At 49.3% G+C, this 69967-nt stretch overlaps 1 long non-coding RNA gene across 1 annotated transcript; it reads right to left on the minus strand.

The window, feature by feature from the left end:
- Positions 1 to 22405: 22405 nt before the first annotated feature.
- LOC307198168 lies at positions 22406 to 46170 on the minus strand. The gene is made up of 4 exons (XR_013831572.1): positions 45479 to 46170; positions 38636 to 39434; positions 24903 to 25074; positions 22406 to 23375 (listed from the first exon to the last, which is right to left on the minus strand). It is a non-coding gene; the product is annotated as an uncharacterized lncRNA (long non-coding RNA).
- Positions 46171 to 69967: the final 23797 nt, after the last annotated feature.

The following is a 69967-nucleotide window of genomic DNA, read 5'->3' on the forward strand; positions in this document are numbered from 1 at the left end:
TTTATTGGAGTATAATTGCTTTACAATGGTGTGTTTCTGCTTTATAACAAAGTGAATCAGCTATACATATACATAAGTTCCCATATCTCTTCCCTCTTGCGGCTCCCTCCCTCCCACCCTCCCTATCCCACCCCTCCAGGCGGTCACAAAGCACCGAGCTGATCTCCCTGTGCTATGCGGCTGCTTCCCACTAGCTATCTACCTTATGTTTGGTAGTGTATATATGTCCATGCCTCTCTCTCGCTTTGTCACAGGTCATTTTAACTGTTGCTACAACAGACTGGCATGTCCTCCAAGCAGCGCGTAGCCTAAACAATAAGATGTTTGCCTGAGTTGTTTTCCAGGGACTTGGAGTCAGCTGTGTCTAGTTCCAGCTGAGCTGGTTAAGACTGCATAGGACCACCCACCCTCCAATTGGGCATGCGTGAGTGTCTGCTCGTGACCTTTTGACTTCAGAGGGCTGAAAACTCCACCCTCAGATCGTGCTACATGCCTCATTTTGAACACGTGTCCCATGAAGAGCTCTGTAGTTTAGTTACGCCTGCGCAGAACTACGATGAACGCACCTTTTTCTTATTTACGCTCGCCACGCTCCGCACGCCTAGGACCGCCCAGCTTCGTTATCCCATAAATACCCTGAGCCCCGGGCCTTTGGGGAGGTGGATTTGAGACGCGTTTTTATCGTTTTTTTGCTTGGCTGCCTTATGAGTAAACCCTGACTTTGCTGCAAGTCCCGGCGTCTCAGCACTTTGACTTGCTGGGCGTTGTGCAGATGAACCTGGTTTGGTAACACTGTGAAGAGGATAAAATGCGGTGGTGTGATGCACAGTGAAGAGGAGACCTCTGCAGACGAGGTAGTCGTAGAAGGCCTCATGGCGGAGGTGTCTTTTCAGCTGAGACCCGAAAGATGAGTAGGAGCTTTAAGTGCCAAGAAGCAGGGAAGGAGCATCAGGGCGCGGGGGGACAAATGCAGCAAAAGCCACAAGTGAGGGCCTGAGTGTTCAGGAAAGAGCAAGGCCTGTGTGGACCGTGTGGAGGAAGCTTAGAGAGGTAGGCAGCGACCAGAGTGAAGAATTTCAACGTACATGTCTGGGGAGCCATGGAAGGGATTTGCAGCAGAGAGCTAGGGTGTGATTTACTCCCTTCCAACATTCCTCTGGCTGGTGAGAAAGGCCACGAGTAGAAGGGGGGAAACCAGGGAGGCAGTCAAGATGCAAGCGTGGCTGGTGCCGGGGACAGGCAGGGAAATGGAGCAAAGTGGTCCCATGTGATGTACCTTCCGGAGGCATCTCCAAGGAAAGAGGGGGTGAGGGAGACCAAGGGTGCCGGCCTGAGCTCCTGGCACGTGATGCTTGATTGAGTGAGGATACCTGGGGAGGAGAAGGACCCGCTCTCAAAAGGGGAGCAGCGTGATAGTTTTTCATTACCCCGTTCCCAGGGAAATGCTCCCAGACAGCCCAGAGTCCCGACACGTGTGCAGGGAGGGCGGGATGTACCCCTTGTGGTTGGGTAGTGATTAGGAAGGCGTGCGGGGTGACTGCAGCAGATTTACCCAAAAGGAGCGAGCCTCTCTCTCCCCACAGTAATTAGAGCCCCCAGCGCAGCCTACCCACCGGGGGCCTGGGAGCTTGGCTCTGTGGGGACTTGCAGCTCCTGCAGCCTAACCTGGCTGGCCAGGGCCAGGCTTTTCTCTACAAGGTGCCCCCCAGCTGTCTCAGGACTAGCCTCCCCAAGTGTGAGGCTTGTTGACTGATTATTTGGAAAAACTGGAAAGTTAACGGGATGAAACAGACACTCCATCACCCTTTCTATTTCAAATCTCAGTTGGTCTTGGTCAGAGTGTCTCAATGGGGACATTATTAGCACTTCATACGTGGTGATACATTGTAAGGGACTGTCCCAGGCATTGAAGGACTTTGATCTTTACCCCAAACATTGTAACAACTGAAAACACCCCACTCATTTCCAATCACTGGGTTTGCATGCAAATCTTAACCCTTAAAATGTCTTAGAACCCTGGGGAAAGACAACGGGGGAGCTGCCCTACCCCCATGGTACCATTTGACAAGCGTGCCAAACCGGTTAGTTCCGAGCTTGGGTACCTGCAAATATTCCATTACTGATGGCCACATCCCCAAAGAAAGTGGATGCCACTTACTGAGCATTCAACCCTGGAAAAATAGACAGTTGTGACAAAATGTGAGAATAGAAAAAGGGACCCAGACATCAAGCCATCCAGGCAGTGGGCATTTATGAAACACTGAACTAGGAACAGTGCGCGGCGTCAGGGCCCAAGGAAGAAGAAAGACACCATCCCGTAGTGCAAGGAGCTCACAGTAGGTCCAGGAGATAAACAGAATTATGACTTGTGCAAAATCAATGAGAGCCTCCTTATGCAAGATGAGTTTTTAAACTGCAGGTTCTAACGGATCCATTTGTGAGTTCAATTTATCACATCTTGAAGAGTTTTTATGTTGGAATAGAATGAGATGGGATGGGATGAATTGGAATACAGTGGAATGGAACAGAATAGAATAGAAAATACCAGAGTATATCCCAGTTGGCAAAAATAAGTAGCGTGTTCTTAATATTCGGATTACGTAAAGATGTACGTTGTCTTGTGATATAAAATGTATTTCTAATGTTCGGTCACGTTCAAAAAAGTTAGTTTGAACCGCATCGTGTATATAATTTGGTGTCCTGAATGGGATTGTAGAACAGAAAAAGGACTTCAGGGAAGACTAGTGAAATCAGAAAAAAGTGCAGAGTTCAGTCAACAGTACTGTAGCAGCCTTGGCGACAGAGGAAACTGCCTTTGCAGCATGGACTAGAAACGGGCATGAAGACATGGCATGGACTAGAAACAGGAGAATTCCGGAATAATTTGCACGTGTAGCGCAGCTACACACACCGCAGAGTCCGGGTGTCCGTCAGTTTGAATGATTCCCCAACACACCTGGGAGCAGTCAGGACAGGACCTTTCTTCCAGTTGCAAAGATGAAGAAAAAGGAGACTTCATCCAAGACACTCTCCAGAGGACATCCCGCTAAGAGGCCAGAGCCCCAGGCCCGGGACCTGCATGCCCATCTGTCTCCAGGCGCCTCTGCAGTTAAAGCCACTGGCCGGTAGAGAGGACTCAAGTAGGCTCTAGGAAGGTCCCCGCCAAGACCTCATGGGCACAAACTCCCCACAGTCCCCTCCTGGGAGAAAAGCTTCCTCCTGTGACCGTGACGCTTTTCTTCAACACCACTGACTGTCAGCTCCTAAGGACGCCACCTGGCTTGAGCTCAGGACGTGACAAGGGAAGCAAATCTCCCAGGTTTTTATTCCACCACAGCCCGTGGCTCATCACTCCTCAGACTAAAAGAGCCAAAAAAAAAAAAAGAAAGAAAGAAATGTCAGGATTTTTTCCAGAGGAGAAAAGCCATGCGAAATGGGGTGGCTTGAACATCGTCCTGGCTGGGGATGGTGAGCCACGCCCCTCCCCCATTTATGTTCCATCCCCCCCAGTACAGGTGTGCGTGGAGGGGTCCTGTCCACGCACCACCTCCCTGCTCAGTGTCCCTCTGAGGGGCGCAGGGCCGTGGTCTTAGGTTTGGAGCTTACACATGAAGTGGGATCTGGGGTCTGAGCTGAGTCTTGGGCACAGACAGCTTCGTTCTTGCTGGAGGGTCAATGATGACCTGTGTCATGTGTGCCCAGGACGTATGTCCACGTGGCAGTGCAGCCGGGGGAGCAGGGCACACGTCCTCTGTCGAGTGAGCAGGTTGGGGGTGACCTTGGGGATTCCTCCGCGCGCATGTCATCCATCCCACAGGCGCTGGGGAGCCCATGCTCTGTGCCGGGCACGGTTCCAGGCGCTGGGGATGCAGCCCAGACCTTGCCCTCGTGACGGGAGACACACAGTGAGCAAGAAATCAAGGCAACCCTGCAGACGATTCCAGAGAGTGAGACGTGTACTGGGAAGAACTTTAACCAGGCTGAAGTGATGGAGTGGCGGGCGGGGGTGGACCTGAATAGGGACTCAGGGAATGAGGAGGGGACATTGGCCCTGAGTCCTGGAGGAGAAGGAGCAGATCGTGGGAGGGGCTAGGGGCGGGGCTCCCGGCAGAGGCAGTCACAGCATCCCGCCCTTTCCAGCACGCCCTGCAGGACCCTGAGAGAAACAGGCTCTACCGTCCGCCGCACAAAAGTCCCTGCGCTTGCAGCCTGGGGTCATTAGGAGTCCCTGTAATGAGTGATTAAGGGCATGGACTCTGGTGCCAGGCTACCTGGGTTCAAATCACACCTCTGCCGCTTACTAGCTGGGTGAAACCTCTGTGCCTGTTTCCTTATCTATAGAGTGGAGAAAATAATAGCACCCGCCACCTCACGGGGCTGCTGTGAGGACGATGGGTTAGCACGCTGCGCACTGTGCCTGACCCCAAGCGTGTGTTGTCCACCGTTACTGTTAGGGTGGAAAAGTCCAGCATGTTGCGTGGGATTCCAAAAAAGCAATGTTAATAGACCGGGATGTCCAATTTGACATGTAAAGGGTGTACATGAAACACAAGCACAGTTGGCACCAGAACATGTTTTCCTAGAACCTGTGCCTACATTTTTAGATAGACAAGGAATTTAACAGCATCCCAGCAACTCTTAAAGAAAAATTAATTACCCCTGTGCTTGCCTTTCCCTTATTCTCCCTGTTTAACCTGCACTCTGCCACCCCCCCACCCACCCCTAGGGGGTCCTGAAACTGCAGATTACACATGTACGGGGGTGGGATGTCACCGGATCTTCAGACAGTGAGACACAGCGAGAGTAAGCAGGATCGGGGCAGAGAGCTCCGCCCCCTGTTGTCTGACCTCCCTCAGTCGTGCCCTGCGCACCTGACCCCACTTTGTGCCCATGCTCGGCCTCAGACGGGCGCCCCTCGGGATGGGGAAGGCCCAGGACACTGCCTGTGGCCCCTTCCGACAGCAGGAAATGGTGCTTGAATCACTCCTGTCACGCCTGACCCCGGGGCTCCTGGAGACGCAGGAGAAGGCCTTGAAGCCGCATCCCCCGCCAGAACCATCTTCCATCAGGGGATGAGAAGCAGAAGAGGAGGCGCCTGGCCGATCCCAGCGGCCACAGTTTCCAAAACATCTCCCACCCGCAGACGAGCACCCTGCCCCCAGGTGCACCCAGGCGCCTGAAACCAGCAGATAATAGGTGCCCGTGAACTTGCAGAGTCCTGCCCGGATTTCAATCTTAAGAGTTAATTTGAAAGAAATAATTTGCCAGATTGATAAGCTGCCAGGAATCTGGGCTGACCGGCGTTTTCTCTTGGCCTCAGTTCTGGACTCCGGAGCCAGACTGGGGCTGGGGGCTGCCCCTTGGCCTCAGTGGGCCCTCACGGTCTGCGGGGAGCGACAGAGTGCACAGGCTGATTTAATGGACGTTTATGCAGCCCTGCAGGAGGCCATAGCTGAGCATGTCCCCTCCTGATTAAAGGACAGCGGCCAGTTGTTCCCCATCAGTGCTGACAAAAGAGGGTTGCTTTGGTCCTAGGAGCTTATGGGAGCTCCTCAGATGCCCAAATCTGGCACCTGCCAGCTGGCGTTCTTAAAGTGACCCTTTCAGGAGAGATGCCAGTGTGGGGGGACGGCTGTTATGGGGCCTCCACCCAGGCTGGGGGGGGTCGCTCTGCCCACGTAGGGGCAGGAGGACAATGTCCTAAACCTGACCCTGCCCTGGCCTGGGGGGGAGAGAGGGGGTTTGCCTGGGGGCGGGGCTACAGATGCAAATGCCTACAGGCCTGGGGGTCAGGGGACTCCCGCAGAGGCTGGGGGAGGGGCACGGCCCACAGGATGAGCCCATCTCCAGCGTGGAAGCCACGTGGAAATACAGGCCCAGCATTGCCCGACCTTCCGGCCGCCAGGGCAACCCCGGGAAAGTGGAGGTGACTGTCCACTCCGGGAGTGTGAGCTGCGTCAGGACAGGGCCTGTCCCGTCAGGTCCCTGTAACCCCGAGCCCTGCCCCACCTTCCCTGCAGAGAGCCCTCCTCGGCCACCCAGGGGGAGCGAAACAGGCGGCGCCCCCTGAACGTGACAAGGTCTCGGGGGAAGAGCCCTCCTCTCACACCAGCCAGCCCAGCGCCACACACACCTTGATGCTCACGACTTTCCAGAAGGATTTTCTCTCAGTGAGGCAGAGGTCACACTGTGGACCCAAACCAGCAGCAGATGTGTCGAGTGTGTCCCTCCTGGTGCTTTTGAAAAATGTGAAGCCGATGTCAACACGTGAAAAACCTGAGATTTCACTTGAGCATCTGACACTTTCTCTTCAGGTGTCAGGCCACGGCGCCACCCTGCGCCCAAGTCCTCTCCTGGTAGCTTGCGGTGGCACCGAGGCCGGGGCAGCAGCCCCTTTAGACAGGCTCGTGCTCCGCAGTTTGCCACCGATTCCACCCCTCCCCCTATCGTCCCCACATGGAGACCGAGGATCTGCCACCCAAACTCCTGTGCCGCATTGTCCACAGGCCACTTGCTGGGTCCCTCCCCGGGTCCTTCCCCTTCTACAGGGAAACGGTAACGAAACCGCATCACGGGGCTGGGGGACTGGCTGAGTCAGCGTCCGGAACCTGCTTGGACCGCGTCTGGCGGGCGGGAATCCCTCAGGAAGTGCGGGCTGGTGGCTGGTCTAGCCCGCTTCACTCCTTTGTTACCTGCCGGGCCCGTGGGGACACTGGCTTTCAGACCTGCTGCAGACGGAGGAACCAGACGTGGCCGTTTCTCTCCAGCTTTCTCCATCTCCACCGCTTTCCCCCACCCCACCTCCCACCTCGCCCACCTCGTCCCACACCCAGAGGGCGGGGGACGCAGAGCCTGGAGTCCCGCCACGTGGGTCCTGGGTCTTCCGTTGTCCTGACCCCCAGCGTCACTGCCGACCTGTCTGATGGGCATGTTCCTATTTTCTCCCACATCTCCTACCTGGATGTCAATCCCTCCGTCCACCAGCGCCTTCAGCACCGCATGGGAGATTTGATCAGGTTTGCAAGGGTGTTCTTTCTTCTTACAGCCCATGTTCTATCAGTGAGACACTTCAGAATTCACTGGATGTAATATATCTTTAGGATTAATACACTGTGTTAAGTACTTTGAATGCAATCAACAACTATAATCCAATTACTACTGACTGTGTTTTTAATGCTGTTTTGCCCCCAGCCCCTCATCTCAACTGTGCGCCAGACTCACTCCCACACACACACACACGCAGAGCACACACACACACACACACACACAGAGCACATGCCAATTTTGTGCCCCGCTGCCTCGCCTAACAGTGAGAGCACTGAATAGTGAACAGCTGATCTGCGTGAAGTAACGAGAGAGCTCCTGTAGTCCTGGAGCTTTTAAACTTACAAACAGGTATCAGCCAGGTTGCCATGGAGAGCAGTGGACCGATGCCAGGGCTCACCCTCCGGACTCGTGGCCTCCTCTGATCAGCAGGGTCACGTGGGCTCTGCGAGGAGGCAGAGGCATGGCCTGGCATTTTAATGACACTGACTTGCTGTGTCTGAGCGGCGAGTGTGTAGGGGTGAGACAGGGCACGTGTGTGTGTGATTGTGCATGTGTGTAAGTTCGCACGCACAGCCCCACACATACGGGATGAAAACTGAATGGCCCCAAGGATCTGCTGGACACCTTTCATGTTCTAACAGAGACCGTGAGGCCTGAGGGGTCACTGGACGGACAATTCGAGTTTCTGAGTCAGGGCGGCTGCTGACTCAGCACCGAGGAAGCTGCTCCTCTGGCCCCATCAAGACCCCCCTCGCTCCCTCCTCTCTCTCACGGGCACCCATCCCCCCTTTCTCCTTCCTCTCCCCGCTCCATTCAGCGTCCTTGCCTCCCCCCCACCATTTTCCCTCACGGCGGCCTTCTTTGTCCTGCAATCCCCTCCCCCGCCCCGTTATGAGGATGGGAGGGGAACCACATCCTTGCCGCCTGCCACATCAAACCCTCGACACCGGTTTGTACCCATTTTTTGGTCTTGCAAATCCACCCCAACTCAGGGAAAATACTTACATACGTACATACACGCATCACATGCACAGAATGTAAACACAGACCACAAGAAAGCCCTCCATCCTCTGTCTCTGTTTTGGTTTCTCCAGAAGCCGACCCCGAGGCAAGGCTTCAAGTCCAAGGATTTCCTCTGGGGGCTGATCACAAACATTACCGCTCGGGTGTGTGGGGCAGGGAGACCAGACAGGGAAGGGGGCGATGAGCATTCTGCCTGTTCCTCTGGGAACCAGCCGAGGGGTGTCTGCAGCCCGTGGAGTCCAGCCCCAGAGCGCAGTCAGAAGATGGGCCTGAGGTTCTTGGGAAGGGGCGTGTGCCCACCTCCAGCAAGCTACGTCCGTGGGAAACAAGAGGCCAGTCCCGCTGGGGCGCGCGCAGCACAAACAGGAACCGCAGCCAAGAGAGCCGGGGGCGGCCCCAACTCCATCAGGCCTGGGCCCCCCGGGGCGTTCATTTCCAGCCCCTCCGGTCTCTGGGGCTCCCACACAGCCCAGCCTGGCAGCTGGGACCCTCAGGGGCGACGCAGGGGCGGCTGCAGGAAGCCAGGCAGGGGGCACGTGGTGGGCGGGGCCAGGGGACTCGGGGACTTTCAGAAAGAGGAGCCCCTCCCCCTGCCGTGCTGCTCTCTGGGGCTCACCCCTGTGCGGCAGACCTCCCCCCACCCCAGACATCCTCCCAACAGGTGAGTCCCTACTGTGCACCACGCTGGGCTCGAGCTGGGGTGCATCGGGAAACCGGCTCCCGTGCTGGGGGAGCCGGTGCTCCAGGGAGGCTCACAGAAGAGAAACAAGAGCCGGAAGTCACCGTGGTAACATCTGACCTGATGGGCGCTGGGAAGAGCAGAAAGCGGGGACACGGGCTGCAGAGAAGTGACAACGGGGCAGAGCGGCTTAGCCAGGGCGGGAAGGAGCGGGGGCGGCCCGGGGACTCATCGCTGCACGAGCCCTGCTGCCATCTCCCGAGACCCATTCTCTTCCACCTTCATGCTCCCGGCCTTACAGTCTCCTCCCCGAAATCAACAGAGCGCAGACCTGCTGGGCCCCGGCGTGACTAAGTGTCACACTTACTCACACAAGTGTCACACTTTGTGTGCCACGAAGGCCATGAGACAGTCTGTCAACCATTTTTTAACGCAACCGCAGTAAGAAACACATGTCACACGGTGTTACACACACGCCTATTTCTGTGAAAACCAGGCAGAAGTTTCCCCAGACACCCCTTCAGTGCACGCCACGCACTCTGATATTTCCTCATCTATTCTATTCTGGTCTATTGCAGAGTTTAAGCGCAGGGCTCCACCCTCTAAATAGATGTCAAGACCCACTCATGCATCACAACCTGCAATTTGATAAACTCTGTACCAGGAAACATCCGGTGGTGGGTGTGTTAGACCAGATGCCCTTTGTCCCACCGTGAGGCCGGGGAGGGGGGCAGGAGGAGGGCCGTGCCCACTAGAGCCTGAGAAGTCACCCCCTCCAGTGTTTGCCCAGCAGCCTGCAAGTCCTGGGGGCTGGGGTTGGGGGCACAGGCCGGATGGCAGGAACTTGGCCTGTGGCCGCTCAGCCCGGCATCCTCCCGAGCCCACCAGGAGCAGCCCCCCAGCATGGCTGTGGCGGACAGGCCCCCGAGGGAGGCCTGAGCTGGGCCTGCCCGCCCCTTCCCAAGAACCCCAGACCACCCCCCGGACCCGCACTGGGGACCAGGCTCCGAGGAGCAGGCAGGCAAGCCCTCGGCCCGGAGGACAGGCAGAAGCCGCTGCAACACCCTCACCCAGAGCTGCTCCTGCTGCTGCCACGGGGTCGCCGGCAGCTGACTTGGCCGCAGCCAGTGCCCTGGGTCCTACGTGCGTCACCTCGCTTCCTGCTCGCGACGGCCCTCAGAGGCAGATACGGTGGTCTCACTCCTGGCACTCTTGGTGGCAGCAGCACTGATAGGATCGCAAACAGCACCTGACGTTCCCGAGCACCTGCCAGGCCACCAGCACGGTGCCGAGGGCTCCATTTGATCCCCGCTAGTCTGGAGTCCTAACCACAGAGAGCATCTGTGTGACCCCAGGTAAGTGACTTAACCTCTCTGTGCCTCTGTTTTCTCAGCTGTAAGTGAGGCTGCCCCTAGGAATTAAAGATGCTTAACTAGGGCCTCGCACCAGCAGGCAGTCCATATAGGTTGATATTAGCCCCACTCGACAGCTGGAGAAACTGAGGCTCAGAGTCACTGGCCTGGTGGGAAGTGGGATTCGCTTCCCAGCCTGTCCAACGCTGAGCTCTTAGGCTTCCCTCCCTTATGGCCACCTTCAGAGGGACAGGGCACAGGGCCATCACCCCCACACACAAAGGGGCTGAGCCTCTGAGGAGCCCACGACCTGGCCAGCTCCCAGGAGACCACCAATCGCTCCTGTGTGTCCGACGTTCTGGCCTCAAACCACATGCTGCCCACCGCGGGGGCATCTCCCCGTCCCGGGCCAGTTCTCTGCGGACGACATGTCTGCTGGGGGCAGGCCTGTCCTCCTTCCATCGTCCACGACATTCCCTCCTCTAGCTCCCCTCTGGACAGATGCTGTCCCTCTCATCTCTGTCATTTCCATGCAGCTGACAGTGACAGCCACACTGGCCATGCTTGTGACACAGCCTTTTGGTTTCTGAGACTAATTTACAGCCAGATTTCACCTGATTCCACTTACAAGGGAAGGTTTCCTTCCAGTCTCAACTGGGTGGTCTTGGGTTTGGAGGCCTGGGGCTGGGCTGCAGGCTTGGAGGATTAGGGGGGAGCAAACAACACAGCCCTCACCCTGGGAAGGGGCTAGCGGAGCTGTTCCACCCTGGCCACCTGGGGACAGCCAGCACTCTCGGCCACCACAGGCCTCCCGCCTGCTCTGGGTGTTCTGGGTCCCACAGCCTGGGTCCAGGTCCCACACTTCAGACTTCCGGGTCCTGCGCCATCCTCTCACCTCCCAGAGAAATCTCGATATTGTTCCCGGGAAGACGTTCTCATTCCCTTTTGCGGCCCAGGAGGTGGCAGAGCCGACTGGGGAACAGTATGGGCTCTGGAGTCACCTCCCTGTTCAAATCCAGCTCTGCCACTGCCTGCTGTGTGACCTTGGGTAAGTCGCTTAAACTCTCTCTGCCTCCGTTTCCTCATCTGAAGTGCCTGTTGGTGTCAGGGCAGAGGAGAGCAATCTGTGCTTCCCAGCCTCAGACATTTAGGCTTTTATACTTTTTCCTCTTACAGAAGTCCTTAGAGATCCACCTTTGCATATTTTTCTTATTATTTCATTGGGATAAATTCCTATAAATGGACTTTGGGGCCCGAAGTTGTGCATTTGCAGTTGCAGTTGCTACATATAGTGCCAAACTGCCCTCCAGAAAGACTGTACCAATGAACCCACCCAAGAGGTGTGGTTCTATTTAATAAAACTTTCTCCACCCCACATTTCCTTTGATTAGGCTTACACATCTCTTCAAAATCCTTGTTTCCTAGATCATAATCTTAGAAGTTAATACATGTTCTTCTTTCGGGTTATTATTAATATAAGATTTATCAGACTGTGTGAGAGCCCAGCCAGAGCCTTAGGGAAGGAGGTGTTCCTTTCTGAGCTGCAGGTAATAAAAAATCACTAAGCCACGCAGATTTGGAAACAAAAGTGACCAGGGAGGAGTAGAAAGAATTATCCTTGTTATGTTAAAAGCATGGTTGGAATTTTCACTCTGCGCCTGGCATGTAGTGTTTAGAACAGCGGCTCATACATGAGGTGGGCACCCAGTAATCCTTTCTGAATGGAAGGAGTGGTGGAAAGTGTGTTCCAGACAGAGGTAACAGCACATGCAAAGGCCCTGAGGCAGGAACGTGCTGGGCCCATTTGGGGATAAGAAAAGAAGCCAGCGTGGACAATTCCTCCGATGACTATCCCAGGTCTAGCACTGCAAGTTCTGTGTCCAGAGAAATGCCTCAGCAAAGCAGGACAGCTGGTCACCGCAGGCCGGAGCAGTGTGAGCCAACTGGGATACTGTCTCCCAACATCCACTGTCCCCTCCCAGTAACAGCCTGTTTTCTGGGCACACAGCTGGGCAGAATGAAGACTGCACTTCTCAGCCCCCTTTGCAGTCAGGGGTGGTCATGCGACTGGGCTGTGGCCAGTGGGAAAGAGAACTGTGTGCTCAGCTGCTGTGCACACTACTGTGTGCCCCACCCTTAAAGGGAAGGCTTGTGCCCATCTGTCCCCTCTGCCCCTCCCTGCTGGCCAGACACTGGGATGTGATCCACCTTGTGGGAGAAGCCACACCCCAAGGGTGACAGAGCAGCAAGGTGGAAGGAGCCTGAGACCCTGAAAACTACAGAGAAGAATCACCCTATGGGCTTGGATTTCATGCAAAAAAGAAATAAACTGTCTTATTTAAGCCACTGTAATTTGAGGTCCCTGTCATGCTCACTGAGGCTCTAACCTACTTGGTAGAAAGGTGGGGTTGGAGAGTCAGGCAGGGGCCAGGAGGCCAAGGTGAGGGAAGAAACCAATGAGGAAGGATTCCAAGGCCCACCTGCTCCAGGTGAGAGTCCCAGTGGGTGCCCCTCCCACTGCTGAGTAATAGGATTTTCCCCACTTTCCCTTTAGGACGTTGCAAGACACACAGCCTAGTCTCTCGTGCTTATCTCCTGAGATGTTCTTTAAGATTATTTAGATACCCTTTCATTTTACCCACAGGGAAACTGAGGCCCAGACAGGAAATAGCCCGCCCTTGTCCTCAGGAAAGAGCCAGTTCCCTTGAATATCCTCCTGGGTCAAGTGGCCATAATTTGCTTCTCCATCTACTGAGAATCAGACCAGCTGATTCTCATTCATTCATTCATTTATTCATTCACACGTCCATCTGTGAAATACTTTTTGTAAAGCAAGATGGTCACAGGAGCCTCTATTGTAGGGAGGGGAAAGTCCTTCCTAATCAACGCCTTCTGCACCCAACGAGGTATTTCTAACCCAAAGATACAGGGGAGAAGGTAACGACATGGGGCCGCCCCTAGCCCGCTGCCCCCCACACCTGCCCCAGCCTCACCCCAGCGGCACCTCCACCTCCTCCCCGAGCCCTTGGGGTTCCTACCTTCACGGCCACCGCCGTCTCCAGCCTCTGGCCTCGCCTGTCCCCTCCCAGTGGCCAGAGGAGCCAGGCACCATGCGCCATGAATCCGAGAAGAGACCCGATCCCTGCCCTCCCGGAGCTTACCGGCCTGAGCGTGGGATCCTCCAGATCCGCCTCTCCACACACACAGGGCTCACCTGGGAGCAGCTCAGGTCTCACCTGGGTGGAGCCGGCGGGGGGCTGGGGGGTCCTGACCCCGACCTCTCACCTGGGAGCAGCTCATGTAAAGCGCTCGTAGCTCACCCCGGGCTGATGGTTCCAGCCTCCAAGACACCCCGAGGCCTCCTTGGCTGCTTGGTAATCAGACCAGGTACCTGTGAGAAGACGCGACTCTCATTTTCACTTAACTGGCAAATCCACATCATCAAAGAGGCGTAGATGCTCAGTGGCCCTTCCTTCCCTCGCCAGTGACCATTAACCTTTAAAAAGATGCTTCCTGAGCCGTTTGCTGAGCCTCGTTCTCTATGCCAGGTGTAATGAGGCCCATACGTGGGCCAGACTCGGGAGGGGGTGAACGTGAGAAATGCCACAAACGAGAGACCCGGGCAGAGCGGCCCCGGAGTGGGTGTGTCAGCCGCCACGCCGGAGCCCAGCCCCGGGGCTCTGGGACAGCTAAAGCCAAGTCTCGTTCAAGAAGTGAGTTCTACTGAGACAACGGTGGCAGAAATTAAAAAGCCAGATGCTGTCACTCCTCTGATCTAAACCCTCTGCTTCCCCCTGACTCAGCGTAGAAGCCAAGTCTTTACACCCACCTTGGGGCCTTTCTGACTCGGCCCCTCCTCACCGCTCTGACTCCCCTTCCCCTCGACCCCTTCCTCTCTCCTGTCTGGTTATACTGACCGCCTTGCTGAGCCTGGAGGTCCAGCTCCACGCCCACCCCAGGGCCTTTGCACGAAACCTCCTCCCCCAGGTAGTCTTAGGGCTGCTCCCTCTCTGTCGCTTTCTCAGGGGGCCTCCCTCACCCCACTTTTGAAATAACACCCCTACCGCATCCTCCACACTCAGGGTCCCCCTCCCTGCTTCACTTCTCACCAAAGCACCGACCAGCACTGACACCATCCCTTTAACCAGTTGACGTCGGTGTTCGTCCCTCTGTGTTAGGACGTACGGATCCTGTAGGGAGGGATCTTTCCGTCTTGTTCACGGCTTTGTTCCCAGTGCTCAGAACAGGTCAGACACGCAGCGGACACTTCATAAACATCTGTGGAATGAGTGAGTGAATGCATGAATGAATGAAGAAAATCATACCTGAAGGACAAACCCCTGAGACCTGGAAGAACTTGTTGATTAAAGGGGTGAAGTTCCAGAGTCCATGTCCCTCCATTTGCTGAAGGGAGAGATTAAGAAATACAGTTACCCAGTGGGACGGCCTCGTGCCCGGGGCCTGAGCTGGCAGCAAACTGGCCGTCACGGTGACGCCCTCCGTGCACAGGGGCAGAGACACGGGCGGAACAGCAGGGCCAGCTGCGCGGCGGCTGCTCCCCCAGAGCCACGTGCTGCCGGTTTAGGGGCTGCGGCATCTTGCTCCCGCTCCGCTCTGCCTGAGCCCTCCCCCCGCAGACCTCCCCAGGCAGCTCCTCTCCATCGTCTGGGGCTCAGCTCACATCCAGCTCCGCAGAGAGCCCGCTCCCCACCTCGGGATCCGGCGTGACGCCCCCTCCCCCAATCACGCGCCGTGGTTTTGATTCCTCAACGCGCTCATCGCTCCCTTTCTCTGGTTCACTCCTTCATGCACTTGCCTGTTCTCGCTGAACCCCCATGAGGACATCAGCTCCGTTTGGAGGGGGACCTTCCTGCCTCACTCACTGCTGAACAACCCCCAGCCCCGTTCAGGGTCCAACACACGGTAGGTGTTCAATAAACATTTGTGAAATGAATGGCTAGAGGAAACCAGTGTACATACACTTTGAGGATTTATAAAGTGATATGGAAATTACCAATTCTTTGAGGGCCTGCAAGTAGCATTTACCGTCATCCCAGGGGGGTTAGTTAGATGTGGCCTGATGTGAAAATAGCTGTGAAGACGGAAGCGTGGCCCAATTAGCTTCCCCCACCCCCTCGGGCTTTTCTGTACTTCAATAAAAATGTTACCTTTCCTCCTTTTGAATCTGTCTTCATTGAAGCGCCCAGTAACGATGGAATACAGCAATTACTTGCTTTTTCTTGTTTCCCCTTTAGGACACAACATGATTGTGTTACTGTTGGTTCAGTGGCTGAACGCCCTCCTCTGTCTCAGGAGGACCACGGTGTAGCATTCAGGGGGTTGGGCCACCCAGGAGTGACCAGGACTCTAGTGCCCCTTCTGCTCCTGCTACCTGCCCAGGCCACGTCACGCCTGGGCCTCAGGGCTGCTGCTGCCGCCTATGGGATGAGAACTGTGATGAAATGACCCCTGAGGTCCCACCAGCTTTGACCTGCTTTACTCAATGGCTCCCTGACAAGGTTGTAGAGGGTAGAATCTGGCTGGGGACCAGCTCCTGGAGTGGGTGTTGGTGCTCTGGCCCTGTTCCCTCCTACGGATAAGGGCCCGTCCATCCTCCTCGGAGGATCTAATTCACCCCGATTCCTACCTGTCTGCCCGTCTCCTCCTGCGGCCCAGACCCCAAGGACGCCCTGGCTCCTCCGAGGCCCGGTGCTCTGCTCCCCCGTTTCCTTCTAGTCAGTTCCTCTTGTCCTGGCCTCAGAATCCAACCTGCAACCTCAGATCCCGAGTGACTCAACCACCACCTTTCACCAGGACAGGTTCCCGAGTCTTCAGGCCCCCAAGGGGCCTTCCTGGCACATCTCAGATGACGGAGCACCTCCAAGGAACCCCAGGACCTCAACACCCTCATCAAGAGCTTCAGGAGGGACCCCCGTTGGGAGACCACCATGGGGACCTTGGGGACCGTGGGACAGGCCGGGCGGGGCCCCCACTCAGGCCTCCGTGTGTTGACTCAGGTCGTGGCTTCTGTTCCCCTGCCTCGACTCTCCCTCCAGCAGACCAGCCCCCGCTCTCCCGCCCACGCCCTGTGTCACCTGTTGTGACCTAAGGGCTGTCCAGGCTGTCCTCACGACCCCCACAAGGAGCAGGAGGTTGTGGGAAGGGGAGGGGCGGTGACGCCTGTGAACGTGGGCGTGAACGAGGTCAGGAGCTTGAAGTCCTCTGGGGCTAAAACTGCTCTGGGAATAATGCTGCCTCGTAATATTTAAGTAGACATTTATCAGATGTGTCTCCATGGGGCCCCACCTTCAGGGGGGATTGGATCCCATCACTGTGGGTGTCACTTCACACGTCAGCTGCATCGAACGATCAGACACACTCTGCTGCCCTTCCCTCCCAGCCTCAGTCCCCCGACCAGGTGTCCCCCAGGGCCCGGCCGCGCGGCTTCTGCTGGGGCCCAGCGCAGAGCTTGGTGCGGTTGGTGCGGTTCCATGAGACCCAGGAGCCGGGCCGTGCTGGGATCCGTGGTGACCAAGTCCCTCGTGAATTAAATCATTTAACAGATGAAATGGAAAAGGCCTCCTCGCTTTCCTTTTGAATGAGCCGTGAAGTAGGCTCCGGGACCGGCCTCCAGGACGAAGCAGTCGGCAAGGCCTGGCACCCAGAAGGACTGATGAGGTGTCAGAAGACGGGGCGCCAGGAGGACACGGTGCTTGGGAGCACCTGTCACAGTGCACAGTAGTGGAGCCTGTGTCCACAGGAGCCCCGACCTCGAGAGGCTGGAATGGGTGAGAGGGGTGTCTCCGGGGTGCCCACTGGCCACATGCTAACGGGCGTCCCCACTCTGGGCGACCAAGCACCAGAGCTGAAATCCTTGGCCTCCCATCAGGGAGCGGGTTTGGATTCTGGTCAGAGAAGCTCCTGTCTACACTCTGGGTCACTGATGCAATTCTTCTCCAAGTGCTGGAGTTCCTCGTCAGAGGGAGCTGCTGGGGCACAAATGACACTCAGTCAGGCAGCGACTTGGTTTCCTCATTGGTTCGAAGGCGGTGCCATCCAACCCTGAGAAGGTGGAACCCAGGACTAGCGGGTCCCGGCAATGAATTCTCCGCAAGTTTAAAGAACAAAGCACATCAAATCGGACTTGCACAAATGCTTTTCAACACGTACTACTCTGTGCCTGTGAAGACACAGCCACATGGACACAGAATGCCCACCAGCGGGGGCTCTCAGTCCCAGTGTCTCCAAAAACAATTTGGTGGCCATATCAAGAGCTTTTAAAAAAGCACTAACTCCAGATGCACTCATTGTACACATAAGACTTTATTTTAAGGAACGATTCATAAATGTGAACAGAAGTTACTCAGTAAGATGTTTTACTGCAACGTAAATTTTAACAGCAAAAGGAAACAACACAAGCGTCCAACAAAATAAGAATGGAGAAGATTGCATAAATTGTCTAGATAAGGGAATGTTGAAGGATAATAGTATAATATGTTTACAAGAAGTTTTTAATAGCATAGAAAATGCTCATGATATCACATGAAGTGAAAGAAAAGCAGGATATAAAACTATGAAATGGTACAGATGAACCAGTTTGCAAGGCAGAAATAGAGACACAGATGTAGAGAACAAACGTATGGACACCAAGAGTGGAAAGGGGGGGGGGATGAATTGGGAGATTGGGATTAACATATATACACTAATATGTATAAAATAGGTAACTAATGAGAATGTGCTGTATAGCCCAGGGAACTCTATTTCACTTTGCTGTACAGTAGAAACTAATACAACATTGGAAAACAACTATACCCCAATTTTAAAAAAGAAAGAAAAAAGAAATAAAATAGTTTGGCTTAAAGTAAAATAAAATAGATAACCAACAAGGACCTACCGTATAGCACACGGAACTCTGCTCAATATTCTGTAATAACCTAAATGGGAAAATAAGTTGAAAAAGAATAGATACATGTATGTGTATAACTGAATCACTTTGCTGTACACCAGAAACTAACACAATGCTGTTAATCAACTACACTACAATATAAAATAAAAATTAAAAAAAATATATGTTATGCTCTTGTCACATATACACTCATATTCAGAGAAAAAACTTGAGTAAGAGATAAGCCAAGATGGCAGCAGTGGTGACATATGAATGGTACAATCATATTGGTTTTCATTTTCTCCTTTAGAGTAATTTTCCAAATTTTCTAGAATGAACAAGTCTTTTAAAATCAGAAGGAAAAAAAGTTATTTAAAGTTGCCAACAGCCACCAGGTAAAAAGCACAATATTCTCAGCAGTTTCTGCAAAATATAAGACCTTTCATAAAATATACAGGTCTTTTAATAATTGATATTTCATTTTCAATTAAAATTCTGCTATCAAAGCTTATAAAATGATTTGAGGAAAGGAATGTTCAAAGCATTCATTAACATTCTCTATTTGTGTTTGAGAAAGAAACCCAGCAGTTGAATTCCTTTGGAAAGTGTAAAAATTGGTGGTTTGGTTTTAAATCAATATCTCTAACATATTCATGCCACTTGGTAAATTTTCTGCTCTCTGTCAGCTTTAGAATGCATAACTGTCATGAATTTGAGAAGTAAATCTGTCATTTTGAACAGCCTTTAGAAAATAGGGTTGAGGGACTTCCCTGGCGGTCCAGTGGTTAAGATGCCATGCTTCCAAAGCAACGGGTGTGGGTTCGAACCCCGGTCGGGGAACTAAGATCCCACATGCCGTGTGACCAAAAAAAAAAAAAAAAAAGGAAAGACAGAAAGAAAAAAAAAATAGGGTTGAATACTTTTTACATGATTTTCTCACACAGTTATAAAACAATCTCATTTGTCTCTGCAAATACAAATACCTTCTTAACATTTAAACTATGAATTTACTGAGTCCCAGAATACGCAGTATCCCTGAATGTTACTCTCTTCCCTAAAATCCTTTAATACTTTCCCATTGCCCTAGCACATCCCAACTCTCCACCAACTTACTACGCCCAGGGTGGTCTGGCCCCACCTTCTCCTCTCTGCTGCCAGGCTGCTGCCCACTAGCCTTATCACAGTTCCTCAAACAGAACAGACTCAACCCAACTCAGAAGCTTTGCACTTGCTGTGCTCTGCAGAGATCCCCATTCAGAAATCTTAGCTTATCCAATAAGACAAGAAAATGAAATAACAGGTATGCAAATTGGAAAGAAGAAATAAAACTGTCCTTGTTTGCAAACGACATGATAGTCTGTTTAAATAATCTGAAAGAGTCAACCCACAGCTCCAAGCTGTGGTCAGTGTCATGCTGACTGGTCAGCCCCACTATGTGACAAAGACAGGAGTGTGGGCAGACATGTTATGGCCACTCTCAGGGGTAGGGGTGGGATTGGCCCAGAGGGAGTGTCTGAGCTGCCCTGGAAGCCTGACGGGAGACTCATGGCACCTTCAGCATCATTATACTCAGACCCCAGACAGACCCCTGACAGCTTGGGCACAGGGTCCCCAGGTCCCTACTGGGGGACACACCTGTGTCCACGCTGGTTGATATAGAGCTGCTGTCTCCATCCCCAAGTCACCCACGCTGACATCCCAAGATGCAGCAGCTAAGGGGGCATCGCCAGCCCAGCAGGGAAGTAGAGGGGAGGGAATCAAATTATTTTTGAAACTTCTCACATTATTGAGGGTTAGCCAGACCCACTGCTTAGGAAACTGTTGCTCAAAACCACTGATAATTCGATAGGCTTCTGAAAGAGAAATTCTTCTGGAGTTCTTCCCACAAAAGTAAAATTAATGGTTTATGACAGGTGTTACAAATCAGTCCTTATCTCAAAGGGAAACAGACTTTCACTGTAAGAACCAGAGATCATCTTCCTCCTCTGAGCATTTTCCAAAGAGACCGTTTATTAAAAAGTAATCTTGTAGATTCCACTGATAGGAGGGAAGGTTAGTCCATTCAGCTGATTGGTGAGGGAGGTCTGTGTGTCGATGACCCACATGGCATCCCCAAGACTGGCACACACCTTAGGGCTCTGAGGTGACCAGGCTTTGAGGCACATGCCCAGCCCTGGCATCCTTCTCCACACATTCACAGGGGTCACCTCCAACAGCCATGCTTGACCCAAACTCCTGCCCAGGGCTGACTGGATGAGGGCAGAGCTCCTGACCTGGTCAGGACCAATCAGAATCTGCTTGAGGTCACTGAACTAAGGAGACATACATTGGGTTACCATGGGACCACCATTTCCAGCCATGTCCTCAGAGGGACAGAAAGAAGAGTAATGAAGTGGATGACCAGAGAGGATGTGCGGCTCCAGGACGAGGGACAGAGGGGCCACGTGGTATCCTGATGGCCTGCAAGGACTCGGTCCTGCCCTCCTGAGCCTGGGCCCCACCTCCTGCTTCTCTCTTCCTGCAGATGGCCTGTGTCCGGGCAATGCATCCCCTGCCTTAGGTCCAGCTGGTCTGATTGGATGTCTGCCCTGCTCCACCAGAAGTTACCTCAACAAGTCCCCTTGTTTTCTCCCATGGAGACAAGATCTCAGAGTTTCAGTGGAGGGATGCTGGTAAGAGGTGGCACCGGAGGGTTACCGTTTCTTCTGGCAGCAGGAGGGTGGGTGGCGAGAGTGTTCTCACCCGGATGGCCAGACGGGCCGTGGGGCAGTCAAGGTTCTTGGCTGGGAGCCGTAGTGACCCACGTGGGTGACGTGAGCACAATGGGCTTTCCCTGCAGGATCTTGAGCCCCACAGACTAGAAGAGACGCAGAGGACCAGGCGGAAACCACAGGACTCCGTGGGGCTAAGAAAGAGCATCTCGCACCAGAACGGGCTGATCAGGACGCTGCCTGGGAAAGTGACCTCCTCCGATCCCTCTTCTGTCCTTCACTTGCTCAAAACAGAGTTCAGGAAAGAGCGTGTAGGGGCCAGACTTAGACCAGCGCCCACCCCTCAGGAAAGCCGGGTGGAGACGGAGGACCTCAACCCTCAGCTTTCGTGATGGGATGTGTCACCAGGGGCTACCCCGCACCCCTCTTACCTGGGGGAGGAGTGATTCCCAAAAGGACGATTGGAGCTTCAGCGAGGGGATTCAATTGTGGGCAGCCAGAAATGATCCCTGTGCCACTTGGGACAGGACCACAGTGAGCCTTGGGTGCCGGGCTCATGTGAGCTTCCCCTATAGGGGCACCGGGGGGCAGGGGACACATGGTGTTTATGGAAAAGGCAGCTCTCGGGACTCTTGACCCCAACTGAAATGTACTCGTGGGGTTATTTCTTTTTACAATGAATATTTATCACTTTCATAGTAAAAACGATTTTTCATTTAGAAAATTAAAAAGCTACCGTCTCGGGGCTTCCCTGGGGGCGCAGTCGTTGAGAGTCCGCCTGCCGATGCAGGGGACGCGGGTTCGTGCCCCGGTCCGGGAAGATCCCACATGCCGCGGAGCAGCTGGGCCCGTGAGCCATGGCCGCTGAGCCCGCGCGTCCGGAGCCTGTGCTCGGCAACGGGAGAGGCCGCAACGGTGAGAGGCCCGCGTACCGCAAAAAAATAATAATAATACTGACAACAATTTAACGCTGTGCGTCCTCATTCCTACTGTGAAGCAGCGGCCTGGGCTCAGTGGAAGAGCTGGGGTGTGCTGAAGAGAAGTATCAACGGCAGCAGCTATGAAAGTCTCTCCCCAAGGTGAGTGAGGAGGCTGGAAGAGGGGGCGACAGGGAGGGGAGAAAGGAGGGGAAAGATCACCCAGTCCCCCATCCACCTGTCCGCACCACCTCCACACAGGGAGGCAAGATACAGAGGAGGGTGAGCGGCTGCAGTTCAACAAAGACCTGAGGTCCTGCCTCCACACTGCCTTCTTCAAGGCAATGATAAACGGACGACATTCTGGTCATTTTTCCCCACAAGGCCTAACATTAAGAACCATGTCCTTATTCGTTCCCAGCCAAGGTTGTTTGGTAACTGCATTAGTTTGTTCATTTATTCATTTCATAGATATTTATTGAAGGTCTACTATGTGCTAGAAATCCTGCAAGTGCTTGAGATGCAGCAATAAAACATACAATTCAAACATCTGCCCTTAAGAGCATATTGTCAAGTAGAAAGAAAGTGGCAAACGAAGACACAAAATGTAAGGGGTGTGTATCAGTTACATGTTACGTGTCGTCTCAGGTATTTTCAGCCCTACCGTCTCCCACTGTAGAAACTGGCTTATTGAAGGTCCACAGGTGTCCTATCACCTCCTATTCACCCCATCAGTGAGGGAGAGATCCCCCACCCTAAACTGCTGAAATAGCTAAACACACAACACCGAACACTGGACAGATGAGCCTGACAGCAGTTTATTAGTCACATATACTCAAAGCCCAGGAGGCAGGACACTCCACGTCAAGCAGAGCCACGTGGGGGCTGCACCTGGGAACAGAGTGAACAAGCAGGGGCTGTGGGACGCAGGCTTTGTAGTCACAAGAGGGTGAGGTTGTCCCTGGTTCCCATGGGAGGATGTTATTGAGTTATGTGAATAATTCCATGGGCCGGCAGGGAAGTGAAACCACAGGTGGTGGCAGGGCTGAGACCTGAACACCTGCCCTTGGCTCAAGGAATTTCAATGATGCTTCCACATTTCCACTAAACATTGGCATGTCCCTGAGGTTCTTCCACAAGAAGAAAGGATGGAGAAACTGTGTCAGAATCAACAAGCTGCGCCTGGATGACTATGATGCTTCCAATAAAAGTCTTTTTAACCTGAATTATCTGGGACATCTACCCTGCTTTCCCTTTCTCAGTCTATGCTGCTTTCATGAATCCTTGGACATAAATCCACATTTGCATCTAAGCCTTCTGTTTGTTTTCTTCTGCCCGTTGGAAGGAAGGCAAAGTAGGGGACATTTAATAACCTGCTTCCGCTCTCTGGTTCCATGATATTAATCTGACCACACAGGATCCTTAATGCTTCACCATCACAAAGACTCAGTTTCATACATGAATGAATCGATGTCAAATGGGAGGGGGGGCACGTGCCATGTTTTCCTGACACCTCTTAAATGCGGTCTTATTTCATATTGATACAGATCAGGGGCCGTGGGTCATGCTGACGAGCTCGTGAATTACCTGCTACTCACCAACAATACAAGGTCCTGTTTTCCTGATGGAGCAGTTGATGTTGATTGCAGAGGATGTCCGTGAACTTGAAATTGTTTTGATTGTTGTTTACCCGCCGGGGACCTTGAGCTTGAGACCTTCCTACTCCACACAGAGGTGCAGATGACACACATGGTGGGAGTACTGTCGAGAGACATAAATTAGAGCAACTAGAGTGAGATGGAGAAAGAGAAGGATGCGTTACTAATTGGGGCATCATTACAGGGCTTCTGAGAAGCTAAGAGAGATACAGCATCAACATCGAAACCCCAGAAGTGACAGGCAGAAGTGACCACATCTAGAGCCAGAGGCCATGAACATAACTGACAGGCTTTATGACCCTGAGGGGGGGGCAAAATCACTCTGACGTGACAATATGCTAAAGTGGGCGTTTTATTGTTTTCCAGAAGCTGTAATTTTCAGATGATGACTTCAGGGATCCTTTAAGGAGGATAACTGATTACCCGACAAAGAACTTGTAGCATTTCCTCTTTACAGTGGAAGAGAGAAAAAGCAACAACTCAGCTCTTTCAAGCCGAAAAGGAGCATTTTTCAGAAAAAACATTGCAAAGTTTATAACAATGGGAGCCGGAGGAAACACAAATACATCTCGCCTTCTTGACAAATGAGATTTAATTAAGAGACTCTTCATGCTAGAAAACAAAGTCTTGCCTGTGCCATGAAGGGAAAAGCGACAGGCTGAGGGGGAGGGTGTCGCTGACAAACAGCCCTGCGTCGGTCCATTAATTATTCACAAACGTCCTTGTGATGGAATTCCACTGCTTCACCTATTTTTAGTTAATTCTCTATTTTTTTACTCCAAATGCTACTTGTGTTAATTGATGAAATAGTTAATCCAGACCACAATAAGCACAGATGAAACAGAGAGGCTTGGGTTTATCCACTCGAGGAATTTTAATAATTTTACACTTTGCAGGGATGTAAAGCATGGGAACTGAAGGTATTTGCACAGAGATGCACCTGTGTCTCCCGGCTCCCCATGCAGACCTGCAGTTTAGTGGGATCTAAACCTCCCGGCCAGCTGGTGCTCGCCAGCCGACGCTCCCAAAGCTGGGGGCTTCCATTCTGACCCTTTCGCCATTCCCCCCAACCATGGTCCCTGTGATTCCAGGTGGTCCTGAGGCTTCTCCTCAAAGCCCTGCGTCAGGCTCAGTCCCAGAACAAGATACATTGCTGACTGACTCTGAGATCCCTGCTGGCCACGCCAGAGCTCCTTTCTGCATATTTCCTGACCATCTCTCTGATTTTCTCCTGAGTTGTGACCAAGGTCCTAAAACTGAGGTCTGCCATCCCACCCAGGTTCTGAGCTATGAAGCAGGCTGTGGTGGAGAATGAGGTGGAAAAGAACAGCCCTAAACAAGGAGAACCTCCCGTTACAACTGGAAACATCCAAAGAGGCAAATATGACCCCAGTCACACCCCTGTTTCAAACCTTCCAGAAGCTGCCCACAGCCCTTAGGATGGAGCCCAAACTCCCAGGCCCCTGCCCCTCACCAGTCCCACCTCCCACCACTCACCTCTGTGTTCACTGGGTCCCAGCCTTGGACACCAGGCTCCCAGCACCTCGGGGCCTTTGCACATGCTGTTCCCTCCTCCTGGAATGTTTCCCCACCCCCACCCCAATTCCTCACCTAGTTACCTGCAGCTCACCTGTCATGTCTCAGATGAAATGTCACCTCCTTGAGGGATTCTTCTGTGTCTGTCATTATCCCCGCAACCTGGCCCAGGGACCAGGTCAGTTCCCCCGAAGCTCCTCTCATGACACCACGGTGCCTTTCCTCCCCCACAAAGACCACATGTAATGACATGAGGTCTTTATTAGCTGAGGACAATCCAAACAGATAAAAAGCCATTTGAGGCAAATCCAATTAAATTAGGTATCAAAGCTTCATAGCAAATGTTTCGTAATTTAACAAATATGTATCTGGGATTTACTTTCGGCCAAGCGCTATTCTCAGTAACCTACACATGTTGAATTGCTCAATCTTCCGCACCATGGATACTGGTGCTATTATCCCCATTTACAGGCTAAGGATACTGAGGCACAGGAAGGCTGCCCAGCTAGTAATTGGCACCGTCAGAGTTCCTGCTCTCAACCACCTCTTCTGAACTAAAGGCCTTGTCTAGAAAAAATGAAACTAAATCCGATGACAAATAAGTTTTTATCTCATATTTAACAACGTGTAGGTGATAGTGGAAAATGTGCCTTAATTCTCAGAGTAATCAAAGAATGAATCAAGCACAAATTTTTTACATCATTTTTCTGATAAAACTGTAGCACGGTTGACATCCTTCCCTCCAGGCTTGGCTTTTGCAGCCTGATCAAAGGAGCCTCATTTTCAGAAAGACTCAAGGGCTTCTGGAGCCTCCCCAGGGGTCTCTCCCAACCCGCTCAGCCCTCATTCTCTCTTGAAGAGCCTGCTTCATCCTCATCCCTGCTGGCTTCTCTTCTCCAGGGTTAATTGGCCTGAATCTGCCAGATCCTCATTGTTTGTGACTTTGTGGGTGATTCCTTCAAGGAACACCCCCTGTGGTGTGACGATATGTACAAGCTCACCCGCAGCCCCACGGTGCCCCCCATCTCTGCTGTGAGACCCCCTAGTGGGGACCCGCCTGACCACTCATACTCAGTGGTGAGCAGAGGACAGACAGCTCTGAGAGCCAGCTGTGAAATGTACAGGAATTTTACTAACTGATAGCTTGGAATCAGCCATGGTAAGAAAATAGACACCATGGAAATCAGCAAACCAGGGTTTTTTTTTTCCTAAAGCACCAGTTTACAAACATACCACTGCAGTCTCATCTCATGTACAGCCCTGACTTTTGGGTGGAAATCCCTGTTATCAAATTTGGGCCCCCCCTCCCAGGGGCTCCCCCGTGCAGACCCACTTCACTAAAAGTGGGTCGTGAGCCCGGAACCCACTGTACTAAGACCACTTCTCCTCCTCTTCGCTCCATCCACTAACAGCCCCCTGGGTCTTTGTTCTAGGACAAAAATTCATGCTTTACACGGATGTGCCTTGAGGGCTCACTATGTGCCAGGAGCTGTCCTGGGTGCTGAAATTATTTGCCTCGGGGGCAGTCGGATGCTGGGTGGTTCTAAGATCTCAGACCCATGACTCTAGTTGAATTCACCTATCAGACAAGGAAAGGGGTGTTACAGTTGTGGGACTCGAGGGACATTGTTCCAGCTAATGATTAAGAACTCTCCAGACAATAGGGGCTTCTTAGACAATGGGTGAATTTCCAGGATGTCCGGCCCCCTTCCGAGAAGGAGGGAGATAACAAAATGTAAATAAGGTGTCTGTCAAAGACCAATCAGGCAGCTGGGGAGAAGGAGGGAGATAAACAAAATAGGTGTCTGTCAAAGACCAATCAGGCAACTGGGGAGAAGGAGGGAGATAAACAAAATAGGTGTCTGTCAAAGACCAATCAGACAGCTGGGGATAAGTTCCCTCTCTGGTCCGAGCCTAAGCCGGGGCCAATCAGCAGGAGAACACAACCAAATCTATAATTTACATGCGGGGAAGTGGGAACCTATAAAACTGACATATTCGCGCCCAAAAGGGGTTCCTTCTTCGACCTCCTGCGTGAGGACCAAGGAACCCCGGTGCACCGGCCTTCAATAAACCTCTTGCGTTTTGCATCGACTTCCGACTCTTGTTGTTTCCTGGGCGAGTCGAAACTCCTAGGAGACCGCGCAGGTCTAACACAGTTTGCAATAAATAGGCCTGTCCTTGAGGGTCAAGCACACACAAAAAGAAGGCGAGAGTCCAGCTCCGTGTACTATTCATCCTACCCTGAGGACCCACCTCTTCTGATCCCCACGGTGGCCAGTGGTCAGTCACTCCACCCAGTCCAGGACTGCAATGGGGGGGGTGGGGGGAAAGGAGGACAGGAGTCCCTCAGGATGATGTAACCTCAGAAAGGAGCATCTAAAATACAGTCAGGGGCTTCCCTGGTGGCGCAGTGGTTGACAGTCCGCCTGCCGATGCAGGGGACATGGGTTCGTGCCCCGGTCCGGGAAGATCCCACATGCCGCGGAGCGGCTGGACCCGTGAGCCACGGCTGCTGAGCCTGCGCGTCCGGAGCCTGTGCTCCGCAACGGAAGAGGCCACAACAGTGAGAGGCCCGCGTACCGCACCTAAATACATGATAAAATACAGTCAGACCCACCACCTTCAACTTGCTGGCTTCAACTGCCAGCAAACTGGCTCTACCTGCTCAGTCTGCTTTCACACACGGCAACCGCTGCCTTCCCAGACTGTTGTTACCTGGATCTCAAGAGACCCCAGACCCCAGGAGGTATGGACAGAGGGGTCAGATCTGCCGCAGCTGTTTGACTGTTTGATCAAGAGCCTCCTTGTTCTCCTTGCTCCAGTTTGTTCATGTCACACTTGACACGTCTTAGGCCCTGAATAAATATTTTCCTGAAGGAGTGACAGGAGCTTTGTTTTGGGAAGGTGCTGCAGGCTTTTGACTTCGGAGTGAGAATCGCCTTCAATAATCAAGAGATCTTCCGTTTTAATTCATTCATCGAACATATTGTTTCTTTCTGAGATGTTGATTTGATCCCTTTCTTAGTTTCTTTGTCCGTGAGGGAAGCAGACAGCGAATTGCCTGAATACGGAGCCGTTAGTGGAGCTGCCATGATTGGCTAATTTGCTTCTCTCTCTCCCGTAGCGCAATCAGAGAGTGTCTTCACGGGAGGCTGGTTACGCTATGGAGCATGTCCTTTCCTTCTGCAGCTGCGGGTGGCCTGGAGCGGGGGCGGGGGAGGGGCCGGGGAAAGGTGGAGCATATCCCCACCGTTCACCCCACAAAACATCCTAATTCTCATGCACCAGCCACTACATTGTAATACAGCAGAAGGCGGAAACCTGCGTGCATCCTAACAGTCTTAGGAGCTTTTCAAACGGGGAAGGAAGCCTCTTAGTTTTCCCGGACTTGCCCTCTGGGCCCGAGGTTTAGCCTAGGTGAGAGGTCCAGATGTCCTTACCGATGTTTTAGCCTAAAGGACACAATTCTTCCTGCTACAAAGCTTTCTTTTAAAAAACAATAAACCATGGTCAGGATTTTAGAAATCTCTATGCTCATATAACTTTTGGCCCTCTCTTCTTATGACTAATTGGTTTAATCGTATTTCTTTACTGGACATCATCATCTGAGATGACCAGTTTTTATTTTGTGGCCAAGGGACAGGTTTTTGACTTCTCTAAGCCTCAATTTTCTGGTCTTTTAAAGGTTATTGTTAGAAGCAGATGAATAATGTAGACGGATCTATCGCAGGGCCTGCCTCAGATGTGTTGATCAATAAATTCCTGCCTTCCATCCTTCCTGCCCTCCTTCCATCTCTCCTTCATTCCATCCTTTTTTTTCCTTCCCTCTCTCCCTCTTTGCCTTATTATCCTTCTCCTGAATGATAGGGAAACAATTGCTCTTCAGATCTGTCTAGACCTATCCTTTGGTTGGTAAAAGCAAATGGTGTGTGATTCCTCATGTCACACAGAGGCAGCTGCGATAGGAGCTGTTTTTACAGGGCAGGCAGAGGGTCACAGGCTTGTCCCCAACCACAATTCCTGTTCTCTGTCTGATTTGTTTTATTTTATTTTATTTTCCCCAACTTATTATTCTGAAAGATGTTACAGCTCCAGAAAAGTTTAAAGAGTAGCACAATGAACACCCACATATCATACCCTCTTTATCTCAGTCACCAGCTGGTAACACTGAGCCATGCTTCCTTCAGTCTCTGTGTGTATTATTTACAATATGTGTCTGGATTTTTTTTTCCTTTTTATTTTTGCCTAAATCATTTGAGAGTATGGTACAAACAACACGGTATTTCATGCCCAAACACTTTAGTGTAGATGTCATTAAAGAAATGATCTCCTGCAAAATGTCTAATCATTTTTACCCTCATAATATTTAATGTTGATGCAGAAATATAGTTTAATATACAGTCCAAGTTTAGAGCTTTTTCCCTTAATTCTGTAATCCTATAAACAATCGTACCTTGCCTTTGGTAGTCATGACTCATCTCCTAGAACAATGAACCCTCCTTTCTTGTTTTTCATGATTTTGACATGTTTTAAAGATTTTTGTCTTGTACCAGAAAGCTAGGAAGTACTCAAAGGAGGATGGGGATAAATCAAGGAAACAGAAGCTGGAATAAAGGGGCTCCTGAAACAGTGCATAAAACATGGACCAGCTTAAACTGGTTTTGCCTCCTTAAGTAGGTTGATTGAGTAATCAAACCTTGAGTTATTTTACAGAGACAGCACTGCGCATGTGCAAGATAGGAACCCACGTCTCCAGGATGACCTCAGAACCAAGAATCTTCAGTCTACAGAACTCAAAGAATAGAAATGTTGCCACCTGAGCCATTTACAAAGTAAGAGGCCCTTCAATAAGGAAAATCTGGCTTCCAGCAGCATGAGTAGCTTATACAGATTGATTCAAGACTAGCGAATCAGCTTCCAAGTTTGAAATTCCCCTATACCTTTAAATTTCCCCCTGAACCCAGGATCACAGAGATATTTGAGAGCCTTATGTTCCGTTTCCTTGCCAGTCAATCTCATAGAAAAAACTTTATTTTCCCGAAAGCTGGTGCCACAGTATTGGCTCCTATGTGTGTTGGGCAGCAAGCTATCACTCGGTAACAATTTTGGCAACAATTTTTGGCAGGTCTTGTGACTACCTGCCCAAGGCACTACAGTCCCCAGCAGAGTGTGCGCTCTCGTCACCAACCCTGAGTGGTCCATCAGACTGAATTTGTCTAGAGGGTTGGCTTTTGGGTTCCTGCTTCCCCCGCCTCCACAGTACTCCAGGCTCCTTGGTGCTACTTTCAATTTTGAGAGAAGAAACAGCTCCTGCTTCAAAGATCTTTTGGGTGAGTAACCTCGTTAAAATGTGCCTGTGCCTAAGTTATTTAATAACCTCATCAGGATTGTGGGTTAGAGGCCCACCCTGGGGAGATCTTGTTCAACTTAGAGGTCAAAACTTCGGGTTGGATTCCCAAGGCTAGGATCGTGGGTCAGTAGGCCCACCCCAAAGAGACTTTATGAAGGGTTTAGCTGCTGAGATATTCAAACCCTGGGTTAGAGTCCCAGGCCTTTGGGGTCTTTGTCTAGGTTATCTATGTCTGATTGTTTTATTTGGTAGGAATTGGCTAATTGTGGTTAACTATTGGATGACAGCAGCAAAACTTTATTGAAGCTGCTTTGTGTCATTTTGCTCTGGTCATCCTGAGAGAAAAACTTTCCAAAATGGGGAATGTCAACAGTACACCTGCTACTTTAACAGGAAGAGGAAAAAAGGAAGAAAAATGTGATTGTACCAGTCAATCTAAGGAATAGAGTAGGCACATTGGGCTTCCCTGGTGGCGCAGTGGTTGAGAGTCCGCCTGCCGATGCAGGGGACGCAGGTTCGTGCCCCAGTCCGGGAAGATCCCACATGCCGCGGAGCGGCTGGACCCGTGAGCCACGGCTGCTGAGCCTGCGCGTCCGGAGCCTGTGCTCTGCAACGGGAGAGGCCACAGCGGTGAGAGGCCCGCGTACCGCAAAAAAAAAAAAAATGCATTACAATATACATTAGGTACAGACAAATACTGTTTGCTTCCACTTATACCAGGTACGGAGAATAGTCAAATCTATAGAGTCAGAAAAGTACATCGGTAGATGCCAGGGACCAGGGGTGGGGAGGGGAATGGGGAGTCAGTGTTTAATGGGGACAGAGTTTCAGTTCAGGAAGCTGAGAAATTCGGGAGACGGATGATGGTGAGAGTGGCACAACAATGTGAATGTATTTAGTGCCGCTGAACTGTACAGATAAATATGGTTAAAATAGTATGTTTTATATTATGTGACTTTTACCACAATAAAAAAACATTTTAAAAAATAAATAAATGGGAAATAGAAGGAGTAGAATCAGTGAAATGGGAGCTAGGAGAAATCCTCTATTTCCAAATGGGTGGTCAGCACAGATTAAAAAGCACAGCTGCGTGTCTTTAGAGTGATTTAACGAAAGGCAGACATTAGAGAGAAACAAGACAGGTGGGGCAATGTTACTAGATGAACAGGTATTTAAGAAGGTTGTAATTAAGGCAGTAACGGGACAGATTTTATGTAATTATTTGCAGTTTAAATAAGAAATATGGTAGTCAAATTGGCCTACATTTAGGCAATTGTAAAGCAAAGTAAAAGTCTTCCAAAATGCAAAGAAAACTTGGTAAGAATTTTAGTGGACTTGCTGAAAATAGCCCTTAATTGTTACACATCTAGAAAGTGGCCTGAGAAGGTCAAAGTATTTTGAAGATGGAGATTGTTTCTAATGCAGGTAGTATCTAACCATCATTTGGATACAGGACTCTATCAGCAAACGTGTGCTTGGTTCTGTTTGTACCTGTCCCTGTTGATAACAATATGGTGGTTCTAGCTACGTGCTTTTATTTGGTAAATCTTAACATATTAAGTTCTTGGTGTTTCATGTGACCTCCTACTCTATATGGTATACTGGAGTTATGAAAAGGAAAATGTTTCTTTTATAACACTGCCTAGTCCCAAAGTCAGCTGGAGTTTGGGGGAAAATGGCCTGAAAATGGGTCTTGGAGTTATAATACTATTTTCCAATTAAATTTCTTTTGCAAAAGAGGAGAAAGGGGACAGAATTGATTTTTCTCCCCATTTCTTGCAAGGGAAGATCCTTTATACAATTGGACACATTTTGGGTTTTCCTCACTGAGAATTTTAACCCTCTTTTATATGAGCCAAACTGGCAGGGAGTTAGCCTTGAACTGCTTTTAGGTGTGTGTGTGTATATATATAAAAGAGGAAATTTTGCCAAGAGGGATACACACATTGGTGGTGCCAAAGGCCATGGGCTCTATGGAGGACTTGGGCTGAGTATATTCCGCCTGGAAATTGCCCAGACATCTAGATGAGCTTGTCTGTGATCTCTGCTGGGGAGGCAAATGTTTTGGTCCTCTACCAGGAGGACCAAATTGATTAAAGAAGATCAACTTCCTCAGAAAGGAAGTGAAGGTTTGGGTATTTCAACCTCTATGCTCTTGAATTCCTCTCTCAAGCTCATCTGGGTCTAAGGCTCCTCACTTTATTTTTCAAGGTGATGCAGTCACCTCTTCTACCCTCCTTCTCTTGGGGTGAGTTTTTCCAGGCGGCGAGTGAGACAGTCGGGGCTCTCATAGGCCCCTCTGCAATGATCAAGCCTGCCTTAAGTACATGGGGGAAACTGTTAGGAACCTCTGACCACATTGGCTACAGTCTTGGAACTGCTGGGATAGATTGCTTGGCGGTTGGGTACCATGTGTGATTTTTCAGGCCATGGTTCTCGACAACCACCTCTAATGGAAAGCTTCTCAGTGTTCCCTAAGTGAATCCTCAGACCCAGGCTGGTCTTCTTGGAGACTGTCCATTCTCCTTGGGGCTCCTCCAGGGAATTCGTACAGCCAAGTTGTGAATAGTTGCTACTACATTTGCTTGCTTCTTTCCAGAAACCTAACTAGGAGATGGAATTGGTTCCAAAATCCTAAGGTTCTTGCTCTCACACCTCTTGAGGCTGTTTGATTTCTCCCTGCATTTGGGGGGAGTAAGGGAAGGCCATGTTCTAGAGACTTGCAATCCATAGACTGTTCTCAGCTCTTGGGTTTGAAACCTAGGATCCTGACTAAGCCTTTGACCTAGGGGTTGCTAGCTCATGCTTTCTCCAAACCTCCATTCTCAGAGTGGCCAGCTAACCCCTCAGAACCAGCGCCAAGGTGGAAAGCACTTGAGGCGGAAGCCCGGGTGCTTCCTATAAGGGAATAAAGTGTGCTCTGAGACATAGATTGGCAAACCCTGGTGCTTTCCTTCAGCTCCCATGAATTCAAGGGTTTTCCAGGTGACGCCAACTTTGCTACATCACATGGACAGTGAGTTTCTGGTAAGACTGCTGGTTGACATTGGGCCCAATTCATGAAGGCGAGGAAGAGGCCCTTGCTAAACGTGGCTGTTCAGGCTCTTCCGTGGTTTTGCTGGCCAAGAAGTAAATTCTCTTGAGCGCTGCAATGCAGGAAACCCACTCATCCAACTGCAAAGCTCAGACTCCACTAAGGGTGTGTTTTTCTTCTGAGGATGGACGCCCACAGAGAGACCTCCTGGCTGTCCTACCACCAGCTCTGCCTTGCCCTGTGGCTATCCCTCTTCTAAGATCAAGAGAAGGCAGGGGGGCTTCCCTGGTGGCGCAGTGGTTAAGCGTCCGCCTGCCGATGCAGGGGACACGGGTTCATGCCCCGGTCTGGGAAGATCCCACATGTCGCGGAGCGGCTGGGCCCGTGAGCCATGGCCGCTGAGCCTACGCATCCGGAGTCTGTGCTCCGCAGCGGGAGAAGCCACAGCAGTGAGAGGCCCGTGTACTGGAAAAAAAAAAAAAAGAGAGAGAGAGAGAGAAGGCAGGTACAAGTAGTGGGCTTACAACATTCGACCTCAACTTGTGTAAATTATTTTGTATGTTTTTCAGCAGCAAAATGAAACTGGCTGTTCATCACAATGAGGATTTGCAGGAGGCATGTAGACCTATGGTTCAGGGGGAAGACCCTCAGAAAGAGCCTGTCTTGCCTGAGTTAGAGCCTAATGACCTCAACTTATTACATCTGCCTCCTCCTTGGGTGCCTCCTGCGGTTCCCCTACCATATGAAGGGGGAATCCCTGTGAGTAGCTGAGGCTTCCAACAGCCCTCCTCAGGCCACAGGTCCAGCCCGAGCCCTGAGCCCTTCCTTACGAGACAGTCAGAAGGAACCCGTCTCCCCTCCCCACACTGGCTGGGGTACTCAATTAAACCCAGGGAGCCCTCTGCCTCAAGCAGGGCAATATCTTCTGAGACCAATGCCTGCAGGTCTAGATGGTCAAGGTCAACCCAGGGGATGTGTATGTGTGCACTCCCGCTTTTCTACCTCTGAATCTATATAACTGAAAAAAAAAAACATTTAAAGCACAGCTTTCTATATGTGCCTGAATGCCCTATTTCTTTATTGGGGTAATATCTAACAAAATTAAATGACTTTCTCACCAGGGAAAAGTAGGCATTAAAAGTACTCCCGGACCAAGCCCATGCTCTCTGGGCTGTGCTGTTACAGTCAGGAGATGAGCCTGAACCACAAGCCCCTAAAATTCTAGAAAAGGTAAGCACAGAGGCCAGGAAGGGCCAAGACGGCTGACTGACCCAACAGTGGTAAAACTCTATCCAGGCACCAAAGCTCCAAATTTAAAGCAATAGCCTTTAAAGAGGCAGGTAAAGAACGGGATAAAGCCTCCGCTAACCACATTTCTTAAATGCCAGTTAATCCAATCTTGTCGATCCCCATGTAACATTCCAATCCTGCCCGTACAAAATCCCGGACTGGAGATAATCGTTGTACACAGGATTTGAGAGCCATTAGCCAGATTGTAGAAGATACACATCCAGGGGTACCAAATCCTTACTCTTCGCTTACAGCTTTATCTGGAAACTTGTGCTGATTTATAGTTCTGGACTTAAAAGATACCTTTTACCGTAAACCCTTAAGTCCTGAGTCTCAGGAACGATTTGTCTTTGAATGGAACGGTCCAGAGACTAATATAAAACAATCTTTTTGGATGGGACTCCCACAAGGATTTAAGAATGCCCCCATCATCTTCAGGGGAAGCATTAGTCAAGGACTAAAGTGATCTCCAATTCAATTAGGGAGTTGTACTCTGATAAACTACCTGCTAGTAAAACTAAGGAAGCTTCAGACCAAAACATAATCCTCACTTTAAAGTTTCTGGCCGACCAGGGGTATAAAGTCTCCAAGGGGAAAAGCACACATTTCTCAACCAAATGTAGAATACCCAGGATTTGGGTGATCAAGAGGACAAACTTCCTGGTGGATCAAAAGGAAGCGTTAGCTAGGGTGACTGTACCCACCACCAGAAGCCACTGCGAGGATTCATAGGAATGCCTGGGTCTCGTTGTATTTGGATTCCTGACTTTGGACTCGTGGCTAAACCACTACGGGAGGCCCTTAAAGGAAATGACAGTGAGCCATGAAGCTGGATGGCAACATGCCATAAGGCATTCGATAGAATCAAAAAGGCAAAGAATTGGAGTCTAGTCTAGCAGACCTGACCTGACTGATCAACCTTTTAGAAAATCTAGATATGGAAATGTTTATGAAAGGGAGCAGCTTCATGGATTGGGGACTCTAAGGCCAGGGATGCAATAGTAACTCATCAGGACGTTCTAGAAGCAGAAGCCCTCCCTCCAGTTACGTCTGCCCACAAGGCAGAGCGCAGAGCCCTCACAGGAGCCTGGCACCTTGGAGCTGAGAAAAAGGTGATCGTTTATACTGCTGCTAAGTATGCCTTCTCTGCCGTGTATGTTCACGGGACCGTAGGGAAAGAGATCTGATATCAGGAAGGAAAGAAAACCACGCAGAGGAGATAACTAACCTTATTAGACTGTCATAATGCCAGAGGAAGTAGCTATAGTACATTGCCCAAGCCACCTAAAGACTGATAGTTATATAGCTAAAGGAAATTGGCTGATCAGACTGCAAAGCACGTGGCCAGAACCAAAAGCCAGATCCTAAGGCCCTAGCTTTCATCCAAAGTGTGGACCTATCCCCGTTTAAGCCTCAGTATTCAGAAGTGTACTCTACAGACAGCAGACAGATGGGGGGTTTCATGCTGACTGTCAACTTCCATGGTGATCGGTACCAAACAACCAAAGAAGACTGGATGTATAAGATGTATAATAAACCGGGACAAGTGCTTATACTCAAGCATTTAGTGGAAAGAATTCCTACTCATCTGTATCACGGAGCCGTTTTGGGAGGGATGCAACCTTACACTGGCTACAGAAGTTTATTGCTGGCCCACAAACGCAAAGGACCATCCAAAAGGTGGCACAAAATAGAGACCATCCTAAAACTGGGCCGCCCCCAAGGATCAAAGCGGTGTAAACCCGAGGGAGAAAAACAGGAGATTGGTAAATAGACTTGACTGTTACACCAAGAGCCACAGGAAGTTAGACATCTGCTCGCATTTGTGGCCATCTTTGCAGGATGAGTCAAAGTTTTTCCATGCTGGACAGAGAAGGCTTCCAAGGGAACAGAGGCCTTACTAAGAGAAAGCATCCCTTGTTTTGGGTTGTCTCCTTCAATTCAAAGTGACAGAGGAGCTTTTGTGGCCAAGGTACTCAAGGGGTGTTAGGGACCCTCAGAATATAATGGAAGTGACATGCGTCATGGAGACCTCAGTCTATGGGAAAGACTGAAAAGATGGATCATATCTTTTTTGTTTTTTTTTTTTTTTTGCTGTACGCGGGCTTCTCACTGTTGTGGCCTCTCCCGTTGCGGAGCACAGGCTCCGGACGCGCAGGCTCAGCGGCCATGGCTCACGGGCCCAGCCACTCCGTGGCATGTGGGATCCTACTGGACCGGGGCACGAACCCGTGTCCCCTGCATCGGCAGGCGGACTCTCAACCACTGCGCCACCAGGGAAGCCCGGATGGATCATATCTTAAAGACAGTTGCCTAAATGTCAAGAAACCAGCTTAACTTGGGATAAGGTCTTACCAGTTGCCCTGCTTAGAGTAAGAGCAACTCCTAGAAACAAACTCTAATTGAGCCCTTATGAAATGTTATATAGGAGACCCTACCTTAAGAGTAAGTAGTAGTGCAGTCTTGAATGATCATATTCTAAAAGAATTATTGTGACATGTTTGCATGGATTCCCAAAGGAATAAGGTCTGTTTTTGAAGGACTGTTATAATTAGACATCATACTTCTGTGTATCTTGTGTTAAACCTCTACTCATCAAATCTTGTACTTGGCTGTCTCCTAGATTTAAAAAGCGTTCCCCCACTTGCATGATGATTGCCCAAGACTTAAGAGTTCAGGGTGGGACTCACAAATATTTACAATTAAGTGCAAAACAACCTCATTTCTCTTATAAAAAGCCACACCTCCAGGACTTCCCTGGTGGCACAGTGGTTAAGAATCCGCCTGCCAATGCAGGGGATACAGGTTCGTAGCCCTGGTCTGGGAAGATCCCACATGCTGTGGAGCAACTAAGCCCATGCACCACAACTACTGAGCCTGTGCTCTAGAGCCTGCGAGCCACAACTACTGAAGCCTGCGTGCCACAACTACTGAAGCCCAAGTGCCTAGAGCCTAAGCCACCACAATGAGAAGCCGACGCACCGCAACAAAGAGTACACCTGCTCACCACAACTAGAGAAAGCCCGTGCACAGCAATGAAGACCCAACGCAACCAAAAATAAATAAATAAAATAAATGTATTCTTTTTAAAAAATCCACACCTCTAATTAGCAGGAAGCAGCTAGAGAAGTCATAGCCCTTATTTCCCTCAAGATTGAGGAATATACAAAGAAAAAGGAATGGAAACGGCTCATAAAACATTGACCAGCTTAAACTGGTTTTGTCTCCTTAAATAGGTTGATTAATCAAACTCTGAGTGATTTTACAGAGACAGCACTGTGCACATATAACACAGGAATCCATGTCTCCAGGATGACCCCCAAACCAAGAATCTTCAGTCTGCAAAACTCGAAAGAAATGTTGCCACCAGAGCCCTTTAGGAAGCAAGAAATCCTTCAATGAAGAAGATCTAGCTTCCAGCAGCACGAGTAATTTACATGGACTGATTTAAGACCAGCCAATCGCCTTCCAATTTGAAATTCCCCTAACCCCTTAAATTTCACCCTGAGTCAGAGAGACAGAATTGAGCCTTGCCTCCTGTCTCCTTGCTGGTTGAACAAGCAATAAGGCTCTTTCCTTTCTCAAAAGCCAGTGCCACAGTCCTGGCTTCCATGTGTGTCTGGCAGTGAGCCCTTGCTGGGTAACACTCCCACTGGTGGCCAAATTTAGGAATATTTGCACATAAAACAATTATAGGAATGGATGTGAATACGTGGACTAAAAAACATCCTAGTCCATAGTGATCTGAAAATAGTGATTAGGAGAAGAGACCCTTCTCCTTCATGGAGGAAGGCCAGCTAATAAATGTACAAGGGTTGAAAGAGGTGGAAAGTCATTATTTGCAACTATCAGTGTAATCAACCTTAGTGCAGACCATCAGTGAACCCCAAAACCATTGGGGGAAAGATTTGGGGACATCCTTGGATAGCCACAGGATCCCAAGGTATCACGTTACTTCGCAATTACAAAGGGGAAAAGGATCCTTTACAACAGAGACATCTGGTGAACACCACCTTAACCAAGGACTCAAACCTGACATCCCAATGACAGATGAATGGACATTATGAGGCTCCCTCCCTGAGATGGGCTGGGCACAGCCTCCCTCTGCAGAAATCTCGGCCTTAATCTACCGGGAAACAGTCACACTCACCCATTCTGTGGGACGTCCTACAGGCCAGTGGGCCGGCTCCTGTCTGACCTCGCCTGGGCAGTCCACAGACACTCCCTGCTTTGAGCTCTGCCTCGTGCCAGGCCCTGTGCTGATGCTGGAGATGCAGAGATGGAACCTTGTCCTTCAAGGATGGAGACGATGCTCAGGAGTCCGTGTCCGCGGGGCCTCAGGCATTTGGATGACCTTGAAATGATTTCTAGATAACTGCAACTTCTCCGCCAAAAGGAAAAAGGAAAAATACATATAGTTGTTGTTTTCTCCTCTGGATCAAACCAGACGGGCTGGTTTCAGAATCATCTGTCACTAGAGAGGCGCACTCAGGAGCAATCTGTGGGCCCTTGGTCACCCCATCAAGCGAGAAGGCTGGGGTAGCTGGGACCGTTACCATCACGGCTGCCATCAGGATCTGTGGCTGTGACATCATCACAGGGCATCAGCCAGGCACCCGCTGGAACAGGAGCTTCTATCAGCGGGTCCGAGCCCCTCTGCAGCGCCGCTGCTGTTGACAAAGCGGACTTGGCCACAGATGGCAGCAGCCTCAGAACCAGCCGCGAAAGCAACGGGAGGAAGGTCTGCAAAATGACAGAGTCAGATCATCCGGTCTAGAACCGGGGATGTTTAAGGGTTCTCAATCTCCTGCTCTACAGGCAGATCTCTGAGCCTTCACTCATTCCTTCTGCACATATGTCAGGAGGACCAACTATGTGCCAGGCACAGCTGAGGTCCCTGGAGATGCAGCAGAGAACAGATAAAGACCCAGGCTTCGGGAGCTCGTGATCTACAGAAAGAGATAGATAGTGAGTGACAGCTCAGGACAGTGTGCACAGCACGCAGCAGTGTGGCATGTCCCCTCATTCCTCACCATCTGCTTATACTGTTTCCTTTAGCTAGGATGCCCTCCCAGCACATCTGCATGTCCAAATCCAACTCATCCTTCAAGGACAGTTTAGCCTGCTCTTCCCACCCCTAGGATCCCCCATCACCACTGCCCAATGAGCTTCCCAGCTGAAAATAAAATATTTTCTCCGAGCAACCAGAGCAGTCCCCTGGTATTTCTCTCCCCTCTCGTAGATTATAGTTGCTTTGTGTAAAAGAGTCCTCGTCTTCCAAATCGTTATCAACTGAGTCCCCAGAGTTATTACAAAGTTGTATAGAGCAACGAAGCCATCACAGTCCAAAAGTGCCCACTAATGAACTGACAGCTTATAAAATCTCAAGTCCACCCCCGCCGATTCACACCAGCCTGTCTCCCCTGTATCAGCCACAGCCATGTCCTCACAGGCCAGTGTCTCTGAGGATGACACAAAAACATCTACCTACATAATGTAAGTAAATGAGAACCAGTTTCAAAGTGCAAACGCAAATTTGCAAAGGCTACAGCCTTTCATGAATTTCATGAGTGTTGGGTGAGAACAGCTTGTGAAGCCATGGATACGTGGCAACAGGGCAGTTAGACCAGTTAACAATGCACCAGCCGATGAGTGCTTTCAAAGAGAGTTATTTGTGCTATGAAGGAATTAAGAGTCCTTTGGGGAAATCAATCAGCCCTGAAATATTTTGCAAAACTGAACTTCCTTTGTTCAAACTGACCATGAGATGTGAGGTGCAGGAAAGTTGCAGGAAAACGACACCTCTCGAATCAGTACTTCATTCTCTGTTGTAAGTATCAGTGGATGGTTGCAATTAAAGCATCGGTTTTGTTAAGTGTAAGAAAATATACTTCCTTTAAAACTTTCCATTTGACTTTTGAAGTTAAAGTCTCAATCACACCCTCCTTCCCCTCATTTATTTTGAGTTTTGGAGTCCCTGTCCTCAGTAAGTTCACTTGAAGGGAATACTTTTCCTGGTTGACAAGGACCTCCCATGCTTATCTCCTATTCCAACAAAAAATAGTGAACATAGAATGGACATTGTTCTTCAGCCTTGAACATAGTGGATGCCAACTAATGTGAAATGGACAAAAAAACCAACCTGAAGCATTCCAGTTCGCTCTGCTTACTCAGGCTGGTTAAAGAGGAAAAAGTTCATACCCAAGACTTACCATCCTGTGGAGAAAACAGAATTCAGGGCTCTGGCAGGGCTGCTTCTCTGGCTGAGCCCCCCCAAAACTACCAGGAAACATAAGAGGACAGTTTGAATCCCTTGGAGGCTGAGCTGTTTAAGAAACGATGCCAGCAAAACAGGTTTCCCCCATGCAAGAGAATTAAAGTTAAATGGATCCCATCTCATGCCTCACATAAAGTTAAATTCTAATGAGTTAAAGACTTCATTGTGAAAAGTAAAAAATCTTAAAGAAAAGGTAGGATAACGCAAGTTACAATATAGAATCTGTAAAGGAGAACTTACAGATCAAGAATGGGAATCCAGAAGGTAAAAAAGAAAAAGACATATTTGAATAATAAATTTTTGTTTCTTTGTTCATTTGGTTTTTGTGGCTGCACCGCGCATCTTACAGGATCTTAGTTCCCCGACCATAGATCGAACCCATGCCCCCTGCAGTGGAAACGCGGAGTCCTAACCACTGGACCACCAGGGAATTCCCTTGAATAATAAATTTTGTACGTATTCTATAAACAGTCTACATATAAACTATACGTCTCAAATTATGTGCGAAGCAAATAATAAAGGATTAATTTCTATAGTCTACAGAGCACTCTTAAGTTAATCAGAGAAAGGGACAAAGGTTATAAAGAGACCATTTGCTCTTTCCAGAAGTGCAAATCCCAATATTAAAAGGAGAGAAGAAAAAAGAAAAACAGTAAAGGAAAGAAAGGAATAAGGAAAAGATGTTTGAATTCACTAGCAGTCAGGACATTTCATATCCAGCTGTGAGTTATGACTGTACTTAGAAGACTAGCAAAAATTTTAGAGGGCTATAAATCTCATTGCTAGCTGGGCTATAGAGGTAAGTGCACTCTCCTATACTCTAGTAGAAATGTGGAATATTAGTCCTTTCTGAAGGTAGTCTGGCAATATTTAGTACATTTTTTTAAAAGTACAAACACTGTATGTATACACCAAGCTCTTGAGCTACTGGAAATCCATCCTATTTGTACCAATAGGTACAGAAATACTTCCTGTAGCATTATTCAAATGGCACAGAACCAGAAGCAAACAAATTCCCTTTTCTGGAGAAGTAGCTGAGTACTTTGCAAATATATCCATCCCGTGGAATATTGCAGAGCCATGAAAAGAATGAACTTTAATTGCAGCTATAGGGAGGACTTGAAAGTTTCTGCAAGTTATTGAGTAAGAAAACCAAGATGCAAAAAGTGTGTAACACCATTTATGTAAAACAGTGACTCCCCACTCCCCCCAAAATGCCCTTTACCATCTGTGTGTGTGTGGAAGAGATGCACTCTGTAAGATTATGCGATTGTATGAGTGCAAAGGGAAACATGGAAGGATATGTATTTTGTTTTTTTAATACAGATTATCTTTGGAGATGGAGATAGCAGAGGTGAGGGCAAGTGGGGAGGAAAGAAAGTGTCCACCGTAGGCAGCGTGCCCCGTGTGATCCCATTCATGTGTAAGTACGTGTGTATACATAATAATGCCAACAAATAATAACCCATCTGGACTCAAGGTGAGGAAGGTGAACCCAAGTCTTTATCTGCCTGAGACGATGAGGAAGCCATAAATGACAAGGGAATCTGAGCCAGGTCTCAAAAGATAAATGAGGTTTTGACAAGCAAAGATGGCGTCAAGAAAGAAAGATGGAAAGAGTTCCTGGCAAAGAATCCTTTTAAATAAAGGATTTGGAGAAGAGAGAGTGTTTTATTCATTCTACAAAATTTATTGGAGCCTATGTGGTAGGCGCAATTCTAAGACGGCACCCAAGACTTCTGCCCTTAGTGTGTACACATCTTAGTGTATAACATCCTACCGTTCAGTGTGGGTGGAACTTGTGAATAGACGGGATTTCACTCCCAGGATTATGTGTATATGGCAAAGATGAAGAGATTTTGCAGATGTAATTAAGGTCCCTATCAGTTGAACCTGAATGACTCAAAAGAGAGATGACCCTAGGTGGGTCTGACCTAATCAGATGAGTCCTTTAAAAGAGAGCCTAGGACTTCTCTAAAGGGAGAGATTTGAAGCCAGAGAGGTGCTCTCCTGCTGGCCTTGAAGAAGCAAGCTGCCATGAGTTCTATAACTACAAGGAAATTCATTCAGCCAACAACCACGTGCACTTAGAAAACCCTGTGCCTCAGATGAGACCCCAGTCCCCTCTAACACTTTGTAGCCTTTGAGACCCTGAGCAGAGGTTTTCAAAATCGAGATGTCTTTCTTTTCATACACTTTCAAAATATCTGTATTTCTTTTTATGGTTGCCTGCTATTTGGCAGGGAGCACGGATTTTCCATTAATGGCAATGACAGAAAGTTGCTTTTAAAAATCAGCTTTTTTGCAGTATAATTGCATGCAATAAAAGGCACCAATTTTAAGTGAAAATTTTGAGTTTTGACAAGTGAACGCAGTTATGCAACCACCATGACAACCGTGATATAGAACATCCCATCACCCCAAAAAAGGTCCCCCCTGCCCTTTTACAATCAATCTCTTCCCCCAACTACTAGACCCAGGAAGCCATTACTCTTTGTCACTTTGATTTTGAGTTTTATAGAAATGTGTGTACATGAAATCATACAGTACATAGTTTTTGTGTCTGGCTTCTTCACTTAGTACCTGTTAATGGGCATTTGTGTGTTTCAATTTGGGGTTATTATGAATAAACCTCCTGTGAACATTTGATGACCAATCGTTATGTGGACGTATGTTTTCGTTTCTTTTGCATAAATACTGAGGAGTGAGAATTTAAGTCAAACGATAAGTGTGTGTTTAGCTTTATAAGAAACTGAAACTATTTTTACATAGCAACAATACCATCCGAATTACCACCGGAATTGTAGGAGTGTTCCACATGCTCCAAGTACTTGCCCACACTTGGTCTTGTCAATCTTTCTCACTTTAACAATATAATTGGGTGCATAGTGGTATCATATAGTGATTTTTGCTTTGCATCAACAAAGATGTTAAGCATCTTTTCACGTGCTTAGTCCCATTCATATATCATCTGTGGTGAAATGTCTGTTCAGATCTTTTGCCCTTTTATTATCAGGTGCTTTATCATCTCAATATTGAGTTGGCCCCCATAGTTGCCACCATCTAATGTGACTTCCATTAAAATGTCACACTGCATGGCAAAAGGGACTTTAATTGTATTGGAGTATAGTTGTTACAATGTTGTGTTAGTTTTAGGTGTACAGCAAAGTGATTCAGTTATACATATACATATATTCATTCTTTTTTAGATTCTTTTCTCATACAGGTTATCACAGGATACTGAGTAGAGTTCCCTGTGCTATACAGTAGGTCCTTGTTGGTTATCTATCTTATATATAGTAGTGTGTGTATGTTCATCCCAAGCTCCTGATTTATCCTTCCCCCCACCGTTTCCCCTTTGGTAACGATAAGTTTGTTTTCAATATCTGTAAGTCTTTTTCTGTTTTGTAAATAAGTTCATTTATATCATTTTTTTAAATTAGATTCCACATGAGTGATATCATATATTTGTCTTTGTCTGTCTGACTTACTTCAATTAGTATGATAATCTCTAGGTCCAAATTGCTGTAAATGGCATTATGTCATTCTTTTTTTTAATGTCTGAGTAATATTCCATTGTATATATGCACCACATCTTTTTTATCTATTCCTCTGTCGATGGACATTTAGGTTGATTTCACGTCTTGGCTATTGTAAATAGTGCTGCTATGAACATAGGGATGCATGTATCTTTTCAGATTATGGTTTTCTCCAGATATATGCCCAGGAGTGGGATTGCTGGATCATATGGTAGCTCTATTTTTAATTTTTTAAGGAACCTCCATACTGTTCTCCATAGTGGTTGTACCAATTTACACCCCCGCCAGCAGTATAGGAGAGTTCCCTTTTCTCCATACCCTCTCCAGCACTTATTATTTGTAGACTTCTTGGTGATGGCCATTCTGACCAGTGTGAGGTGGTGCCCCACTGTAGTTTTCATTTGCATTTCTCTGATAATTAGTCACGTTGACCACCTTTTCATGTAAAAGGGACTCTATAGAAGTAATTAAGTTTACTAATCAGCTGACCTTAAAGTAGGGAGGGTGTCCTCGGTTATCCAAGTGGGTCCAATGTAATTACATGAGCCCTGAAAAGCGGAAGACCGAAGGCATGGAGAGGCAAAGCACGAGGAGGACCTCGCCCACCATTTTGCCCACTTGAGGATGGTAAAGACCACATGGAAAGCATGAGGGGGAAATGAGTTCTGCCAGCAACCAATGAACTTGACAGAGGATCCCGAGTTCCAGAAGAGAATCACAGCCTCCGTCAATACCTAGATTATAGCTGGTATGACCCTTCACAGAGAACCCAACCATCATGCTGGACTCCCGACTTCCAGAACTAGGAGATAATAAATAGCTGTTGTTTTAAGCCATTAAATTAGTGGTAATTGATTAAATTACCGTCTCTCTACTAAAAGCAAAAAAACTCACAAAAGTTAAATTAAGAGATCGACATGTTTCAAGAAAAAACATAAGTGCATTTGTGCATGTGGAATTGAAGGATTTACCATGTATTTACTAAGCAAACAAAACGCACTCGTGTGAAAAGCTACAGCCCACCCGCCGTCTTCACACACACCTCCCACCCGGCCCCAGAGGCATGTGAATGTGTGACTCCAGTTTCCAGAGTCTCTGGACACTAATTTCTCCTCTTCTCTGCTCTCACGATGAGACCAGGAATCTTGAGGTCCTTCATTCAGGGAAACCTACTCACAGTTTCCAAAAGACGTCATCCCAGCGGGAGCCAAGTCTCTATTTGGAGGTGTTCTCTTCCATTCTTTGTTGCTTTTTCCTTCTTGGACCCGGGCAGCAACTCAAGCCTGCCCGCTTCCCCAACATGTTAACACAGACAGCCTGCTTCCCCAACTAGAGAGGCACATGCTAGCTTAATTACAGCGAGGGAGACTCAGTTGCTATTGAAACAGTCGAGTGATAGACAAAACCCTTCATTTGGGAGGAAAATTAGTTGTACACAAACAGGAACACATTTCATCTTGAATTAAAAGCTGCGACACTCCCTTGGCAGAGAACTCGGGCTATTTGTTTTCTTTTCTGCCTCCGTCTCCTCCCCTGAGGGAGTTTCTTGGCAATGGGCCGGGCTTTGAGGCCCCACGAGGGTCCCTCCTGTAATCTCCCTTCATCGGCCAGCCGTCCTCTTGCCTTTGTGGAAGCTTCAGTTGCCCCAGCCCACCTGGAGCGGGACCCTCCCTCCCAGCCCTGTCCCTTCCTGTGCCCGGTCCCCTCCCCGCAGCCCCTGAAGAGTAAAAACTGTCAAGTCAGGGACAGCTGCTCCGCCCGGGGGGCCCGGCTCCTGGAGGTGAAAGAAGGGTTAAACGTGATGAATAACAGCGAAGGCGACACACGCGGGGAAAGTGCTCGCTTTAGCCCAAACTCCCGGATCGATCGAGAGGGCCACAAAAAACGAAATCATCCATCTTCCACCCACTAAAGAGGAGCCCGCTGCGGCCAGTTGGAAAAGGGCAGCGAGAGACGTCCCGCCTCCGCCTTGCAGCGATTCGTGCTCTGGGATGTCCCTGCTCCCGCTGCCCAGCGAATCCCCGGGCCCCTGGGGACCGTGCCCAGCGGACGCCCCACAGAGGTCTTCCCTGAGGAAGAGGGGTGGCCAACAGCCCAACCCCACCCACAGGGGCCGGGTGGTCCCTGACCCCATAACCTGCTAACTCATTTATAGAGGGAAGGGAGGGTCTCAGGTCCCTCTGACCATGGGAAGATGTGTACCTGTGACAAGACCCACTCAACCAGAAGCATTCCCATCTCCCATCTGCTCCAAGCCCAGCATGAGTGACCGCACAGGACAAGGTAAAAATCTCAGCCTTCAAAATACGATACCCCGACCCAACCTGCGCTCTCCGCCTCCGTGACCATTGTCTGCTCCAGACCACCATCAACTGCATCATTTCTCCAGCCTCTGAGTTCTCCCTGCTTGTGCCTTTGCGCTGCTCTCACCCACTGCTGCTGCGGGGCTCCTGCCTGAACGTCAATCAGATCACGTCCCTCCTTTACCAAAACACTCCTCCAGCTCCCAGCTCCCTGGAAGGAAAAGCTCTTGCCATCTCAACCCCCATCACCTCTGACCTCATCCCCGCATCTTCCCCTCAGCCACCCGTTCCAGCCACCCTGGACTCAGGTTATTTGCTTTTCTTCAAACAGAAAAACAAATGTTGTTCAACAGAACAAATATCTGTTGTTCAACAGAACAAATATTCGGTCTGTGTCATCCTCCTGAGTGAAAAGGAGCTGGTACGGTGTTTCCCAAATGCAGCACATGCACCTCCAAAGATTGTCCGGATGCTTCTCAGATGAATGTGCTTTTTTTTTCAACAGTGTAAGAGTATTCAATGTGTATTAGACCATGACATGTATGAATAAAAAGTTTAAGTGAAGAGATTTAAAGATAAATAATAGAAGAGATGATATAATGCAAATGATAAAAATCATGAAGGTAGCTTCGGGATGCCTGAAGTTTGGGAAACTCTGTTGCAGGAGAAAATTCAAAACTCTGGGAACCTGTGGGCTTGGATACACACCCTCCCTCTGCCACTTGCTGGCCACACTGAATGGCTTGCTTGGACCTCCAGCCCCTCATCTGTCACATTAAGAGGTTGCAAAAGCTCTGTGGTTCCTTCGCCTACAAGTCCCAAGACTGAGGATGGTTGGGTCATGGATTCCAGAGGCAGTGCGTGGACCAGGGTGCCCCACTGTTGGTGCTGCTGAGACCTCCTGGGGGTGGCCCTGGAAGTGTCCTTTCCACACCTGGTCCCCAGCCCTCCCTGTGCCTGAGAACATCCCGTGGAGCTGTCCCTTGAATCCGTGTTTGTGTTGAGGTGGGCATCTGTCACTTGCAGCCAAATGGCCTTCATGGATTTAAGTGACTCCAGGCTCTCACATCTTCCTTGATCACTGTCTAGAACAGGTCCCTCCAGCCTTGCCAGCTGCACTTTTGCACGTCTTCTTTCTCCTTCTGGGATCCCCTTCCTCATTCTTCCACCATCCCCGTCTAGTCCAGCCCACATGTCTGCTCCTCTCTGGAGATCTCCTTGACCTCCCTTCTCTGGACCACATGGCATCTGCAATCCTGGATGGGCACACCTGAGCAACTCTGCCCAGCAAGGCTCTGCTTCCCCACGGAACTGACCGACTACAACTGCAGTCTGGGTGCTGTCACTGCGCCCAGCCAGGGGCTGGGGGACACGAGACTCCTCCCTCTGTTGATGGGGGCGGCTAGACAACCTACGTTGGTTTACTCATCCCAAGACACTCCATCTTCCTGTGTTACCATCCTGTCTCCCTGCTGATGCAGACGGTCTTCAGATTTGTAACGAAGAGTCTGGCCGGTTCCCAGCACATAAGTAGCCAGAGGACAAGTTCAGTGATTCATGTTCGATATTAAAGCACACGTCTTATGGGTCGGAGGATGAACATCACATGGGTGTGGGTCACACTCGAAGCTTTGTTCTTCATCTTTAGAACATTTTAAAGAATGCCTGGAAGCTTAAAGTATCTGCCAATATACTCTTAATTGCAAATGGATCACAGTTAATAAATTCTCATGTTTTGAGCACATCCCCATAGGAACTGTGTAGAATGACCTTGGATTTGTTCTTGACTCCTTTCTCTCACAGCATTTTCAACTGATCAGCAAACCTTGCTCGTTCTACTTTCAAAATATATCCTGAATCCGACCCTTCTTCCGCCTCCACTGACCCTGGACACGTCTCCCCATCATCTCTTCCTGAATGATTGCCACACCTCCTCACTGGTCCCCCTGTCTCCATCTCGCCCCCTACAGGCCATTTTGCGTATGGCAGCCACAGGGATCCTGTGAAAACCTCTGGAGCAGGTCCCTTCTCTGCTCAAAACCCCCACTGTCTCCAGTTCCAGTCGCCCCCAGACTCCTCACAGAGGCCCACAAGTCCCTACCCCTGGTCTGGAGTCTTTCTAACTTTCCGAATGTATCACCAGCCTCACTGCTCACTGCTTACCCAGCCCTGGCTCACCGGCTCCTTTGTGACCATCCTCCTCACGCTGACGTCCACTCAGGTCCTGTCCTGGCTGGGACACTGACCCCAGATGTCCCCACGACTGACTCCTTAGCTCAGCTGTGGCTTCACACAGTGGCCTTTCCTGACTGCCTGCTTGGGGTGACCCTCTGTTATTCACTGTCCCCTTATGCCATGTGCTGGTTACTTTTTCCTTGCTTTCCAACCTCTCCACGTTCCGCTGGGCTCCAGGAAACTGATTTCTAGGGACTGCCTAAAGACTCAGGGAAACAAAACAGACATTTACATGAGGCAGAGTCTGCAGAGGTTTGAGATGCAATAGGACCCATCGGGTGGAGGTTTTTTTTTTTTAAAGGGCTTCAAATGCTTGGCTTTTTAAATTATTTATTTATTTATTTATTTATTTTTGGCTGTGTTGGGTCTTCATTTCTGTGTGAGGGCTTTCTCTAGTTGTGGCAAGCGGGGGCCTCTCACTATCGCGGCCTCTTTTGTTGCGGAGCACAGGCTCCAGACGCACAGGCTCAGTAGTTGTGGCACATGGGCTTAGTTGCTCCGCGGCATGTGGGATCTTCCCAGACCAGGGCTCGAACCCGTGTCCCCTGCATTAGCAGGCAGATTCTCAACTACTGCGCCACCAGGGAAGCCCTCGGGTGGAGTTTTTTATAGAGATTTTTTTTTTTCACTTTTATGTCTGTGAACAGACATAAACCCTCTTCTTCATTTGAATTTTCCAGACTGCGAAGGGGACGGGTGTAACTCTTAACTCCCCCACGTGTAATCAGGGGCCCCAGTGAAGAAATGAAAGGTCCCTTATGTGTCGGGGAATGAAGTGGTTGCTGATCCATTACTCACCCTGCACAGGCCAAGGGAAGCCCGACGTCCCTTGCTGTCTGCCTGGCCCATCTTGACAAATGTAAACCAGCAGGCAATGGCTTGATAAGAGCATAATGATCATCATTGTTTCAGTTTAAAAAAAAAAGCATGATGGGGGACTTCCCTGGTGGCGCAGTGGTTGGGAGTCCGCCTGCCGATGCAGGCGACACGGGTTCGTGCCCCGGTCCGGGAAGATCCCACATGCCGCGGAGCAGCTGGGCCCGTGAGCCATGGCCGCTGAGCCTGCGCGTCCGGAGCCTGTGCTCCGCAACGGGAGGGGCCACAACAGTGAGAGGCCCGCGTACCGCAAAAAAAAAAAAAGCATGATGGGTCTAGTCAGACTTTTAGTAGGAGAGGAAAAACATGGGAATGTCAGTGGGCAAGGAAGTACAGACAGAATGGGAAACTAAGGCAAGGGATAGGGGAAGATGGGAAGCCTCAAGCAGAGCCGAGGATGGGGGCGGGTTGGTGATGGGCTCTTGGACGCTGGGCCAGTGACAAGGAAAATGCAAAGTTGCCGACAGATTTAAGATTGCCCGTGCTGGGACACACACGAAGCATTTTTCAAGGATGTAGGGAACAAGAGATCATTAAACTAAGTTACCAGGGCTTCCAAGAGACAGTGGGACTAATTTAATGAGAGAGGCCCCGACACTGCAAAAATCTAAATTAATTCTTTGCTCAGCTGTCCACAGGGGAGGATGAGGAAGCGGTTACCTTCAGAAACCATAATCCATTTTCTTACTGAGGCAGAATAGAGAGAGAGAGAGAGGAAGGGAGGGGAAAGAAGAGGCTGGGATGGTGGAAGGTGGGGTTTATTGTCCTTGACGTCATGGTGGGAGTTTCTCTGACACAGATCAACTTTAATACCAGCTCAGACCAGTCCTTTGAGCCCTCACCGGCCCCCTCCACAGGTCCCAGCCCATTCAGGGCTTCCAGGAAGCAGCTCCCAGGCCACAGTGGCCATCCTGGGACCTATGAGTCCTTTGTCCCCACTGTTGGCCGACTTCCCTCTCATCATGAGAGCTGAGCTCCTGCTTCAGTTGCACAACTCTCTGGGCAGCTTTCCTTCCGGTGGTTAAAACAAATATCTCCATCTTTTCCAGATTTCCAGCATCACAGTCTGTGATTTGGAGTACCGGTTGCCCAGCGGGGTGGAATCAAGATGAAACTACAACCTGAAAACACCAGGTCCGTTTCCGGAAATCCGGTATGTAAAACTCTGCACATAGGCCTCTCATGTGAAACAGCTGGGAGAGACTGAGGCTCTTTGGGATCCAACCTCCCTTATGTTGAAGATGATGATGTGCCCCCTCCCCCCAAGAGTGTATCCTGTTGGCCTTTGTTTACTGGTGATGCTGTCTCTTGAGCTGAGGACTGGCTACAGGTGTGCCCACCTCATCTCATGATGATTCACCAAGATTGCATTTGTGATCTGGGTACTTTTCTTATGTAGGTTATACTCCAAGAAATGTTTACACCCAGTGAGATTTTGATTGAGGAAGACAAAGACATTTATTAAAGGTGAGACACCAACCCCCCAAGGGTGTTTGAGCCAATCAGCCAGAAACCACCCTTGGCCTTCTCCCAAGGGGATTTGCTCCAGCCCCTACTGGTCCAAGATTCCATACCTGGCTCTCCTCCCACCTTCCTGCTTTGTCATGTCCCTTGGACCGTCAAGGTCCTCCAGGGACCTGGCTGGGCTGGTCCTTCCCATCCCAGAGTTCCCTGCAGCCCTCCCTGTACTCGCTCTGAGAAACGCCTTTCCCATCATGGAGAATCCAGACAGGTCTGTCCTGGCCATTCCACCTGCCTCCCCCTGACAGTATACAAGGTCATCGTGGACCCCACCAAATCACCAATGTCTTTAGTTATGGGGCTTTAGGAAGATGAATCCACCCTCTCACAATTTCATTTCTGGTTCGTGCATCCCAGAGGCAGGACAGAGCTAGCACCCAAACTCTCCGTAATAGTTCAGAAAAGGACAAGAGGTGCTTAGAGCCCAGGAGAAGGAAGAGGGAGGGGCCATACAGACTCTCTATCTCAGCTTCTAGTTTCCCTGCCTCCGGCCGCTTCCCTCCCTGAGTGAGAGCCAGCTCCGCTCCAGACACATCAGTCTCCTACCTAAAAGCCTTCCAGCTCCTGAAATGGAGAAATACATTCCCTAACCTGTGTTCTCACAACACTAGCTCCTCTCAAAACCTCATCTTCTAGACACCAACCGCGTGCATATTTGATTTGGGTTCTCATCTTTATTAATTCCCTCTCCCAGTTTATCTTCATTTACTTAATTCTTCCTCCCTACCCTATTTTTAAAGCACGAAGTGCCTTTCCCATTGCTCTTTCCTCTGGAAGAATGCAGGCACTTAAAAACAAGAATTTTCCTCTGGAAGAACGCAGGCGTTTAAAAACAAGAATTTTCTTCCAAGTCCAGCTTAGCCATTTCCTCAGGCCTGGGTGAGAGCTCTTCTCTTTTTCATTCTTTCCTACAAATGTTTTAGCTTTGATTTCTACTTTGGTATGGGAGTTATTCGGGAGCGGATTCTCTCCAATAAAATGCACCCACTTTAAGCGTCTGGCTCAGTGAGTTTGGACAAATGTGTCCGCTGGAGTAAACTTCACCACGATCAAAACATAGAACACTTCCAGCCTGAATATCTTTTTTATGGTTTGTTTTAATATTGTTTGGTTATGATCAGAGCATAACCTGTAAAAAGTCTTTATTTCTTAAATTTTGTTAAGGTTTCCTTTGTACCCAAAGAAACAACAGCAAAAACAAAAAAGGAATGATTTGGAAAAAATATTTAAATATCAGATATTCTGTCCCTGGCGATCTCTCCCTAGATCATCTTTACTCTGCTCCTAAGGCAGTCGAGTCATCCTTTTATTAAGCCATAATCATGCTGCAGTGTTGCGAGGCCTTTCTGTGTCTACCCAACCCCCTTCGCTAGAGATGAGCTCCCTGAAGGTCAGGGCCACATCATCACTGAGTCCCTAGGGCTACAATGGGACTCCGTGTGGTAAAGATGCTTGATCAATATTCATACCTAGAGTTGAATTAAGTACACCTTGCCTGTGTCCTGGAGAACTCACCTGGGTGGCAGGTGGTTTAGGGACCCCCCAATCACTACCCCAGGCCCTCTCTCTCCAGTGGCTAATTCATGTTAAAATATCTCCCCTGTTCTTTAGAGAATAATTGAGGGAAATCATTCTAACACACACCTATTGACTTCTCTGCCCTGACCCAGGGGCTTGAAATAAGTAAATCATTGAAACCATCACATCCTGCCTGTTTCAGGGAAGGCATTGATAGAAGGGGTATCAGTGGATTCGATCATGGCAGGAGCAGGCGGGCAGGGAGAGGTCCCTGGCCCAGGCGTCAGTGCGGTCCTCAGGGCTTCGTGAGGTCTCAGAAATCCAGCCCAGGGTACTTCACAGGGAACGGCAGGGGCTGCTGCAGCCTGTCTTTGCATCCTTTCCCTGAGCTGGACAAGGGGAGACTGACACGTGGGCTCAGGAAATGAGATTCAAAGTCTCCACTTATCCCTCAGCTCAGCCTCTTGGGGATGCAGTGGGCACCTGCTGGGAAACGCCTTTCGCAGCAGGGGTGTCTGGGAGCTGGGAGGGAGAGGCGGGTGACAGTCTGGGGCTGGTACATGGATCGGATGTGGCCCCATCTGGCTGGAGGTCTCCATCCTCTTCCTCTCCCAGGGCCACCTGGACTTCAACAGCACCCACCTGAGCCCTCCATGCCCTGGCTTTGCAGCCCTCGCATGGCTTACCCATTGCCACCCTCGGAAATCTTGACCCTGGCCTCCAGGCCCCTCCTGCAGCCTCCTTCTGCCCTGTCTCTGCACTGCCTTCTCTCTGCTGCCCATTTGGGCTCCTCCCTTTTCTCAGGTCTGGGCAATGCTGTTCCCCCTGCCTGGAAGGCTCTTCTTCTGCCCCTCCCAACCCCCTTTGTCCAACTCAAGGTCTCCCAAACAGCAAACGTGAGATGATAGAGCCAGTGCACACGGCATCCAGTAACACTGAATCCTATCGTGATTCTTCTTTCCTTCCTCCGGTTACCTCAAAGGCAACGTCTTGATTTGGTGCTAATATGCCTTTAGCACCTCTCTAAGCCTTGCTCGTCATCCTTTGAAACAAAGAAAGAACAGGCCCCGGCTTAGTGCAGAATGCAGCCCCCCTGTTTAGGTGTATTGTTTTTATTTCCATGGTTACCATCCTCCTGCAGCAAGACGTGCTGGTTTCCCATTTACACCAGCGATATGGTTTCCCTCTCAAATAAAAGTTTCCTAGTAGAAACAAAAATAGATTTAATTAAAGAAAAATATTAAACAAAGGATTATTCTGGTGGTGTGTGGATGTGGGGAAAATGGAGACAGTGGCCTTTGAATGAATAAAACTGGGTAAACAGTTTGGGGGGGGCAAAATGGGTGAAGGTGGTTAAGAGGTACAAACTTCCAGTTAACAGATAAATAAGTCCTGGGGATGTAACGTACAGCGTGGTGACTATAGTTAAGATACCGTATTGTATATTTGAAAGTTGCTAAGAGTAGATCCTAAAACTTCTCATCACAAGAAAAAAATTTTGTAAATATGTGTGGTGATGGATGTTAACTTATCGTGGTGATCATTTTATAATATATACAAGTATCAAACCATTATGTTACACACCTAATACAATGTTAGCATCAATTACATCTCAATAAAAATAAAATAGAGAAAGCAGTGAGCAATGGCTAGGAGCTTGGACAGGGTGAGACAGCACTGGGCAAACCCCAACTCAATCACTTACCATCAGGGCCCTTCTCCTGACCTCTCCTTAGCTTCCTCATCTGTAAAATGGGAAAACAGACCCCACCTCATAGGGGCTCTTGTGCAGAATAGTGAGAGAATGTGGGAAAGCCACAGGCCCAACGCCGACATAGAGCAGACAGTCCACATGTGGCCACGATAATTATCACGAGTGTTGATGGGAAGAAAACACATCTCTTACCAGCTGGGATGAGAGCTGCTCGGAGGAGAGGAACTTTCACAGTGCGGGGAAATAATCTGAAGGTGTGGACTGTGTGGTCCTAAGGTTGGAAGGAGCCCACAAAGCAGTAGCTGAGAAGCTACACAAGAGATGTGAGCAGCATGGGGCTGGGGGCAGTAGCAGGATCCAGAAGAAGCCATGGAAGGGACTCTGCAGTGTTGCTAAGCAACACATCCTGATGCTGGAGTTGGCAGAGATGCAAAGGGACCGAGACATCAATAAAATCAGCTTCCTCTGTGCTGCTCCAGAACCATGAATAAAATGTGCCCATCACAGCTGCCGTCGGGATACGGAATCTGGGAAGGTAGAAAACAGGAAGGAGCCCATGCCATGTGGAAGATGGACCCCTGCAGAAGTGGGAAGGGCAATGCTGAGATGCAGAGAGGAGAATAATAGCTCAGTGGAGGGTGGAAATGAGAGTGGGAGGAACAAGAGATACTTCAGCTCGGTGAATGGCAGAAACCTTGAGGACGGCGCCCTTGGACTTCCCCTAAATGCAGGATTTGAGCAAGTCTACCAGCCAGCACTTGGGTTACAATGAGATTCTGTCGTCCTTTCAAGGCAGAATTGTTTGTGACCTTAACAAATTTGCTATGAAAATAACATGTGCAGGTAAGATACGCTTGAGTCCCCAGGCCAAAGGTAAACAGCCAGGCCTCTTTGTTAAACTTTTTTTTCCACTTAGCTGAGCCAATAAATCCCCCTTGGCCTTTGGATACTTGAGGTTGAATTTCCTGTTACTTAGCAGATGAAAGAATTCTAATTTATAGAAAACAGGGGCATAACTACTCTCCCATTTTACCGACGAGGAAACTGAAGCTCCACCTCCTTCTATCTCTTTACTCTGATTTCTGAGGCTGTAGCCTTTCTTCTTACCTGAGACATTCCTCCTCTGTTCTCTCTCAGCCAATGGAAAGAGAAAGAGATGATGCTCACACCCCATTGACTACTTTTTGTCACAAGGGAGTCTGGGAAATGTAGTCTTTCTTCTAGGCAGCCAGATTCCTGGCTTTTATGAGAGACCTGAGGGATGGGGGGGCGGGGGGACACCCCACAGCCTCTGATGCAGCTCAGCTTCCCCTGCCCTGTCCCCCACCAGGACAGATGGGAGACAGATGACCCTCAAGCCCGACACCAATGTGACAAGGCATCTTGATCACAGTGGCCTGGCTGGGTCTCCCCTGCAGGAGGACAGCACTTGATCTGGGCCGGGTCATGCCTTCTGCAAACAACAGGCCAGAAGGGGAAAGGCGGGGAGCAAAGATGAGGAGCACCTCCCGCAAAGGACTTCGTCCCCTTCCTGGGACTCCTGGGGAGTCCAGGTCTTCCCTCCATGCAGCTGGCTCCGTCCCACATCAGACACCAGAGACGGATGCTGAGCTGAGGGGACCCTCCCCTCCCCCACCCAAGGCAGTCACTCTCTGCATTGGGTTGGAAATTCCACCCTTTGGACGAGATGCTAATTATAGTTCCCTGTGTGCCATCTGTCGCCTGCTAAAAATAGGCTGTCTTGTGTTTTCATCTCCACAGGTGCAGCTGAGTTTGGGGAAATAACGACGCTTTTAACACTGGTGCAAGTAGATGACTGACTCCTGGACTCAGGGAACCAGGTCTGTCTGTGCGGGAACTTGTTTCCGGGAGTAAGACCCATGGCAGCGGGCCAGTCAGAAGAGGTTCTGCGACCCTACGGGCTCAGTTGGGGGGTGGGTGATGGTGGGAGGACAGTGCTCCTGGGTCAGCCTCGCACGTGGAGGTGGCCTGCAGAGCTGGGAGCATCAGCGATGGGCCGCCAAGGCTGAGAGTCATTTGTCATCCAGGCAGGAGGGAGGCAGTTAAAGAAGGTCACTGGCAGTGCACAGGGGCCCCAAATCCACGATGAAGGCCAGGAAACAGGGGTGTTGGAATGAGATGGCGAGGGGGTCCTGAAGGCGATAGAGGTGTGGGGGGAGGGGGGAGGGGATTGAGAAGTTTCATTCATTCATTCACTTATCTATCTGACAAATATTTATTGAGTCCTACTGCGTGCCAGGCTCTCTGCTAGGTGCTGGGTTGAAAGGGACAGATAGGATCCCTCGTTCATTTATTAATTTAATAGTCCAACAAACACATACTGAGCCAGACACTGCCCTGGGGATACAACAGTGAACAAAATCCCTTCCCTCCTGGAGCTAAAATTCTATTGGGGGTGGGGTGGAGTCCAATACCCTCTTCCCCCAAAAGAAAATTAATATCATGAAATACCATGATCCAGCGATTTTAGCAAAGGAAAACACCCGCTTCCCAGGAGACCAGAGCCCACCAGGCTCTAAGAAAGGGGGTGGGAGTTGGAGGAACAGGTGTAGCCTTTATGACAAGGAACCTTCATCCCGATCTTCAGGGGAACCCAGTGTTGACTGCAGCCTGAGAGAGGGACCCATGGCTCCAGGGCCCCCTGCGCCCCTCAGATGAGCCCCTCCCAGCACCCGAGGGGATGCCCAGACAAAGAAAACTCCCCCACTGGCCCACCAGGCCCCTGTGTGCAGCAAAGCCCCGAAGCCGGAAGAGTCTCAGCACAGGGTGCAGGCTTCTGAGGGTCTGACCCAGGATGTATGACATTGTGAATGCAGCAGAAGGGAGGCCCCACAGTTATAATTTCTCAGAATTTCAAGGAGGACCCAATTCTTCTGCCAGCTCAGTCTCAGGGAGCCGCCACTGGGCTCCGTGGGATCAGAAGGGTTTGCTGTGCCCTGTAGACACTGCACCAGCAGCCTGCAATGTCCCGATGGCAGGATTCTGCTCAGCTCAGACGCAGAGTTCACCTGGTGTGAATATTTAGTGGCCTGGTCCCTGGAAGCTGTGCTTCCATCTTTACTGCTCAGGGATTGAATCACCGCCAAGCGCCTCCTGTCCCTGGCAGGCACTTCTGTGAGGGGGTCGGAGACAAGCCTTGGGAAGCTGCTCCGGCCCAGCGGGGGGTGGGTCTATCTCCGAGGCACAGAATGGGGCTCAGGTTCAGCTACTCTCTGGCCCGCTGGGAGGGGCCCCCGTTGCTGTCGTCTCTGGTTTTATGGTCTCACGTGAGAGATGAGAAACCTCTCAATCCAGGAATAACAGCTCAAAGCCCCTTGCTTTCCCCACTGCAGGTGGATCCCGGTGTGTAGCTGAACTTGAGCGCAGTCCCTCTTGGTCATAAAGCTACAGATCCTGCTTATTCTCAGCTGGAGGTGAGGGCCCAGACCCCGCCTGCCAGTTCTGCAGCCCCGCTCTGCAGGCACCAGGGAATCAGCGTTTGCCTGTTCTTAGCAGGGGCGGTGGATGAGACAGGAGCAGAGAGTGGGAGGTCACAGAAGGGGTGCATGGAGTCTGGAAAAGAGGAAACACCTGGGTGAGGTATTTCCATTTTGCCTTTTTGGAGGCCAGATGTTGGAATGCCAAGAAATGTGACCTAAGAAGGTCACAGAGTGAAACCGTTCCTGAGTGTTTTCTGTGCAGGCAGACAGCACATCACAACAGTTAGCTTCCTGAGAGCACGGCCTCTGGAGGAGGACTCTCTGGGTCCAAATCCCAGCTGGTCACACCACTTACTAGCTGTGTGACCTCGGGCAAGTTATGTAACCTCTCTGTGCCTCAGTTTCCTCACCTGAAAAATGAGGATGATGAGAGTCCCTGTTGCATAGGATCATGGGACAGATTAGAGCAGAAAGTGGCAGTAAAGTGCTCAGCAGTGTCTGCCCATAGGACGCAGGGCTTAAAATGTTAGATGACATCATCATCATCATCACAGCTGCATTTGATGACACGCTGGCGACCTTCATTCCTGGCCTCATCAGCTCCATGTGGTTTTTTTCTGGGACCAGTTCCATCCCCTGGTTCAGACCTTTATCCTGTAGAAACGCAGGCTGAGAAGGATGCTCTGAGGTCATCCCCCTCATCGCCATCACCATCAACAGCCTCAGATGTCACTGAGCCCATGGCAGGTGCTAGCCCACCGTCCCTCAGATGGCAGCACTCTACAGTTTGCAGAGCACGTGATTTCTCATTCACCTTCCCAGCATCAGCTGATCCTGGACGCACAGATTCCTTGATAAATGTTTATTGAATGAACTGATCAAAAATGAGACTGAGGCACCGGCAGATGTAGGCTCCCAGTCTCCTGGTGATGATGCTTTCTCTCTAGAGCTTTCTTCTCTGCCTGCCCATAAAAGATCTTCATCCAACTAGGTCGATCCTGTGCTGTCCTCTGTAATTGTTTGGAGTGGCTGGAGTTGGTCATCTTAGAGGGGCTGCATCACAGTGGCCCAGGACTGGGACAGGCAAGGAGCATGACGTTATCGTCATGGACATTCATAGTAATAACACCATCACATTTACAACCTGCTTTACAGCCTTCAAGGAATTAAGCATCCATCGCCCTTGAAAGAGAAAGATAAACACTTAGCCAGAAAGAGAGGGAGGAAGGAGAGATTTAAGAATGAGCGAGGGATGCATTTTCCAGCATCGAGTGAGAACACGTGTTTCTTCCTGGTCTCAAGATCAAAGAGGATACCCAGAGGACAAAAGCCCTCGAGAAGGACTATGCTTTATCCTGAAGATTAGCCCACAGCAGAGAGTCAGGGAATCTGCAGGAATGGAGGCTTTGGGATTGTTGTTTTTAATTAGGAAGCAGGAGGAGAAAGGGCAGCAGGCCCCGAGCCCAGAGCTTTGGAAGGTGCGTCTGTGTCTGGCCACCTGACAGCAGCTCAGGGCGGGTGCACCCCGGGGAGCCAGCCTGCCGTTCCTCCCCACAGCCCTTTCTGCTCTCGGCTTAAGGATAAACAACCTTCTAGGGCTTGTCTCTCGAGAGCTATTGGAAGCAAAGCCACCAATTACAGGCTAAATCTCCAAGCATCCCTACAGAAATCTCTCTTCCTAAATCCAAAGCCCTGATTCCAGGGCAGCCTCTTGACCAGACTCATCTGTGAGCCTGATTAGCGATCCGCTGACGACAATGGGCTGACCTCACAGGCACTTACTGCATGGGGCCTGGGTCCTGAGCGCTCCTGCGCGTTAACTCGCTTAATCCTCACCTGGATGCAGTCACACGGGCCCCATCGGGAGCCTCAGGTCACAGGGGCAGAGTCAGGCTGGGCAGGGTTGACACCCCCTGGGGCCCGTGGCTGCAGGGCTTCAGAGCCAGAGTCCCGGCCCGCAGCACTGACCCCTGACCGCCGGCCGAGCACTGACTGTGTCCTCGCTGGTGGAAGAAGAGCTTCAGTGACAGCCCCAAACACCAATATTGCTACCGACGCCTCTTTCCAGGAAGAGGTCCTTCTCTCTTGAGACATTGAATCCAGTGCAACTGGACACTGAAGGAGACTTTCCTGGAGGACTTGGAATTTTTGCTCAAGTCCCAAAGCTAGAGGTGTTGGAACCCACTCATTCTAAAGAGAGTTCTGGAAACATCCTTGGGAGCCCGTGACCACCACCCACACGTGAGAGAAGAGGGACGTGTGGAAGGAGATTCCCGGGAGGGAATTCACAACAGGTGAATTTGAACAGCTCAGATTGTTGTGAGATTGAACGTTGACATATCCTGCACTGGACTCCTTAGTTCTTAAAAGATGCACCTGTTCTTAGGGCTGAGCAAGTCTGAGAGGCTTCAAGATCTACCCAGGATGTCAACCGGGCACAAGGGAGGAACCATAGAGTCTTAGTGGGCTCAGGCTGCTATAACGAATTACCATAGCCTGGGCAGCTTCAACAACAAATATTTATTTCTCATAGTTCTGGAGGCTGGGAAGTCCAAGGTCAAGGTGCTGGCCAGTTCGGCTCCTGGTGAGCACCCACTTGCTGGCTGGTAGACAAGCCACATTCTCGCTGTCCCCTCACATGGCGGAGCAGGGAGAACAGGAGCAAGCTCTCTTTTTATAGGAGTCTCTTCTTATAAGGGCACTAATCCCATCCTGAGGGCTCCACCCTCATGACCTCATTGCTTCCCAAAGGCCCCACCTCCTAATACTCTCACATTGGGATTAAGGCTTCAACATATGAAGTGAGTGATGGACACACACGACATCCATCACATGGCACACAGTTAAAGCCACCAAAGGAAGCATGCGCTCCATTCAATGAGTATTTCTGCTTCAAGATGACAACCCAGGAGTCCCAGAAAATCAGTCCTGGTCTCCTTGAAAGCCTTCAGGTTAGAGAGACTGGTGAAATCCCCAAGGTAAGTTATAATTGGTTTATTCCACTTATAACCAGAGCACCATGTCCAGGACACCAGAAGTGTCGGGGGGGAAAGCAAAAGCCTGGGGTGATGTCAGGTAGCTTGGGACTCAAGTCCCCCTTGTCCCTGGACTCCCTGCCTGAGGGACCCTCAGCACATTGTTCTCCCTTCCTGAGCCGCAGTTTCTCCCATCTCTAACATGGGAACCATCATACCTGCCCTGACCCCCAAGGGTGGCTGTAGAACCCAGGAGGAGCCCTCTTATCCAGAACAACTAGGACCATTAGAGGGTCCATTAGTAAAAATAAACTGACTAAACTGTGGAATTTTTTAGAAAGGTACAGTCACATCCTTACACAGGTTAACAGAAAACACATACATGTGCATTAATTAGTGAAGATTTTCATAACAGAGACAATGAGTTTTTTTTAATGTAAGTCTGCCGTTGGATTCTCCCATTGTCTCCTTTCTTTTATATAATCATACAGTGTTCAGTTTTAGTTTCTTGATAGCGGGATCACGACTTAAAGATGCTTGCAAAGCAATCTGAGTGCAGAATCTTCTAGACCAGAAGAAGGTGAACCACATATGTAATTTTTAAATTTCTAGTAGTCACATTTGAAAAAAAAACTTTTAAAAAGCAGATGACAGGGCTTCCCTGGTGGCGCAGTGGTTGAGAGTCTGCCTGCCGATGCAGGGGACGTGGGTTCGTGCCCCGGTCCGGGAAGATCCCACATGGCCGCGGAGCGGCTGGGCCCGTGAGCCGTGGCCGCTGAGCCTGTGCGTCCGGAGCCTGTGCTCCACAACAGGAGAGGCCACAACAGTGAGAGGCCTGCATACCACACACACACAAAAAAAAAGCAGATGACATTAATTTTAATGATATATTTTATTTAACCAAACATATCTGAAACATCAGTTCAACATATCATAAATATAAAATTCAAGATACTTGACATGTTTTTCATATAAATCTTCCAAATCTGGTGTGTATTTTACACTCAGTGCCTCTCTGTGTTTATCAGAGACAGTTGATCTGCATTTAGATTTCAGAAAATTTAAAGTTGAAAAAGTAGATTCATATAAAGAACTTGTCCCAAATACATTGAAAAGTTTTTCAATAACTGAATCACGTATCTGTCTTTAATCATGTGAATCGATTACAATGAAACAAAATCAAAGCCTCAGGTTTTCAGCCACGCCAGCCACATGGCAAGTGCTGCATAGCCACGTGTGGCAAGTGACTATTGTATCAGGCAGTGCACCGCTGGTGGTATTATATCTCATCTATTTTTCCAATCTCTACTTAAGCTTTTTTCCCTTATCAAATCTTTCTCAACAATTCAACTTGGTTTGCATAGAAGCAGCTTCTCCCTCTCCTTCTGTACTCCTAGTTATCCATTTGCTATATTTATTTAAGCTATGTAATTACAATCTCAGGTGCATCTGGACTAAACAGGTTTGGGAACAAAAGCAATGACTTTCAGTAAACAGGCAACTCAGTAATTTCCTTCCTGCATTTCAGACAGGAGCCGATGGCCCCGAGCTGTAGGCTTATCCATATACACGTTTACAGAGGAATGGCGAGCTTCAGATAAACAGGTGAGTCAGGTAAGAGAGGTTGGATAAGAGAGGTCCTGCTCTGCACTTAAAGCCCTGCATGCCATGAATGGATTGCAAAAAGTGCTCAAAACTACTGCTTATTATTATTAAATTCTGATTGTTGTTACCTCTGCTAGTATAAAAGCCCACCAATCCACCAGTGCCCTGCTCAGATGACTGCCTAACCAACATCCTTTCCCTCATTCCTCTTTTCAAACACAAGCCCAACTTTGCCTTGTTTTTTGTTCTGGGTTTTTTTTTTAACGGCAGTTTTATTGAGTTGTAATCCACACACCAAACAACTCACCTATTTAAATCGAGACGCGCTGACGGTGGCCCAACTTCGCCTTGGTGGCCACCTGTGCCCGTGCAGCCCCTCGGCTCAGGGGATGCTGACCGGATCCTCTGCTCCAGGGTCACCCCTATTAGTCAACGGTAATTAGTCTACAGCCATCCCCTAGAGATTGTTAGTGGTCCAAGGTGGGCACATGGCCCAACATGGCCAGTTGTATCAGAGAGGAGTGTATATCTCACACTCCTTGCTCTCTCAAGGCCAGTAAACCTGGACAAGGAGACACGTGGTCCCAGTTGCCAATGGCGGTTATCTCGTGACCAAGAGGGGAACTGACTTAAGTATGAAACCAGAGCAGCGGCTGGCAGAACAGAGAGGCTAGTGGTGGTGTATAGCCGCCGAATCCCTGGATTCAGCTGCTGGACCCACCCTGAAGTCCTCCTGACTGGTAGCCTCCATTACAGGAGAGAAATTCCTTTGCGGTGTAAATCAGACTCATTACGGACTTCAGTTACATGCTGGCAAATGCAAGTAAATGGACACACCATCCCTTCCAAAAAGCCTACCCTGACCCCCCAGCACCCAGCAATCCCTCCCCCTTCAGAACCTCAGGACCTTTCTCACTGAACTAACCCACTCCACCCTGTGTGCTATTTATGTCCCCCACCAGGCATGAACCTGCTGAGAAAAAGGTCTGATTCATCTCTCTCCCCTCCTTAGCCCAGGGCTCTGCACTTAGTAGGTGCTTTGTAAATGTTATTGCACAAATAACCGTATATTTGTATTGCGGTTGCTTTAGAAAGCCAGATAGAAGGGTGAAAGCACTGCTTTGTTTTTTGTTTTTAAGAAACTCATCACTGAGATGTAAACTGTTCCGTTAGACAACACTGCAGTACTTTGATGCCAGTAAAGACAGGGTTTAAGATGTTTTATTTTATTGGGACAAACTGCACGTCCATAAAAGCTTCATCCGTCTTTTTCTCAGTTGATGGCATTTGAAGACTCAGTAATTTCCTTCCTACAACTGATATCCCTCTTTAACATTCAAACTCCCTTTAACAGATGTAGCACTTTCCAACCAGCCCATCTGGACAGGTGACAGGCACGCTAAATCTCCTCTGTGGGCCTGGGGCATTCTGGGCACTAATGGAATGTTCATCCACTTATTCTTTAACTGCGGGGGCTGCCCCTCCTTAGGGGGAATGAACACCAGCCATTAGATTAAAATGCAGGCTGAGTCTTTAAAAGAGAAAGCCAAACGTGCCCTGGAAACTTTAGAGACGGTGTTTCAGAAGGGCAATGTTAGTTCCAGGTTAAATCCAAGGTTACCGTTCCAGGGCCCTCCTGAAGATGGGCAGAGGCCGCAGGGACCAAGGGCGAGGACACCCTCAGCATCAGGGCCCTAGGTGCAGATTTTCAATGCCCCCATTTCCACCCGAGCTGGTCATTCCCATAGTAAAAGGCAACTCCATCCTTCCAGGCGATCAGGTCAAATCTTGAGGTTGGTCTTCATGCTTCTCTTCCTCTTGTTCCCCCACATCCAATCTATCAACCAATCCTTTTGGCTTTACCTTTAAACTATGGCTGGAATTTGATCACCTCCCACCTCCACCACGAATGGTCCAAGCAGTCATCATCTCTCACTGGACTGTTGCAGTTGCCTCCCCACTGGTCTCCCTGCATTGACTCTCGCCCCTCTCCCCTCCACAGTTCACCCTCCACAGGCAGTCAGAGGAATCCTTTCAAATAACATGTCAAAACCTACAAAGTCTTCTGCACAAAACTCTCAAATCACATTCCATGACTCTTAAAATGTGACACAAATTTCTTTGCCATGGTCTAGAAAGCCATATCTAATCTCAGCTGTGGCTCCTCTCCCCCTTGCTCCCTCATGCCAGGCACACTCCCACCACAGGGCCTTTGCACATGTTGTTCCCTCTGTCTGTAACATTCTTCCTCCAGATATGCACATGGAAGACACTCTTCATTCCTCAGGCCTCTGCCCAAATGGCACACCTCAGAGGGGACTTCCAGGACCTCCAGTCTAAAGTAGCCCCCCAAGACCTCTCTATCCCAATACCTTGTCTGATTTTTATAGCATCTATTACTACTTAGAATAACACACAGTTAAATATGTATATGTAGATGTGTATAAGTGTGTGTGCACATATATGTCTATAAGACTGTACTTGTGGGGAGGAGACCTTCAAGACGGTGGAGGAGTAAGACACGGAGATCACCTTCCTCCCCACAAATACATCAGAAATATATCTACACGTGGAACAACTCCTACAGAACACCTACTGAATGCCGGCAGAAGACCTCAGACTTCCCAAAAGGCAAGAAACTGCCCACGTACCTGGGTAGGGCAAAAGAAAAAAGAAAAAACAGAGACAAAAGAATAGGGACGGGACCTGCACCTCTGGGAGGGAGCTGTGAAGGAGGAAAGGTTTCCAGACACTAGGAAGGCCCTTCACTGGCGGAGACAGGGATGATGGAGGGGAAGCTTCGGAGCCACAGAGGAGAGCACAGCAACAGGGGTGCAGAGGGCAAAGCGGAGAGATTCCCGCACAGAGGATCGGTGCCGACCGGCACTCACCAGCCCGAGAGGCTTGTCTGCTCGCCCGCCGGGGCGGGCGGGGGCTGGGAGCTGAGGCTCGGGCTTCGGAGGTCGGATCGCAGGAAGAGGATTGGGGTTGGCTGTGTGAACACAGTCTGAAGGGGGCTAGTGCGCCACAGCTAGCCGGGAGGGAGTCCAAGAAAAAGTCTGGAGCTGCAGAAGAGGCAAGAGACCATTGTTTCCGGGTGCGCGAGGAGAGGGGATACAGTGCACCGCCTAAACGAGTTCCAGAGATGGGTGCGAGCCACGGCTATCAGCGTGGACACCGGAGATGGGCATGAAATGCTAAGGCTCCTGCTGCAGCCGCCAAGAAGCCTGTGCAGCCTATCCACACCTCCCCTCCCGGGAGCCTGTGCAGCCCGCCACTGCCAGCGTCCCGTGATCCAGGGACAACTTCCCCAGGGGAACACACAGCGTGCCTCAGGCTGTTACAACATCACGCCGGCCTCTGCCACTGCAGGCTCGCCCCGCCTTGCAATTATAACTACTGTACCCCTCCCTCCCCCGGTCTGAGTGAGCCAGAGCCCCGCCATCAGCCACTGCTTTAACCCCCTCCTGTCTGGGCAGGGAACAGATGCCTGAGGGCAGCCTACGTGCAGAGGCAGGGCCAAAACCAAAGCTGCACCCGGGGAGCTGTGCGAACAAAGAAGAGAAAGGGAACTTTCTCCCAGTAGCCTCAGAAGCAGTGGATTAAATTCCCACAATCAACTTGATGTAGCCTGCATCTGTGGAATACCTGAATAGACAACGAATCATCCCAAAATTGAGGCGGTGAATTTTGGAGTAACTGTAGACTTGGGGTTTGCTGTCTGCCACTGATTTCTTTCTGATATTTATGTTTATCTTAGTTTAGTTTTTAGTACTTCTTATCATTGGTGGATTTCTTTATTGGTTTGGTTGTGCTCATTTTTTTAAAATTTTTTTTATGTTAATAATTTCTTAAATTTTTTTAATTTTATTTTTTTTTCTTTTTTTCTCCCTTTTCTTCTGAGCCGTGTGGCTGACAGGGTCTTGGTGCTCTGGCCTGGTGTCAGGCCTGAGCCTCTGAGGTGGGAGAGCTGAGTTCAGGACACTGGACCACCAGAGACTTCCCAGCTCCACAAAATATCAATCGGCGAGAGCTCTCCCAGAGATCTCCGTCTCAACACTAAGACCCAGCTCCACCCATCGGCCAGCAAGCTCCAGTGCTGGATGCCCCAGGCCAACAACTAGCAAGACAGGAACACAACCCCACCCATTAGCAGAGAGGCTGCCTAAAATCATACTAAGTTCACAGACACCCCAAAACACACTACCGGACACAGCCCTGCCCACCACAAAGACAAGATCCAGCCCCACCCACCAGAACACAGGCATCAGTCCCTTCTACCAGGAAGCCTACACAAGCCACTGAACCAACCTCACCCACTGGGGGCAGACACCAAAAACAACGGGAACTGTAAACCTGCAGCCTGTGAAAAGGAGACCAAAAACACAGTAAGTTAAATAAAATGAGAAGACAGAGAAATATGCAGCAGATGAAGGAGCAAGGTAAAAACCCACCAGACCAAACAAATGAAGAGGAAATAGGCAGTCTACCTGAAAAAGAATTCAGAGTAATGATAGTAGAGATGATCAAAAATCTTGGAAATAGAATGGAGAAAATACAAGAAACGTTTAACAAGGACCTAGAAGAAGTGAAGAGCAAACAAACAATGATGAACAACACAATAAATGATATTAAAAATTCTCTAGAAGGAATCAATACCAGAATAACTGAGACAGAAGAATGGATAAGCGACCTGGAAGATAAAATGGTGGAAATAACTACTGCAGAGCAGAATAAAAAAGAATGAAAAGAATTGAGGACAGTCTCAGAAACCACTGGGACAACATTAAATGCACCAACATTTGAATTATAAGGGTCCCAGAAGAAGAAGAGAAAAAGAAAGGGACTGAGAAAATATTTGAAGAGATTATAGTTGAAAACTTCCCTAACATGGGAAAGGAAATAAGCAATCAAGTCCAGGAAGCACAGAGAGTCCCACACAGGATAAATCCAAGGAGAAACATACCAAGACATATATTAATCAAACTAACAAAAATTAAATACAAAAAAAACATATTAAAAGCAGCAAGGGAAAAACAACAAATAACATGCAAGGGAATCCCCATAAGGTTAACAGCTGATCTTTCAGCAGAAACTCTGCAAGCCAGAAGGGAGTGGCAAGACATATTTAAACTGATGAAAGGGAAAAACCTACAACCAAGATTACTCTACCCGGCAAGGATCTCATTCAGATTCAGTGGAGAAATTAAAACCTTTACAGACAAGCAAAAGTTCAGAGAATTCAGCACCAACAAACCAGCTTTACAACAAATGCTAAAGGAACTTCTCTAGGCAGGAAACACAAGAGAAGGAAAAGACCTACAAAAACAAACCCAAGGGCTTCCCTGGTGGTGCAGTGGTTAAGAATCTGCCTGCCAATGCAGGGGACAAAGGTTCAAGCCCTAGTCCAGGAAGATCCCACATGCAGTGGAGCAACTAGGCCCGTGTACCACAAATACTGAAGCCTGCGCGCCTAGAGCCCGCGCTCCGCAACGAGAGAAGCTGCCACTATGAGAAGCCCACGCACCACAACGAAGAGTAGCCCCCGCTTGACGCAACTAAAGAAAGCCCATGAGCAGCAACGAAGACCCAATGCAGCCAAAAATAAATTAATAAATTAATTTTTTTAAAAAAAACCAACACAACTAAGAAAATGGTAATAGGAACATACATATTGATAATTACCTTAAATATAAATGGATTAAATGCTCCAAACAAAAGACACAGACTGGCTGAATGGATACAAAAACAAGACCCATATATATGCTGTCTACAAGAGACCCACTTCAGACCTAGGGACACATACAGACTGAAAGTGAGGGGATGGAAAAAGATATTCCATGCAATGGAAATCAAAAGAAAGATGGAGTAGCAATTCTCATATTAGACAAAATTGTCTTTAAATAAAGACTATTACAAGAGACAAAAGAGGACGCTACATAATGATCAAGGGATCAATCCAAGAAGAAGATATAACAATTGTAAATACTTAAGCACCCAACATAGGAGCACCTCAATACATAAGGCAAATGCTAACAGTTATAAAAGGCGAAATCGACAGTAACACAATAATAGTAGGGGACTTTTAACACCTCACTTTCACCAATGGACAGATCATCCAAAATGAAAATAAATAAACACAAGCTTTAAATGACACATTAGGCAAGATGGACTTAATTGATATTTATAGGACATTCCATCAAAACCAACAGATTACACTTTCTTCTCAACTGCTCATGGAACATTCTCCAGGATAGATCGTATCTTGGATCACAAATCAAGCCTTGGTAAATTTAAGAAAATTGAAATCATTTCAAGTATCTTTTCCAACCACAACACTGTGAGACTAGATATCAATTACAGGAAAACAACTGTAAAAAACGGAGGCTAAACAATACACTACTAAATAAAATGGAGGCTAAACAATACACTACTAAATAACCAAGAGATCACTGAAGAAACCAAAGAGGAAAACAAAAAATATCTAAAAACAAATGACAATGAAAACATGATGGCCCAAAAACCTATGGGATGCAGCAAAAGCACTTCTAAGAGGAAAATTTATAGCAATAAAATCCTACCTCAAGAAACAAGAAAAATCTCAAATAAACAACCTAACCTTACACCTAAAGCACTTAGAGAAAGAAGAACAAAAAAACCTCAAATTTAGCAGAAGGAAAGCAATCATAAAGATCAGATCAGAAATAAATGAAAAAGAAATGAAGGAAACGATAGCAAAGATCAATAAAACTAAAAGCTGGTTCTTTGAGAAGATAAACAAAATTGATAAACCATTAGCCAGACTCATCAAGAAAAAAACGGAGAAGACTCAAATCAATAGAATTAGAAATGAAAAAGGAGAAGTAACAACTGACACTGCAGAAATACAAAGGAACCTGAGAGATTACTACAAGCAACTGCATGCCAATAAAATGGACAACCTGGAAGAAATGGACAAATTCTTAGAAAAGCACAACCTTCCGAGACTGAACCAGGAAGAAGCACAAACAGACCAATTGCAAGCACTGAAATTGAAACTGTGATTAAAAATCTTCCAACAGGGCTTCCCTGGTGGCGCAGTGGTTGAGAGTCCGCCTGCCGATGCAGGGGACACGGGTTTGTGCCCCAGTCCGGGAAGATCCCACATGCCGCGGAGCGGCTGGGCCCGTGAGCCATGGCCGCTGACCCTGTGCGTCCAGAGCCTGTGCTCTGCAACGGGAGAGGCCACAACAGTGAGAGACCTGCGTACCGCACAAAAAAAAAAAAAAAAAAAAAAAAAAAAAGGGCGATCACCAGGAACTTGCAGTGGATTAGGCTGGGGGGAGGAGGTTGAGGAAGAGGGTGATTTCTGACTTATAATGAATGGAATTGTCAGTCACCCCAAAGACAAGCATGGCAGGAGGAACTGGTTCAGGGAGGGAGGTCATGAGTTCAGAGTCAGACATGTTGAACTTGAGCTGCCGTCCAAAGATCCAGGTG

The sequence above is a fragment of the Stenella coeruleoalba genome, assembly GCF_951394435.1.
Source record: "Stenella coeruleoalba genome assembly, chromosome: 15".
NCBI classification, from domain to species: domain Eukaryota; kingdom Metazoa; phylum Chordata; class Mammalia; order Artiodactyla; family Delphinidae; genus Stenella; species Stenella coeruleoalba.